This window comes from Melitaea cinxia, chromosome 8 (assembly GCF_905220565.1).
Source record: "Melitaea cinxia chromosome 8, ilMelCinx1.1, whole genome shotgun sequence".
NCBI lineage: Eukaryota > Metazoa > Arthropoda > Insecta > Lepidoptera > Nymphalidae > Melitaea > Melitaea cinxia.
The window spans coordinates 8,415,201-8,476,481 of record NC_059401.1 but is presented as its reverse complement, the minus strand read 5'-3'; the positions used below and the strand labels follow the sequence as shown (position 1 = coordinate 8,476,481).

At 31.9% G+C, this 61,281-nt stretch overlaps 1 long non-coding RNA gene across 1 annotated transcript; it reads right to left on the bottom strand.

The window, feature by feature from the left end:
• Nucleotides 1-53,250: 53,250 nt before the first annotated feature.
• Nucleotides 53,251-61,054, bottom strand: LOC123655982. Its single transcript, XR_006743485.1, has 3 exons — nt 61,042-61,054; nt 55,499-55,502; nt 53,251-53,455 (listed from the first exon to the last, which is right to left on the bottom strand). It is a non-coding gene; the product is annotated as an uncharacterized LOC123655982 (long non-coding RNA).
• Nucleotides 61,055-61,281: the final 227 nt, after the last annotated feature.

Here is a 61,281-nt window from a genome sequence, read left to right as displayed (position 1 = left end):
CGTTTGTACAGTATTACGATGCAATAGAATATTTAATGAAATTAGAGTTCTATGCATACACTACTTATCTAATGCTAACAAATATTATTGTTTTATTAGCTTACTCCGTAAAAAACGATATTAGGAGCGCGGTGTGAAAAACATGGGAAGAGGTCGTGTGAAATAATGATATAATCGTGACACGGATGGTTACGCTAAGAGTGACACTTTAATGCGCTTTTAGCTGATTTAGGTATACAGGAATTTACTGTACTGATTGAAATAGCAATAATATAAATAAAATGTTTGCGTCAAATAAATAATAATGGTACTTAGCGCTATTAATAATCGTCTTGTTGATCGTAAATAACTAAATTAATAACAATATTCTTATATACTATAATTATATATTTATCTGTTAGTTTTTATCTAATAGTTATTATATGGTGATGCAATAAGGATTTATAGAGCTGTAGATCACGCTTATATATGTACTTTATATCACTGGATTTTCCAATAAGCCTACGGTTCCTCCGATAATAAGTGATTACGGTAGCCGTTGAAAGCTTGCAGCATTTGGAAAATTCCTGACAATATATCCTATATTACACTCGGCAACCGCCATTCAAGCCGACTTTTAGCAGGCAACCCTATGTCATCTTATTCATTTGAAAATTGTAGAGCGTTTGAGATCTGTGTCTTTGTCAGATACAACGCGCGCAGACACACACGCGTATACACAAAGACACACATGATCTCTCTCTCTCTCTCTCTCTCATTCACACTCTCACTCGCTGACAGGCACACATCATTTCAAGATACCATATCATAAAATGAAAAAAATAAATAAATAAGACAGAACACCAAATATAAACATATAACTACTTGTGCTATAATCACTGGAGGAATACCCTGCCTACCTAAGATACAGGACTTTCCTACTTCAGGCGGCAGGGGTTTAAAAAAATCGCAATGAAACACCCTTAATTTTGGTGAAATATTTATATTCCTGTTTATACCTGCCAACCCAATCGTTATGACAGAAAAATAATAGAAAATCCAACGTTTGCATTTTCTACAGGCTTCATACTGTTAAATTTATTATTTAGGCTCGTAGGTGTATTTTTAAATTCATTTTTATTTAAAAATGCACCTTTTTCAATTTTTCAATTTTGAATTAAATATCCTCTGGTCAGAATTTTTCAGTCACTTCATCCATGATTGTTTTTTTAGTCTACCAAAATAAATATAAAATTAATTTTCATCCATTAAGCAGATAGGTGAAGTTCGTACCGGTTCGTATCTCCTACTATAAAATGTAGACAAGATGGTATGATGACGTATTGTATTTGTAGACATCAACACCAACATGTCCACGAATAAATCAATCTAGCAAGATGCGAAACTTTGTTATTTACTAGTCTTTTGAAAAAAATTGAAGAAAAAATATGTTTTTTATTGAATGAAAATATTCTATTTCATCAATTTTTTACTTAGAAATATTATCATGATTTCGTTTCAATCTGTCCTACAATTTGCGTGATGTTATTATTGATAGACTGGTAGGTGTCGTGCGCTGAATTTAAATCAAAATCGGATATATTTTTAAAACTAACAAATATTTCACAAATTTGTTATGTATTTTAAGACTTAATACCTATTTGAAATGTATAAATCACTTTTACAAAGGATGCTGGATGATATCGGATGATATATTTTATAGTTATAATATCAGAAGTACGGCGATCACACGATCCCGATTCAGACTGTAATATCCCACGTCTGGGCATAGGCCTCTTTCCCCATGTAGGAGTAAGATTTGAGTTTAATTCGCTACGCTGCTTTACTGCGTGTTGGCGGATATATTTCTTCCTATGAGTACCGATCGTTATCAGATGTATATGATAACAACTAGGACCGATAGCTTAACGTGCTCTCCGAGGCACGCTGGAGAGACCTAAAAGGACAACCAGACCGGAAAGAAATATTTGTATAACCGCAAATGTCCACTCCTCGCGGGAATCTAACCCGCGACCGCCGGTGTTTATGCACCGCCGACAGCAGTACGTAAATATTAGTAATATTTACTTTCCATAAATTTTTAAATTTAAAATAAAATTTAATTAATTTTTTTTAATAAATGCCGATGACGAGTATATATATAAATGAGAATTATTTTATAAATATGGTTCAATATGTATTTATAAACAAGTTGATAGACGCACCTGTATTGTATTAAATTATTTATACAGAGCATGTGGAGATAAAATCTATAACTTCTCAGAGGGATAACGTTCGTGTCCATCAGACGGACAATAAATTACGTTAATTGTCAACGTTTTATTGGACAGGTGAGGCCGATAGGGAAAACTAAATGAGAGAATGGGATCTACTTTATAGGACTGTTACTTGCACGCGAAAGGGAAGTTTGTTTTAAATAAATAAAGTAAATTTGTTTGTATATTTTATTTTATTTTATAACAAAGTATAGATATCAGTTTAATGTTAGTTAATAATTAATAATTTTACAATAATTTTTAATACAGAACTAAAGTTTTTTTAATAAATTATTCACGCTTTATCTAAAATTATTTTATGCGTACGATGCCAACGTAACCATAAACTCAAAAAGTTTGTTCAGTATAATAAAAAGTTAATACTTGGCGCAGACAGGGACGGGTTAGATTGCGCGTTACTTGCTACATTATAAACAAGCCTGCCTGTGACACCCCTCCTTTATGACCCCCACTCGTCTGGGTGGCATGCATAATTAAATCTGCGCGGTCAAATTAGCAATTTGGACCCCAACAATAGGACATAGTTCAGTTTTAAGCGTCTTTATTGTCCAAACAAATTTATTCAACCATTACTGTGTTCAATTAGCGCCGAGTACATACAATTCCGGGCTTTTTATTTTGTCTTTGTTGGTGCAGTCTCCTCTCACTGAAATACAGACATAAAAGGCTCTGCTCTCTCCGGCTTTTTATTAAAGAATGAAATAATTAGGTTTACATTCAAACCCGATTTTTGCCATGAAGAGAAAGAACGAAAAAAAAGTTTCTGGGGCAGCTTGATAATTATATATGAGGCCGTCATGAATATGGATTACCGAGTTATTATAAGCAATGAATAAAAATGTGCCAATGTATTATGAATTCGTGTATATGTGATTATTTTTAATTCAATGATAATAGCATTTAATTGGGTTAGATGGATTAATAGCAATAAAATGGCATTAATTAGTGAAATTCATTTATACGTTAGGTATATTAATATTACTTAAATATAATTGTATTATACGCATTTATATATTACGCGTGCATTAATCTAATTATAATAATTCTATTATACTTATGAAAATGGTGAAAAAGCTTTTACAGAATTAAAAAAAATAACTTAGGTATATTAATTAAACCATCATCATCAGTCATCAGTTTACCAGTTCTGGTAATATCGATGGCTCCTAAGTATACTGAGTCAACTCTACTTCTAATAACTTTATTTTTTTGTTACATAGGTAGATAGGAAATGAAGTAAATGTTATTAATATCTTAAAATAATTGTGTTTGCTCGCAAACGAAAAAAAAACCGACTTCAATTACATCGACAAGTAATACAATGTAGATCGACGAAAAAATAGTCAAGCAACTACGTGTTATCAAAGATTACTCAAAAAGTAGTTATCAGAACTCGATAAAATTTATATGTTACCACATGATAAACATCAGCTTTCACCCCCAGGTACACCCAGTAAAAAGTTATTACGGATTTTCGAGAGTTTCCCTCGATTTCTCTGGGATCCCATCATTAGATCCTGGTTTTCTTATCACGGTATCAAACTAAGGATATTCCCTTTCCAATAAAAAAAGAATTATCAAAATCGGTACATCCAGTAGAAAGTTATGCGGTATAATACAACGTAGGTCGACGAAAAAAGCGTCAAGTAAAAACGCATTATTAGATATAACTCGAAAAGTAGTTGTTAGATCTCAAATAAATTTAAATGGGACCAATTGGCACACACCACCTTTTGATTAAAACAAAATTTGTCGAAATCGGTCTACCCGGTCAAAAGTTCTGATGTAACATACATAAAAAAAAAAAAAAAAAAAAAATACAGTCGAATTGAGAACCTCCTCCTTTTTTGGAAGTCGGTTAAAAATGAAATAGTCAAAAGTTGTTAGTTGACTCAGTATACTTAGGAGCCATCGATTACGATATTTGAGGTTTTTAATTATCGTAATATGTAAGAGTTATTAAATTATGGAATGAAGTAATAAAGTTAACGTTTTGCATAATCTCCTAATATTTGTCACATTTCGGGGTTCCCATCGAGTTTAATAATGCAGCAGTTTGGTAAGTTTATGAAAATGCAGCGGAGTGGGTAAGCGTGCGGCGGACTGATAAAGGATTCCGAGGTTTTTCCATTCCTGCTTATTTTAAATAAGGAAATTTGTTATAATACTATATCACAATATCATCTATTTATATCTAAAACTAAGCATTCTTGTTTTTCTGGTGTAACTTATTAATATTTCGGAATTAACCACACCCAACTCTAGTTTTGATAACCCTCTTTTATCCGAAACAGTATCTCCGCAAGGAACCTAGAATTAATTTAAACTTTGCATTTAATCTTGTTGGCTGACGAAACTTTTGCAAAGTGAGATAAAATATCACCTAAACCGTCAGAGTTCTCGACATTATCAATATAAAGATGAAAGTAGAAACAATTAGAAAATTTAAACTAATAATAATAAAATAAGAGAAAAAAGTGAAAATATTATAAATTGTAAAAAATTGTCATAAAAATATTTTATAGGTTGAACTGGAAAGTTTTTTTAAAGATTAACCCTAATCAAATACAAGCCTTCAATTTTCATAGAAATGTAGGTATACATTGTGTTAGCGAGTGTACTTTGTTGTTAGTCTGAAATCACAATATGATAAAATCTTATCTTAGTACGTCTAAATGCTGCGATCTAATTATTGTTTTAAAAAAATCCTTTAGTTCATTGGACTATCCTGTTTAAGGGCCTTCTGAATCAGTACTACAGTTCTTAACTTCCAGATATATTAACCCAAAGTCATCCGACATGTACACGACGCAGGTGGGTCAATTATGTTTTAACTTTAGGTCTCTAAGAGTTGTTTTTGTTATCTCAGTTCTTCAGCGCATTATAGGTATAAAATACTGAATCTTAAGATATTTATTTATTTATTATTTATTTATTATACATAGGATTATTTTAATCTTAATATATATAAATCTCGTGTCACAATGTTTGTCCTCAATGGACTCCTAAACCACTTAACCGATTATAATAAAATTCGCACACCGTGTGCAGTTCGATCCAACTTGAAAGATAGGCTATATTTTATTTTGATATATTAATTATTATATTTAAGAAAAAAATAAAGAAGGCGGTACAAAGTTCGCCAGGTCAGCTAGTACATATATATATTTCAGTCTATGTCCAGCAGTAGACTGCAATAGGCTGAACTGATGATGATGATGACTTATATATATATATATACTAGCTGTACCCGCGGCTTCGCCCGCGTTGAAATTAGTGTGTAACAAAGTTTTGCCGGCAAATTTCCAGTGAAACTCCCATCAAAATCGGCTTAGCCGTTCCGTAAACCTTCCTCTTGCCAATGGTGGAGCCCTCTGCAATGGTGAAACCGCATGAAAATCCATTCAGTAAATTTTGAGCGAATCGATCACATACACTTTTGGGGACTTTGTTTATAATACACTAACTGCCCGCGATTACGTCCTCGTGGTTATGAAGATATGTATTACTATTAAGATGTTTAACGCAAATTTTTTTTTATTTCAGTCACTTGAAATGCTTATCAAACTGAGTAACTTTTTAAAAGGCACAATTTAGTACAATTTAATAGTTATTTTTATAAAACCTCTCTATACACCACATTTTTGGTTTTAATTTCAGGCTGTATATGTTTCATACAAACTATCAACCCCAATTAAACCCCCTTAGCGATGGAATATCGTAAAATCCGTTCTTAGCGGACGTCCGCTAACTATAATCTACATCCCTGCCAAACTTTATCTCTGTCCAACCTGGATGGTTAGACCATCCAGCGGCTTTTGAGTTCTCGGGATTAGTGATCCCTTCTCTTCTATATATATATATCGATCATCATCGAAATCTATATATATATATATATATATATATATAGATTTCGATGCATTATTTAAACAACTCCTCACCATCTATAGAGCATACATTTTAAATTTCAAGCCTCTTACTTCAAAAATATAGGATTTTCATACAAACTTCCAACCCCCGTTTTATCCCCTTGGGGGTCGAGTTTCGTAAAATCCATTCTTAGCAGATGTTTACGCCCTATAAGGAACCTACTTGCCAAATTTCAAGTTTGTAGCTGTTATAGTTTCGGAGATTTCGTAATAAGGGAGTCAACCTACCATTCCCCGTTTTAACCCCAAAAAGGAGTTGATTTCTAAAGATACATTATTTGAACACCTTTTTACTATCTAAAGAGCGCACATTTTAAATTTCAAGTCTCTTACTTCAAAAACATAGGACTTTCATACAAATTTCCAACCCCCGTTTTACCCCCTTAGGGGTCGAATTTCGTAAAACCCATTTTTAGCGAATGTTTACGCCCTAAAAGGAGCCTATCTGCCAAATTTCAAGTTTGTAGCTGTTATAGTTTCGGAGGTTTCGTGATGAGTGAGTCAACCTACCATCCCCCGTTTTAACCCCAAAAGGGAGTTGATTTCTAAAGACACATTATTTGGACACCTTCTCATCATCTATAAGGCATACATTTTAAATTTCAAGTCTCTTCAAAAGCATGGGACTTTCAGACAAACTTCCAACCCCCGTTTTGCCCCTTTAAGGGTCGAATTTTGTAAAATTCGTTCTTAGCGGATGTCTACGCTCTATAAGGAGCGTTCCTGCCAAATTTCAAGTTTGTAGCTATTATAGTTTCGGATATTTCACGATGAGTGAGTCAGCGTACCATCCCCCGTTTTAACCCCAAAAGGGAGTTGATTTCTAAAGATACATTATTTGGACACCTTCTCACCATCTATAGAGCATACATTTTAAATTTCAAGTCTATTACTTCAAAAATATAGGACTTTCATACAAAATTCCAACCCCCGTTTTACCCCCTTAGGGGTCGAGTTTCGTAAAATCCGTTCCTATCGGATATTTATGTCCTATAAAGAGCCTACCTACCAAATTTCAAGTTTGTAGCTATTATAGTTTCGGAGATTTCGCGATGAGTGAGTCAGCCTACCATCCCCCGTTTTAACCCCAAAAGGGAGTTAATTTCTAAAGATACATTATTTGGACATCTTTTCACCATCTTTAGAGCTTACATTTTAAATTTCAAGTCTCTTACTTCAAAAACATAGGACTTTCATACAAACTTCCAACCCCCGTTTTACCCCCTTAGGGGTCGAGTTTCGTAAAATCCGTTCTTAGCGGATGCCTACGTCTTATAAGGAACCTACCTGCCAAATTTCAAGTTTGTAGGTGTTATAGTTTCGGAGATTTCGTGATGAGTGAGTGACCTTTCGCTTTTATATATATTATAGATATATATATATATATATATATATATATATATATATATATATATATATAAATGAATATTTGTCTGTGTGTCGTTAATAGAATCGTAAACTATGCATTTGACCTTGTATGATCTTCAGCAACGTGTTGTGCATACGACCAAAAATAAAAAACAAAAAAAGCGTTTTTCTGCCTTTTATCTGACACTAGCTGTAGCTAGTGTCTGACAAAATAATAATAGACAGTCAATTTTATGATCATACTGAATCCGCAAGTGAAAGGTAAGAGTGGTCAGAAAATCAACATTTTGATATAAAAATTATCTACTGCTCTGGTCTATATAATATCATTCATTATTCATCATCATTTCAGCCTATCGCAGCTCACTGCTGGACATAGGCCTTCACAACTTCGCGTCAAAATTGGCGTGAACTCATGTGTCTACAGAGTATAATTTAACCAGATTTCATAAAAATGAATTTTAAGTTAAATTTCGTTTACAGTTCGCTAGTTATTTATATTTCCAGGAAAATGTGGCAAGCGTTGAAGAAGCTTTTAAATATTAAATAAAAATGAAAACAAAATGGATGGTTAACTATTTTCTTCGTTGATATGAGTCGCATGAGTGAATATTGTTCGCAAAATACGAGAATGGCGAACATTTGCATGTTTAGATACCATCCATCTTCGGTATTAAGTAGAATGAGCGTGAATAAAGTGAATGTAAAAGTTTTAGTAAATAAAAGTGCTTTCAGTCTTCAAAGGCCAAGGGATATTTTATGATAATATACATTTAGCCTCACCTAGGAGTTTTTGATTCTATTGTCAGAGAACGCAATCGAATAAAAGGTAAATGTATCTTTGGGGCCTTTAGTTATTTCCTTATATTGAGAGTTAGTTAAGTTTAATAGTCAAGGATTCTACATTACCTTTTTTTACCTAAGAAAATTTAACATTAGTATTATTTTTTGAACAATCTAAACGATATTATCGTAAAGGTTATGTCATGATAAATGGTCAATTAATTTCAGTAGGTACCTACTAGAATCTTGTTGCAAGACGAAAATTGCGAATGATTGAATCATAATGAAAGAGTGGATATTCGAGTTCAATATCAAATATTTATATACGCGGAATATATATTATATTTATATTTAACGTTATGAAATTGGTTACAAAGATTTCTCAAAATCCCAGTACCTACTATGCCTTACTATCTTGGATGTTATTTCGTCTTGGAGCTATGTAATAATTTTGTTTGCATATGATGTTGTAACCATGTTGTAACCATGTTAATATTGTGTTTGCTCGCAAACGAAAAAAAACCGTCTTCAGTTACATCGACAAGTAATACAAAGTAGATGAAAAAGTAGTTATCAGATCTCGATATATATAAAATTATAATGTAACTACATGAAAAGCATCAGTTTTTGATTAAAATAAAAACCATCAAAATCGCAAAATCATAAAAAAAACACACATGTATAACTAATCACTCACACACACACTCACTTCAGCCTATCGCAGTCCACTGCTGGACATAGGCCTCCCCAAGTTCGCGCCACACATCCCGGTCTTCCGCAATCCTCATCCAGCCTACACCGGCAATCTTACGTAGATCGTCGGTCCAACGGGCCGGAGGACGTCCCACACTGCGTTTGCCAAGACGCGGTCTCCACTCTAGGACCCGTCTACTCCAACGGCCATCGGTCCTGCGACACAGATGACCATCCCACTGCCACTTCAACTTGCTAATTCTGTGGGCTATGTCGGTATAACTAATACCTGCTTGTTATTTCAGCAGAAAGTAATTAAAAACATGTTGAAAATTTTGCGTACATAATAATATTAAATTACTTTTTTAACCAATTACAATTTAAATATTTGTTCTGTATCTTAACATTGTAATTACCGTTTCAATTTAAATTTAGAGAAAATAATAGAAATTAGTAGCATTTTGTTTTGAGTTACTAAAATGATTGAGTATTTATTGTACTTGATTAAATTTAAAACTGATCCATACATTAGATATTTAAATAACTTATTTTTTTTTATATGTGTTATGCGAAATTATTGAACAAAAGATAACGAATAATTAATTATTATATTTGGGATACTCAAAGTTAATTTAACTTTGTTAAGTGAAGCGAGTGACTTTAATATCATTGTCATGAACAATTTCGCGCATTGAATGAACATTCGGCGTTAATGCATAATAATGTAAGCTTATTCAGTTTGCTTTGAGGTAGATAATTATATTTTTACGACATTTTTGATTATATTGGTAATATATAATTATATTTTAATAAATTGAAAGTTTCGCTAAAACTTTATTCAGTCAGCGTCATATTAATTTCATGAAAATACAATTTTATAAATCAAAACATAGTTTGACTTACGATTTGTTTGTTGAAAATAAGAACTTGTTAAAATGTATCTAATTAAAAAAAAATCTGCCAAGTGTGTGTCGGACTCGCGCATGAAGGTTTCCGTACCGTTGACTAGGTAGACAAAAGTAGGTACATTGATTTTAATATCGGGCAAAAAATTTACTTATGAGCCCCCTAAATATTTTTTTATTGTAACTTAACTATTTATTGTTAAAGTAAAAATACAACTGAGTATTTTGTGAATATTTCAAGTGCCTGCCTGTTACTATTATTGATATCGAGCAAAAAAAGGGCAAAAAATTGCGTTTGTTGTATGGGAGCCCCCCTTAAATAGTTATTTTATTTTGTTTTTAGTTTTGTTGTTGTAGCGGAAACAGAAATACATAATTTGTAAAAATTTCAACTGTCTAGTTATTTGATTTTTTTGTATATATTTGAGTTGATTGAATGAAAGGTAAATTGCGGCTTACGATTTATGACGTATTAAAAAAACACTACTTACAAGATCACGTTCAAACCAATTTTCGGTGGAAGTTCGTATGATAATGTACATAATATAGTTTTTTTTTAGTTTTATTATTCTCTTATTTTAGAAGTTACAGGGGAGGACACATTTGACCACTTTGAAAGTGTCTTGCGCGCAAATTAACCAGTTTTAAAAAAATGATATTAGAAACCTCAATATCATTTTTGAAGACCTATCTATAGATACCTACCCTACACGTATGGGTTTGATGAAAAAAAATTTTTTTTTGAGTTTCAGTTGTATGGGGAACCCCAAAATTTATTATTTTGGTTTTTTCTATTTTTGTGTCAAAATCTTAATGCGTTTCAACAGTAATATAGTTTCGGAAAAAAGTTGTTGTGATATACGGACGGACAGACATGACAAATCCCTAAAAAGCACCGTAATTTTTGTAATTTTTAAATTGCTGTAAAGATTAATGTCATTTCTTTTATATTTAAGTGTATAATTAATACACTAAAGGATAGTTAGATCTTTACCTTACATTCATATTCTTTATTGAATCATTCAATATATATGTATAGTACTTAAATTTATTTACTTAAAATTTATTAAAAATTACTTATTACAACTTGAAGTTGTTTTTAAATAAAAAAGAAAGAGGTAGTAGTTCAATTAAGAATCACATATCATTATTTAAACATTCATTCGAAGCTCTTTTATGTAGGTTTTAAGAGTATTTTGTACTGAAACGGTTATCTTTTTTATTTTTGCGGCTATTCTAAAAAGTAATGTTAACTTTTCTTTATATTCGTGCCCTATTCGACCTTAGTCGGTTTTTTACCTGATGCTAGTAATCTATGCTACTCATGAAAACTTCCAGCATCGGTGATCCCATAAATGCGTTGCTATTTGACGTGATAAGATAAGTAAGAATGACACCTAAGGAAGGGGAAGGGAATATCGGCTTCCGGTTGTCTTAGGTACCGTATGAAATAAATATTTATTCGGCATTTCATACAGGAAAAAAGAAATATAAAAAAATCGAGAAGAACGAATCCGAAATCTATAATCTATAATATATATAAAAGCGAAAGGTCACTCACTCATCACGAAATCTCCGAAACTATAACAAATACAAACTTGAAATTTGGCAGGTAGGCTTCTTATAAGACGTAGGCATCCGCTAATAACGGATTTTACGAAACTCGACCCCTAAAGGGGTAAAACGGGGGTTGGAAGTTTGTATGAAAGTCCTATGTTTTAGAAGTAAGAGACTTGAAATTTAAAATGTATGCTCTATAAATGATGAAAAGGTGTTCAAATAATGTATATTTAAAAATCAAGTCCCTTTTGGGGTAAAAACGGGGGATGGTAGGTTGACTCACTCATCACGAAATCTCCGAAACTATAACACCTACAAGTTTGAAATTTGGCAAGTAGGCTTCTTATAGGGCAGGAATATTCGATAAGAATGGATTTTACGAAACTCGACCCCTAAGGGGGTAAAACGGGGGTCAAAAGTTTGTATGAAAGTCCTATGTTTTTGAAGAAAGAGACTTGAAATTTAAAATGTATGCTCCATAGATGATGAGAAGGTGTCCAAATAATGTATCTTTAGAAATCAAGTCCCTTTTAGGGTTAATACGGGGGATGGTTGGTTGACTCACTCATAACGAAATCTCCAAAACTATAACACCTACATGCTTAAAATTTGGCAGATAGGCCCCTTATAAAGCGTAGACATCCGCTAAGAACGGATTTACGAAATTCGACCCCTAAGGGGGTAAAACGGGGGTTAGAAGTTTGTATGAAAGTCCTATGTTTTTGAAGTAAGAGACTTGAAATTTAAAATGTATGCTCTATAGATGGTGGAAAGATGTCCAAATAATGCATCGTAATCTATATGTATATATCTTCTATATATATATTAAAGCGAAAGGTCACTCACTCTTCACGAAATCTTCGAAACTATAACACCTACAAACTTAACATTTAGCAGGTAGGCTTCTTCTAAGACGTAAGCATCCGCTAAGAACGGATTTTACGAAACTCGACCCCTAAAGGGGTAAAACGGGGGTTGGAAGTTCGTATGAAAGTCCTATGTTTTTGAAGTAAGTGACTTGAAATTTAAAATGTATGCTCTATAAATGATGAAAAGGTGTTCAAATAATGTATCTTTAGAAATCAAGTCCCTTTTGGGGTAAAAACGGGGGATGGTACGTTGACTCACTAATCACGAAATCTCCGAAACTATAACAGATACAAACTTGAAATTTTGCAGATATGTTTCTTATAGGGCGTCAACATCCGCTGAGAATGGATTTTACGAAATTTGACCCCTAAGGGGATAAAACGGGGGTTGGAAGTTTGTATGAAAGTCCTATGTTTTTGAAGTAAGAGACTTGAAATTTAAAATGTATGCTCTATATATAGTGAGAAGGTGTTCAAATAATGCATCTTTAGAAATCAACTACCTTTTAGGGTTATAACGGGGTATGGTAAGTTGACTCACTCATCACGAAATCTCCGAAGCTATAACAGCACAAACTTGAAATTTGGCACGTATGTTTCTTATAGGGCGTCAACACCCGTTGAGAACGGATTTTACGAAACTCGACCCTTAAGGGGATAAAACGGAGGTTGGAAGTTTGTATGAAAGTCCTATGTCATTAAGGTAAGAGATTTGAAATTTAAAATGTATGCTCTATAGATGGCGAGGAAGTGTCCAAATAATACATCGTAATCTATATATATAAAAGAGAAAGGTCACTGATTCACTCATCACGAGAACTCAAAAACCGCTGGATGGTCCATCCATCCAAGACGGACAAAGATGAAATTTGGCAGGGAGGTAGATTATAGTTAGTAGACGTCCGCTAAGAACGGATTTTGCGATATTCCACCGCTAAAGGGGTTTAATTGGGGTTGATAGTTTGTATGAAACATATACAGCAGCTATAAGTTCGCCTGAAAGGCTATTTATACTGCAGCCTGAAAATAAAACTAAAAATGTGGTGTATAGAGAGGTTTTATAAAAATAACTATTAAATTATACTAAATTGTGCGTTTGAAAAAGTTACTCAGAGTGATAAGCATTTCAAGTGACTGAAATAAAAAAATAATTTTCGTTAAGCAGCTTAATATTAATGCATATCTTTATAACCACGCGGACGTAGTCGCGGGCAACAGTTAGTGTATTATAAAACAAAGTCCCCAAAAGTGTATATGAGCGATTCCCTCAAAATCTAATGAACGGATTTTCATGCGGTTTCACCAATGGAGAGAGGGCTTCAAGAGGAAGGTTTACGGAACGGCTAAGCCGATTTTGATGAGAGTTTCACTGGAAGTTTGCCGGGAAAACTTTGTGACAAACTGATTTCAACGCGGGCGAAGCCGCGGGCACAGCTAGTACAGTATAAATGTTAAAGGCTTTTCACATCTAGCTAAGCTTAACACATTTAAATGTGTTTAGTAGGTTGTCTAATTGATTTTAGGGGTTTCATACAGATAGGAGGCACAAAAAATGCGATTTTCAAGATTTTTGATGTTGGTTATAATACTCCTCCGAACGGCTGGATCAATTTTTATGAAATTTTGCGTGCTTAAGTTATGGGGGGGGGGGGGGGTTTAATAACATATATGGCAAAACGTTTGCGGGGTCAGCTAGTTATTATATAAATATCCTCGTTATGACTTAGGCCAATCCTGTATACTATTAAATCGTACATCGTACTAAAATCGTTTGTATTGTTATATTTCATATTGTTTGCTTTTAATTAATTCACTTAGCGAGCATACCTGTTAGCTTCGGTATACAGTAGTTAATTTTAATCTGAATAGAAACTAGACGCTATCTGTAGATTGCAGTGTGCACCAGAGAGGTACAGTAACTCTACTCTTCCATGAAATTATATGCGGATACCCACCTACCTATAATTTTTTGTTTATTTCAAATTTTTTATATCATTATTTTTTTCATATTGTTGGCCTATTGAATTTGTAGTCTCAATAATTGTGTTTGCAGGCAAACGAAAATAAACCGACTTCAATTATATCGACAAGTAATACAACGTAGGTAGAGGAAAAAATAGTCAAGTAAATATGCATTATCAAAGATTACACCAAAAGTTCTAATCAGATCTCGATGAAATTTAAACATTAACTTTCGATTAAATAAAAAATCATCAAAATCGGTACACCCAGTAAAAAGTTATGCGGATTTTCGAGAGTTTCCCTCGATTTGAAATTGAAAATTAAACTCACTTAAAGTTTTAGAAAACTGTATGAGAAAAACATTGATCTGATTCAATATAATTTCATGAATGTCAATGAAATAACCTGAAACGACTACAAAACTACAAACTCGAATTATTAGGAGAATACAGGTGCAGTATTATCATTTTCTATTTGTTTATATACTAATATCGGCTTGTTTACCTCTCACTACACGACTCCACCCAGGATATTATAAACATAACAGAATATACCACTACACACATCCATAAAAAAAATGTTTCAAAAATTTATTATAAAAACAACATTTATTTACGCGTAGTACACCACAACAAAGTCTGTTTAAACCTATGAATGCAATTTCTTAAGTTTTTTTTTTATATCACTAGATTGGAAAACCAGAGTAACCCCTCAGTCACCTTACTCACCACAGTATTATTTAGCTGTGATCTTCTGTAAGGTCGACGAGGTACTACCCCAGTCGGGCTGCTCCATATTTTGAGCAGGGAATTCCTGCCGTGCCCTACCTTAGTTAAAACGCTTCTTTTTCATAAGCAATACATTATTTGTGTACATTTGTACATAATTATTTAAATTAGCAATCTTTCTTATACAAGGTCGCAATATAATAAAATATTTGTTTTAAATTATTTTCGTTCGAGGAACTTAAAAATAGATTTATACACTGTTATATAAGATTTCATAGAAAAAAAAATTGCACACAAGATCGTAAAACTTAGACATAATAAATGACTCGCATTTGCCATCCAAGTTTACAGCTGTGATTGTGTTTTGTTATTATGATGCCCGTAATATGTAGGTACGAAAAGCCCTCGCATAAACAGGTTGACATCGCCACGAAGTTTCACCTCCCATTTATTATTTACGATTAAAGAGATTCTACAAAATATTTTTTTTGCCCCTAGAATGTAATATCGTAAAAGTCAAAGATTCCTCGATGAAACTTTATATTATACAGACTTGTTATGAAAATGGGACGTCAATAACATGTTCTTTTAATATTAAAAGAAATATTTTATACTAGCTGATATCCTCGTTTTTTCTCTGCGGAGAATAATTAGTTGTAGTATTTGTTTATTGATTGTTTGTACAATTTAGATGTTCAAAAAGTAAGACATTTGATATATTATTTTTGTATGTTAGAACCGGGTTTACACCTCTTTAAGTTTTATTTTTGCGACATTAAATAGTCTTTTGTTTTTTACAAGGTGAACCCTTCTCTCTTTATATCTCTAAATCTAAATTCAACGACCTTACAACGTAGCAAATAAACAAACAGACAGACACACAGATTTTCTTTAGTATTAATATTATCGTATTTTGGATTATGTTCCACGTTTACAAGCTATTAATTTTATGGCTTTCTACGGATTAAGTTATTCGAGGTATTTTATTATTTTGTATTCAGTGGAGAAAAGATCATCTTTTCATACATTAATATACTTAGATTCTATTGTTATAAAATAAAAAATATAGGTATAAACGGAATATAAAAATGTATGAGGGAAAAACCTTTAGATTTAAGCCTAGTTCTATAGCTACAGACATTCCTATCAAGTTGATTGACGTACCGTTTATTTTTTTAAAGTTTTCGTTAACGGTTGCCATTTGCAGTAAAAGTTGTCGATTTCTGCAAACTCAAATAATTATAAAAGCGTATAAATTTAAAACTTATTATTATTTAACAACAGCAGATCACGAGTAGGTGCTTATACTTAGCTACACAGTGTCTAAAGTAAAGTCTAAGTGTAAAAAAGAAACTCTAAAATTTTAATATACAAAGTAGTATTAGACTGGTGTCCTTCCGTTTAGGGTCATATATACGTGGAATCATACACATACACATTCAAAATTGTACGTGAAAGAAACGAAGCAGTAGTAAGTACAGCGCATTACTACGTTACCTTATATCGTAATAATTAATCGACATATTTGAAAAGAAATATTGAGAAGATATGAGTATATTGGCTAAAAGTAACCGACTTAACTGTAAAATTCAGGTGATTCGATCAGTGACACGATACTAACGTACACGCGACAGTAATTTTACAAATAATAATTTCTATAACTAATTTTATTAGTTATAGAAATATATTAATATGTGAAACAACCGTCAGTATCGGACCACATCCTAGTTTTACTATGCAGTCACAGGACTGTCAATCTGTAGTAATAAAGAAAAATCGCCTGTGGTATTATTATAATGCATGCATGATTAACAAAGGGCACGGGCATTTTGAGCCCGTGGATCAAAATTAACAAAAAACAAGAAAAAAAAAGTGTTGTACCATGATAAGGAAACCAGGATCCGATGATGGAATCCCAGAGAAATCGAGGGAAACCCTCGTAAATCCGCATAGCTTTTTACTGGGTGTACTGATTTTAATGATTTTTAATTTAATCGAAAGCCGATGATTATCATGTGGTCACATTTAAATTTCATCGAGATCTGACTACAACTTCTGGAGTAATCTTTGATAATGCGTATTTACTTGACTATTTTTTCGTCTACCTACGTTGTATTACTTGTCGATGTATTTGAAGTCGGTTTTTTGTCGTTTGCCAGCAAACACAACTATTCCCATTGTAAATTATTCCAAATTAAATCAAAGACTTTATCTACGTTAGGTAGAGAGAAACATGGATTTTCAAAATTATGCAAAGATGTTGCATATTAAGTGAGTAGTTCAGAAGGAGTAGTTTAAGGAGACTTACCGACCACAAAACAAAATATTCCATACGGTTTTGTATACGTCAGGTATTGGAGTTTTGTCGAACTGAAGAATATTTACAGCTAGCTTTAGAATGACATTTTACAGCTCAAAACTGTATGTTTATACTTAATGTTAAGTTAAAGATTGTTGATTAACCTGGTGACTTCAAAAAATGTTGATAATATTTCGCTTTATCATATGAAATGAAGTATATATTATATAGCATACGTACGTAATTGTTTATTTTGATGAAATTTGTCTACTCAAATTATAGCCGCGACATCGTTCTCGATTCATTTTCACTTTCATACCCTCTCCAAAAAAAAAACGTATTTTTTTCAGGATATAAAATAAGGTGTGTCATAAATTTGTAGCTTAGATTTAAAGCATATCAAGTTGTATTCAAATCATGATTCGAGACATGATGTGACAAAGGTAATATAAATAAGAATACTCTTGAATATACTGAATACATGTAATGAAACCTTATAACCGATCACAGAGTATATAAAAAAAACCTTTAAAATACCTTCAAAGTCCAGAAGTGGATACTAACATAGTTTTATTTTTTGTATAAGTAGATAAACATTTTAAAAATAATAACATAATAAATAAATATCTACACAATACACACATGGTCATCAATGCTTGTTATATGTATCAACTGACTGTTATAGCTACATATATTTTTATTTCGATAAACATACAAATAATACATATATAAATTACAAACAAATATTTATATTACACCCAGACTCGGGGTGGGAATCGAACCCACAACCCTCGGAGCAGAGAGCACGATCACTACAAACTGCGCCAACGGGCAAGTCAATTTAAATCTATATACTCATATTTTGCTTCGGAGAATTGTGCCGCCGTCGTTATAATATAATTGTAAGTTTTTTGTAAGAATAGGTATTTTAAATATTAATATCGTTGACTTTGCGTTGGGGCAACGGTCAAAACACTGGTTTGTGGCTATTGCGCTGGCGGTTGCGGGTACGATCCCCGCACATGACAGAAATTTGTATTGGACATGCGGGCGTTTGCCGTGGTTTGGGTGTTCGTGCAGTCTTTGTGGGTCTCATCACCGTGCATCTGAGAGCACGTTGAATCGTCGGTCCCGCTTGTTATCATGTACACCTGATAACGATCGTTATTCATAGTAGGGAATATATCCACCAACCCGCATTAGAGCAGTGTGGTAGATTAAGTTCTGAGCTTTCTACACGGAGAAAGCGGCCTATGCCCAGCAGTGTGATATTACAGGATAAAATGTAATATCGTTGATATTATGAGTAAAATATAGTTTGTATACAGAACGAACTTTTATACAATATTTACATGATAATTACGTATACATTTAACCAGTAATATTTGATACAATATATAAGTATGTTTCGTTACAGAAATTATAAACGAAAGTATTATAATAAAATTGATAAATGAGTGTTTAATTTATGCTACTACCGCTATAAATACTCGAATTGATGGTTCGAAAAATTATCAAAAGAGTGACACAATAATATTAATATGATACGAGTTTGAATTAATATTAATTTATCGTATCACAACAATTCATTAACTTTATATACGTCTATGTATGTCTATTACAACTTTCCATTTATATATGCCATGTACGTACATATACTTTATTTTAATTTATTATTATTTTATTTTTTACATTATTTGTTTAAATATGTTGTATATGTTTAGGTTCAACTGTACACCTAAACTGTCTACATCTATACCATGTCCTTTACCCAAAGGTTGCCTGGAAGAGATCGCTCATTAGCGATAAGGCCGCCTTTTGTACTTATCTCCTGTTTTTATTTTTGTAATTTTGCTCACTCTTGGTGTACAATAAAGAGTTTTTATCATCATTATTATTATTATTATTATAATTTAACGGTATTTATTGATATATTAATATTTATTCACAAAAACAGATATAGTAATTAATTTAAAAGGAAAAGTTCACATAATTAGGTCCATTAGCCCGTTTTCCTTTAAAGCCTCTTATTTATTTTATGAAATATTTTAAGGAGCATCAGAGTTATATCACTAAGTACCTACAGAACTTACGTGTTAATGCTTGTAATTTAGTAAATGTTAATTTGTTTTATTTTTATGTTTTTTTTTTAACAAATATGTGTTAGATAATAAAACAATAAATAAAAATTCCTGACCAAAGGTTTCACTTTGTTAGAAATTTTAACACATTAGCAGGAGCCTTTGTAAACTGATAATGAATATTATACCATCCAAAGTAATAACTATTAATAAATCTCTAATATGAATTAGGTGCCCGACTGGGAAAATACGTTGACTTCACAGAAGATTACAGCTAAATAATATTGCTTTCAAGCAGTATTGTGTTCCTAGTGGTAAGTAAGGTGACCAAAGCTCTAAGGGTATCAGGGGTAGGTATTATTTGGGGGTCGGCAACGCGTTTGCGATGCTTTTGGTGTTGCAAGCGTCTATAAGTTACGGTAATCGCTTACCATCAGGTGAGCCGTACGCTTGTTTGCAGGCCTAGTTGCTTAAAAAAAATCAACGAATGGAATTTAAGGTAAACCAAATGAACCTATACCTAAATAAGAAACAATTTATTATTAAAACAGAACCTGTAAAATTGGGCTTAGTTTGCTAAAACAAAAAAAAAAAAATTGATCCGCGTAGTATACTCGTAGTTAACACGAATTTAAATTTCTTTTATGTTTGGTAAGTAGTAAGTTTTAGTTGTACAAAGACATTGTGTGTTTTTAGTCTCTCAGTTTCTAGTGGTAAGCACGCAAAAATACTAAACCATAAACAAGACGAAAAACATCAAAAAACAAGTATGAGAAAAAGCTAGAAGTAACCATTTTCGTGAACAATAAATTCTATACCTGGCTTCAGAAGAAAAAAATGTGGCTATATTACCAAGTTAAAAAATTAATATAATACTCATAATATTCATCTTTCAATTATATTTAAAATGATCTTGATTCATTTCACTGCCGTACGTTTTCAATGAGAAAAACTGATTTCATTTTTTAACCGATTTCAAAAAAAGGAGGAGGTTACTCAATTCGACCGTATACAAATAAATATATAATAACATATATATTTATATATTATGTAGGTTCGGGGATAACTTCGTTGTTTATAAACCGATTTTGATAATTCTTTTTTTGTTGGAAAGGGGATATCTTTGGTGTGGTACCATGATAAGGAAACCAGGATCTGATGAAGGGATTTCAGAGAAATCGAGGGAAACTCTCAAAAATCCGCATAAATTTTTTCTGGGTGTACCGATTTTGATGATTTTTAAGTTAATCGAAAGCTTGATGTTTATCATGTAGCCACATTTAAATTTCATCGAGATCTGATTACAACTTTTGGAGTAATCTTCGATAATGCGTATTTACTTGACTTTTTTTTCATCTACTTACGTTGTATTACTTGTCTATATAATTGAAGTCGGTTTTTTTCGTTGCCTGCAAACACAATTATGTTATTAATATAGGGGAGAAAAAAAGCCTATACATAAGGGCTTATCACAATGAATACACACTGTACATAAAGGCTTATCACAATGGATATAATTAAGAATATATTATGCTCCTGGGGGGATTGGGGATTGGGTCGGTAACGCGCTTGCGATGCTTCTGGTGTTGCAGGCGTCTATAAGCTACGGTAATCGCTTACCATCAGGTGAGCCGTACGCTTGTTTGTCGACCTAGTGACATAAAAAAATGTAAAAATCAGACGACGCGTTGGCGCAATGGCCAATGGCCATGCAAGATGTTTGCCGTGGTCTGGGTGTTTGTGTAGTCCTTGTGGTCCACCGTGCCTCGGAGAGCACGTTAAGCCGTAAGTTGCGGTTGTTATCATGTATACCTGATAGCGATCGTTACTCATAATAGGGATTATATCCGCCAACCGGCATCGGGTCAGCGTGGTGGATTAAGCTCTGATCCTTCTCCTACATGGGGAAAGAGGCTTAGCAGTGTGATATTACAGGCTGAAGCGCAAATGTCAAAATAGCAGTCTATCATTATATTAACTTATAGAAACTAAAACATTGGTTGATAATTTTGATTACGTCTCTATTTTTATAGAACCAAGATAGAGCATTACTTTTGTCAATTAAACTTGTGAAGCTCGGTGGTAAGATACATATTGTAAAATAATTGAAAAAAGATGGAGCATAGTTGATATAGCTATAATAATATGTAATACTATAAAAATATGTTCATACTTTTATATACAGTTGGAAGTTTACAGGTTATCATGATCCAATACTGTGTTACAGATATTCTTTGCTCATGTTGTGTTGTATGACACTATGTTATCTTTAAAGCTATATCAGTCGCGATCGAGCAAAAGTTTACAACTCAGTGTGGTATATTTTGAGATTACAACTTTGAAACAAACCTCACACATCCGTTTATTCAGATACTAAGTTATATTATATGATCAACAGTAAAATTTAGATTTAGATAAGTGAACGTAGGGTCAGATAATATTTAGTCACTTCATAATACTTATACACAAAGTCTATGTTGATCTAAAGATCATATGTACAATTGTATTAGATTAAAAATTGTGAGTAAAAGCTATTGTTTTTCTAGAATAATGTTATAATATATTACATTACAATCTATGTAAATTAATTGTAATATATGTTAATATAATTCTATTCAAATTCTCAACAAGATATTCTTATCCATTTAAAAACAAAATTTGTTTAAAAGCTTAAACGTTATTAAATACTGCAATAACAACTCAATTACATTTTGGAATTATAAGTATTTAGAAAGGCATTTGAATATTAAGTGATTGTTATGTTAAGGAGTGTTATTTTATTTATTTCACTTATATTACAATAGTGTAGAATTTTGATAACAATATTGGCTTAGGTCAATTTTATTAAAGTATTTGAGACACATCTCTTTTTGTTTTAGTAACACTTAGGTCTTCAAGAGTGTTCACTTAAAGAGAAGTGAAGAAAAAAATATATTCATATGTATGTATGTTATGTACTGTAAATATTTTTAAAACAAGTTTAAGAATCACGACGAAATCTATACAAATAAATAAAATTGGAGTCTCTGTTTGTAATATTAAAATAACCGCTTTTTACTAAATGCATATGGATGTATACACGATAAATATAGCAAAATAATATTTTTTACAATTTTTGTCTGTTTGTCTGTTTGTTTCGGCTAATCTCTGAAACGACTGGGTCAATTTTGATGGGTCTTTCACTGGCTCAGCGGATGCAATAAGGTGTAACTTAGGCTTCTTTTATTTTAGAATTTTATTTATTTTATAACTCTGCAAACTGAACAAAAACTTTTTTGTTAAATTCCACGCGGGAGAAGTCGCCTGCACAGCTAGTATTACATAAAAGGCACGCTTACCGAGTTCGAGTTACGAGTTCACGCTTATTTTCATAAAAGAACGAAAAAAACTTGAATTTTCCATTTATATCATGACCGTTCGCTGACCTAACATCAATATGTAATTATAATAGTTTCTAATTGTTGTTATATTAATTAATGTATAAAATTAATTTTTTAATGATACGACAAAAGGTAGTGAGGCCATTATTCAACCCTCTTGAAAGCTGGGCTGAGGCTGAAGCCCACTTCAGGATAACTTTTAAATTGCGTTTCAGCTTCGCCTAACTTATTTACTTCTTATAAGTAGAAACAAAATATAATTCCACTTTACAGGTCAAAAGATAATGGCCTTTGATAACAGTATGAAAAAGCTTTCCGCTGTTTTGTTTCCTTTATCTTTCAGTTTACATGGACTTTCCGCAAAAATTATAACTTGCGAGATTAAATAAGAAGTTTTAATAAATTGCCTTGGGTTAGCTAGGATTACGTTTGGGGCAATAATGTGTTTTTTTTTGTTTTGCCATTATATTTTGGGGGTGATGTTTATGGTGGCCATTTGCGGCCTCTGTTCAGGTGAAGCGATTTCAATAAATGTTAAAATTACTCTTATATTGAAATGAATGTGTTTTGCTTGAAAGAATGGGAGACTTTATATTGTTACGAATTTCCTGTTTTTGTACCGTTGATTAAAACTGTGGTTTTTGGATTATGTACTTTATGTTAATATAATAAAAATTACAATTTTCACGTCAACCAAAAAAGAATTCTAAATAATTATATTTGCTCGCAAACAAAAAAAAAACCGACTTCAATTACATCGACAAGTAATACAACGTAGGTAGACGAAAAAATGGTCAAGTAAACACGCGTTATCAAAGATTACTTAAAAACTTGTTATCAGATCTCGATGAAATTTAAATGTGACCACATGATAAAGTTCTCAAGTAACATATATATAATTAATTGTAACGCCTACCTTGAAATAGAAAAAAAAAATAAAAATAAAAATTGCATGTTTTTAGAATAAAAAAGGACGGGTTCGTTCATAAGCCCGTGGATGTATATCACTTGTAAAAAAAAATCATATATAAAAAAAATACAGTCGAATTGAGAACCTCCTCCTTTTTTGGAAGTCGGTTAAAAAGTAGTTTTTATTTATATATATGTGTATTATTAAATTTTGCATCCTGAATAAACTACGTTATATGTATAAGTGCAGGGTTGCTTAAAATTGTATATACTGGAGAATGAAAATAATTTTAAAGTAGGGGAACACCGGGCAAGACGGGGTGGTGGGCAAGATGGGGCATCAGGCCTTTTAGGTGATTTGAATTGATTAATTACATTCGTTCTGCCATCTCTCTACTGGCTGCCATGACAGCTCTTAGTCACATGAGTACTAACACTGTGGCTAGTCATTTGTCTTAGTTATCGTCGAAAAGTAGATTTCGTTTGTTCGTATTAAAATTTCTTATATATACGTTTCGTAGTGCATGAAACTTGTATTTGGTGAATTTTAAGCGGCACCTCGGTAAATCCTATCTACAGTAAACTGCAGTAACAGGTAATAACTTGTTTTGTTATGAAACATTATTCAATTTTCTTTTGTTTGAATATTAATTTTAAAACAGATCAACGGGCAAGATGGGGTATCAGATACCTTATCTTGCCCGACACGATTTTGATTATTCAATTTTCTTTAAATATTGTTTTAGGGTGGTTTATATAAAAAAAAGTCATATATGTTTATAAAAGAAACTCAGAAAGACGAAAATGGTCAGGGAAAGCAATAAAAAAGGCGATAGAAGTTGTTTTGAAGCGAGAAATAGGATATATGTTGGCTGCAAAATCTTTCTTACTCTACATTGGAATGAAAGGTAAAAAAGGCTCGTGAAAACAAAATGGAGAATGTAAAGGTACCTTTGGGTACCAGTTCCTCGCTAAAAGAAGAGGATGAGCTGGTAGATTATTTACTAGACATGGAAAGCAAGTTTTTTTAACTGTAGGTACTGTGGCAGCGCCTCTTAAAATAACAGCAACGAGCACTGCAGTTGTTGTGACAGATCCTGCTACTTCTTACTTCTACTTCTACTAACCTACTACTTCTTACACTTAGTGATAACTAGTACAACTGAAGTTAACACTGATTTAAATTTGAGTCCTTCCCCTAGATGTTCCTATTGGCCTAATTTAGTGCAAGATAATGCAGTAACTTCACCTTGGTCAGCCCAAAGCAACTAATGCCTCTTCCAGTGACCAAGAAAACATTAAGAGTGACCAAAAGATGCGGTAAAACTGCTATCATAACCTCTTCACCCTATAACAGAAGTTATTAGAGTTAAGTTACAAGAATTTATTTAAAAAAATGTGACAGAAGAGTTAAAAAAGAGAAACTGAAATCAAACAGAGAAAAAAGGAGCAAAAACAGAAAAAGGAAGAGAAACAAAAACTATTTCAAGACTAAAGCCACCAAAAAATTTAATCCAAAGAAACGTATTAGACAATCGTCTTCTGAAGAGAGTGCTGTTAAAAACGAAAACACTTCATGGCTATATTGTACAGGCTACATTTTGACTCCAAGAAAGGTTGGATTGCTTATTCTTCTTGTGGTAAATAGTCACATTATGGCTGTGCAGGGGTGGATGATAATGATGCCGAAGCAACATTCATTTGCGAGTTCTGCACTACTGAATAGTCAAGAGAATGCTATACCCCATCTTGCCCATTAGGCCCACCCCATCTTACCCGACCTATCGGGCATGATGGGGTGATATGTCATATTCTACATTTTGTTATATTATTAATAATGCTATGGTTCTATGTTCCTGATTTAAATTTAATATGTAAGATTGATAACTACAAGCCTGACTAAGAATAAATATGATTATGAAAACATGAACCCCTATGATTTCTGGAGCTTTAAACGTTAAGTACCCCATCTTGCCCGGTGTTCCCCTAACTCAAAATAACACAAACGACCGCAAGGTTCACGCTCGAATTTATGATGCACATTATGGTTGCAGACTGCTTCCGCTAGTGATACTTGCCATACGAAATAAGCAAACAGTGACATTAATCATTGCCTGGTGGACAATTTTAAGTCTACATCGTTTATTTTTTGTCACAAAATATCTCGTTGCCAACGACAATGTTCATTATTAAGTTGATTACTTATTCTCTAGTCTAAATTTGAAAGACCTTCAAGTTTAAGGCTTTAACTCTAGATTATAAAACAATATTAAATATTATTTCGATTCTTATATGTAGTTTTCTAATCATAATTTTAGAAAGTCATTTTGATACGCTTTTTTGGTTTGATACGATTTTTTGAATTTTGCATATTACATCATTATATCACAGCCTATTATAACGACTTATAATTAATAGTTTAATCATCATCATCATCATCATTTCAGCCTATCACAGTCCACTGCTGGATATAGGCCTCCACAAGTTCATGCCAAAAATGGTGTGAACTCATGTGTGTTGCCCACGCTGGGCAGGCGGGTTGGTGACCGTATAGTTGTTAGTAGTAATAGTTTAATAATACTTGTAAGAAAACAGCGAACATAGAACCTCTCATAAACAAACATACATAATGGACTAAACCTATAAACGGACACACCTATGGGATTAGTTATAACTAATATGGAATTCTATACTCGTATGTAATAAAAACTCGTAAATAATAATGTACCGCTTATGCTTTATGTTTATGTATTAATTACATTTATATTTCATAAGTATCTGTGTAGCGAAATTCTAATTAAAATTAGCTAATGTAGGAGTCTGAGGCTAAAAACAATTACCATGTTTATGTCGCATGTAGAATTGTTTAAATGTAGAGTAAGTCCGCAAAGTGCCTACAGTAAGAATTACCCAAGCAATGTTGATTATGCAAGGAGCCTCTGGGCAGGCTTCTCAAAGACCCATTATGCTTTGATTTAGTCTGTTATGTATGAATTGGTTTAAAATTAATACTCCACATAAATAGAATATTAATATGTATACATATATTGTGTATATTTATAGTTAATCTATTTAATTTTTTATCATTTTAGACTTCCATTATTACAGTGAAAGATAAAGCACTTGTAAATCACTACATAGTATAAAACAAAGTCGCTTTTTGCTGTCCGTATGCTTAGATCTTTAAAACTACGCAACGGATTTTGATGCTGTTTTCTTTAGTAAATAGAGTGATTCCAGATAAAGGTTCATATTATGTATAATAAATGCATAATATGGTAGAGAAACACTGATAGTTTTTACAACCGTGCGAAGCCGGGGCGGTTCGCTGGTATAATTATAAATATAAATTATTGTAGAAAATGGTTCTTATTAAATAATTTAAAAACCGATTTGTAATTTTTATTGAATGAACGGTCTTATATAAAATTAAGTGGAAATTCAACTTTGCCATTGGTACTTGAGATTTGTATTGTTCGATTTCCATTAACGAGTTTCGTATTTCTAAGGATTATTTCTGAATGTGTCCACGTGGCCTGGAAAAAAATTTCAGCATTATATAGTAATGAACACATATAAGACGAATTCAACGTTACATTACGAGTAAAAGATATTTTTTTATTATTCTTGTACAAGAGTTTAAGAGTTACATTTCCTGCTATGATATAGAATATAATAGTAAAAGTATTTTTTTGTGTGTTATTGTTTAAATTTTTATGTTATTTAGACTTATGTGAGTAGTGGTTGGAACTAACAAAATCTTTCTATTTATTTTTACCCGCTTTTGATTTTAACTGTAACAAGAGTCTTTTTTATGCTTATTTAAGTTATCAATTTAGGTGCTTTTGTTTACCAAAAAAGATAGAGTTTGTACAAAGTCATTAAAATTATTCTATTGAATTTTTGTCATATTTTATTTGATCTTTGAATGAATTTGTCTAATGCGTGTACAGTGTATACAATATTTATTAGATTGAGGGGCGGTGAGCCAAAGTCAAACCCAAACATATCAAAAAATACTTTTAAAGAAACATTGATTAACTTCGAGATAAGTTTGTGATATAAAAATACCCATTAGTGCGCAACTATTCTAATAAGTGTCAGGCATTTCAAGATTATCACTTGAATAGCTTCATTAGGAATTTCATTACAATTCAAGTGATATTATTAATAATATCATGCAAATTGCTACATGTAATGGTACTTTCAGTGTAATTAAAATAGTTAATCAGGTAGTAAGTATACACATTAGTCGCTATATTACTTACTCTAACCACATGAAGTCACGTGAAATAGTTGAGTCCTCTTGTAAGTAATTATAAGACTGTTACTAGACTTTTTACTTAAGAGTTCTTAACATAAATACCGTTCTTGAGATTTGAATAGTATAATATATCCTGCTTCAGCCTGTAATATCCCACTACTGGGCATAGGCCTTTTTCCCCATGTAGGAGAAGGATCAGAGCTTAATCCACCACGCTGCTCCAATGCGGGTTGGCGGATATATATAGTATAATATATAATGATTATTTAAAAGTGAAATTTCAAATAGGTAGATACACCTTTACTAGACAAATGTCTCCTAGGAGAAGGAAAAATTGTGTCCGCCACGCAGCTCAACTAACTATTGGCGGATATTCGGGCAGGAATAAATTATGCACTTGAAATTTTTTCAATACCAGCTCGTACAAGTCATTTTATTATTCACTAAATCGTAATAATAGGCTCCATTGTATGCACATAATATTCTTTCGAAATCGTTTTTTAAATTGAAAACTAACACTGTGCCCTATTTCCTTTGTATATTCATCCACTCAATAGAAAATTTCAGGTACAATTGGAATTAAATACTTTGCCAACTAATCAAGCAGTATTTTATCGGAGTTAGGCTTAAATTAGATAAATAGTCGTAGGTCAAGTTAAATTGCCCCATTTGTAGAAGAATAGCAGTCCTGATCCATAGCTCACCGTTAAAAGCTAGCATTAATCAGTATGTGATGGACAAATAGTGCGCAATGCTACTGATAATATTGTTATTTAAAAATAAGTTATCTTTATCTTAAAAATTTCAAGTATTTAAAAAAAAAGTTGCAGGCACAGCTAGAATTAAATGAAATCGATACAGTCTATTACACTTTAAGATGCTGATTTAAAAAAAATGTATGTGGTAGTGGATAATTTTCCGAATCTTTATAATTTATTAAAATGGGTCAATTTAATTAATCTGTAATTATTTGAATAAAATGCGATAAGTAATAAAATAATAGATATATGATTTAGCATCCTTATATTATAAATTAAATTTCATGTTCTATAAATCTATAATAACAAACTCCTGATACAAAAATAACATGTAAGCCTAATTTTCAGTGAGCGTAAGCACTGAAAAACAAAAAATAAAATACAATTTAATAAAAATAAATGAATTTTGTTAGACAGCATAAAAAAATCAAAATGCTGTGCTTATGCTCAAGTTGACTCACTCTCAACGGGAAAACCGCTATAATTAGGTTTTTTTTTTTATCCTCGATGACTACGAGTAGTAAATCTATTTCCACTGCACATTATTATTATCTTTACATTTTATACTAGCAATACTTCTTTTGTGATTTTCATCTCTTTTATTGACCTTTTATGATAAAATAAAATCATAATATATTATATATTAATATTATATATTTATAATATTAATAAATATTTTTAATATTAATAGATAATTCGTAAGTATAAGAAGAAGTTCAAAGGTTTCTGTACAAAGCGGGTTTATAATTATTTTGGGCATAATACATATTTTAATGTACGTATTTTGTTAATTATCAAACCTTTGTGGTTTGATGCATTTATATTATAATCTATTAATAATTATTTCAAAATATCCAACCCAAGAGGTAGTGTTGCCCAAATGCAAGAACAAGACGAGACTTAGCCAGTCTTGGTCTTGGTCTTGCGCCAATACACCTGGTCTTGGTCTTGGTCTTGGTCTTGCGCTCCCAGTCTTGGTCTTGGTCTTGGTCTTGCAGCAAGAGTCTTGCAAGTCTTGCAATTACCTATTAGTCTATTACTATTTATTAAAGTTTACTTTAAATCTTAGAAAAACGTATTAGAATTGGAACATTGTGAGCTTGAATTAACATAGCCATAGTAAAGATCAAGCAGATTAATAAATAACTGAAGATTTGATAAGAAATTCGAAAAATCAACTGACCTATATGTCGTTTTCCATGGAAGTAACTGTTTCTTAATAAACATTTATGATTTATAAGCTTACATTTGCTAAAACATGTAAAAAAACAAATTAATTACAATAACTTGACTGTATTTTAAAGAACAATACTTATCTGTCTAGAAAGAGATTGAACCCTCAACTTATAAGAAATTTAATAAAAGAGTTTTACGATTTATCATTTATTTGAATAAAAAATAAAATACAACACAAATCAACAGCTTTATCATTAGGTTATGATACTTTATATCAATTTTTTTGACCAAGAATTAATACAAAGTAACCATCTGGCTGACTCATCACTTAACCTATTTCTATGTTTTCTAATTACTAATGATGCTTTAGAAAATAACCTCTCAGCAGGTACTGAAGTTGCAGGTATTGAGAGAAAATCACGGGCCATTTTCGATAAAATCGGATACTCTGTCTCATGCGTCCTCCACCAATCTAAAATGTCTTCCGAGCTGGCAGTTCTTGGTTTTCTCAGGTACTCCTCCAACTCGTCTATCACTAAGCCTTAAAGACAAGATCCAGATGACGTCGAGGGACATTCATAGAGTTTATCAAAGTCTATTACGTCTTCATCTTCATCACATACTTTATTTTCTTTTTCTGGTAATTCCAGAGATTTGTTCAGTGAGTGTAGACTTTTATATTCTTCATAAAGTTCATTGAACTTGCGCAGACTTTCTGTTTTAAGTTGCTTCCCCCACATTGTCAGGTCAAAAGTCTGAGCCTTATGCCTTGGGTCTAAAATTAAAGAAGTACAATAAATCCAGTTGCTCTTCTTGTAATGTTTAAGCATTTTGTCTCGAGCTGCTTGGAAAGCTAGAATGAGCCTTTCATCCACTTCAGATCGATTAGGTTTCTCATCTAACTGTTTTACCGTGGATTCAATTTTATCTAGCAAGAGATTGAATGATACAATGACTAGCGGTAATGTAACATATTTGTCTCCACCAAGTTTTGTACTTAAAAGTTTAAAGTTTATTAGAAATTTATGTAATTTTTCGAGTACCTGCCATTCATTAGCTGTGATTTGAAAATCATTTAATTCGGTGACAGAACTGCACAATATGTCAATGCCCGCTCTCACTTTTAAACCAAATCCAATCATATCATGTGTGGAATTCCATCTCGTTGGACAGTCAAGAATGGCATTTAGATTTGATGGCACGCCAGCTGCTTCACAAGCAGACTGAAACTTCTTCTTCACTATCTCACTTCTTTTTATTTTACTGGAAATACTGCGTAACTTTGTTACAGATGTACGCGAGTCAGCAATATTTGGTGCAGATTCTTCATCTTCCTCATCCTCAGTTTCGTCTGCATAGTCTTCGTACTGCTGATCTTGCGCGTTAGTGTCAGACTCACAGTGTAATGCTAAGGTCTTTAATAAATCTTGTACACCAAGGTTTAAAATGTGAGCAAAGCACCGGAAATGTTGATTGTCTGAATCAAAGTGTGGCGGTAGCTGTTTGCCCAGTTCATACATAAATTTGGTATTTGCAGTTGCGTTGTCGACCGTGATACCTTGTATTTTATCAATTATGCCATATTCCAATAAACATTCATGGAAAATCGTTGCAATATCTTCCCCAGTATGTCGACCGCGTGATGGTATAAAATCAAGAACTACAGATTGATACTTCCATTCGTTGTCTATATAATGAAAAGTAACCCCGTAGTAACTCCTACCAGCAATTGACGTCCACCCATCAATGGTAAAAGACATTTTAGATGATAATTGTTGAAGTCGTTCCTTGAGATTCAATTGGAGCTCTTCAAATCGCTCTTTGACTTTCCTTCTAAGTGTAGACCTTTTAGGAAACACCATATTAGGGAAAATACATCGAAAATATACTTGTGTAGCTTCGTCATCGAAAAATGAGAAGGGAAGATATTTTTTCACCACCCAATCAACTGTAGCTGTCGTGATGTTGTCACTGCTGTTTTCCGACTGAAACAAAACAATAAATCTTGTGTTATTATTTAAAACATACTAGGTTTGAGCGTATAAGAGGAGGAGGTTTGTTGTTGTTAAATCGAGAAAATCGTTAAATTGATATTTGTTATATTAAGGTTGCACTGTACTGTAATTTACCAAAATAAAGTACTTAGTTGTTACTGGCCGATTAAATGAAAATATGGGTGTTTATAAAAAATATTTAAGACGATAATTACATACTTAATATGTCGCACCCCTAGATGAAAACACCACTAACTCAAAAATACTTACGTAAGTTAATGGCGTTTTTGAAAGTATCGCATGAATAGCTACGCAGAGTTAAAATTCTTTTAACTGTTAAAAAAATATTCTTACCTGTCCACTTCTTCCAGCGGTTACTAAAAAGCTTGTGATATCTCCACTTAATTTTGGTTTAACAGGAAGAAATATTTCTGATTCCTTTTTGTGGAAAGATATTAGATGTTTCCTTAAGCCTGAAGTGTTTCTGTTTTTCATTTTTATTTCAATCTTTTTATGTTGGCACAATTTACAGAAGGCAGTTTGGGATGCATGAATTATTTCGAAAAACTCCTCCAATTTGCTTTTGGGTCTTTTAGATCTGTGACTCAAACTCTCGTTACTCGGACTAGAATAATTTGAATCTTCGTCACTCATATTAAATTGTACACGTGATACGTTTTTAGAAAACAACGAGAATTAGTAAAAACAAATATTAAGTTAGACTCGAAGCACAGCTCAATTGGAAATGACTGGAATTAAAATAATTCCTTTATTTATAGTACGTTTCCTTGCTTTCTACCGCGCCGCCTCGCCACGTGCCGGCTCTATGAAAAGGATGCCGCCGCAAATCAAACAATGCCGCGTGCGGCGTACAAACACACACTAAATATTACCTACTTGTACAGACGCGACGCGTGAATAAAATATATGTAAAGAATTAGTGCCAATCACTATTCTTTACATATAAGTGAATGTTTTGGCGTACATCTATACTAATGTTATAAAGCTGAAGAGTTCGTTTGTATGTTTGATGACAGAAGTTTTAAAATAAATAAATAAGTCCTGAACGTCACTATACCTCCAAAGTTACTATTCCTCGTGGACGAAGTCGCGGGCACAGCTAGTAAATACTTACTCTCATCATCTCTCTCAGAGATATTCGGGCTGGTAAGTAATACAAAACTCTTATCGCAGGCTTTTTATTTTATTAGTAGGTAAGTACCTACGCTTTTTATATTATTTTATTAGTTTTGTAGAATTTTTTTACACGTTTCAAGTATATTTAAAAGTGGCTACAATATTTATTAAACGGGTGATATTTGAACACTTTTTGCTATTTTTTCTTGTAAAAACTTAAGAAATATAATGACTAAATGTACAATAATAGTACCTAAGTAATTAGTTTAAAACCATATAAGTAATCAATATTATAATATATACTTACTAGAATGAATTAATATGACATCTACTACCTATCCTTACCATTTTATCCTAATCATAATACTACTTGCGTGATCAGTATAATGTATTCATTTTCATTCTAAGCACTCTGAAACTTATTTATTCTTTGGAACACCTGTAGGTACTCTTAAAATTCGAAATTATTTTGCATGAGTATACCTACGCCCTATGGCGGCAATCAAATAGTGTCAAATGTTATGATTTCGGCGTGGCGGCAACGATTGTTTTAGATTTTAAAAGAAGCCGCCGGCGCGTGTATCATAACCATGTACTTCCGAAAAGCGGCAAATTTCTTTGAGAAGTAAGTACAAAACCTTTGATGCCGCATTATCAAAGTGCCGATGGTTAAAACATAACTATGCATGCACTCAGTTTGATTTTAATAGATATTTTTTTATTCGCTATGTTTATGGTATTAGTCGTAATGCGCATAGGTCCAGTTTTTCATATTCTTTGATACAGTTTTTTGCGTCTCATAGAATTCCTAAGCGTACCTACCTATACACCGAACTGTTACACCTAACTACTCAGTGAAATAGCGCTAAGTCCTAGCTGCAAGACGCAAGAGTCTTGCAGGCTATGTCTTGTTCTTGCTCAAGTCTTGCACGGTCAGTCTTGGTCTTGGTCTTGCTAAAAATACGCGGTCTTGTTCTTGGTCTTGGTCTTGCAAAAACGCAAGAACAAGACCAAGACTGCAAGACCAAGACTGAATTTGGGCAACACTACCAAGAGGTAATCGAAAGAGCAAACCGTCGTTGTCATAGGCGACTACTTGCACCAGTACACCAGAGCGGTTGTTGTCCGGTGTTTGGCTTTTATAGTATGAATGATTTGACATAACAATAATAAATTACTGTTGTTTAACAATCAGCTACAAGATACGAATATGAATACTAATTGATCGAAATTCAAATATATGAAGCGTCGCATAAAATACAATTACAAGAAAAAAACACAAGTGTGTTACTTGTACACAATGTTTATACGCAAATTAACATGTACCAATATTTTTAGTACTATGCTCCATTAATTTTTGTCTTAGTAATCATACTTGAAATATATTTCATAGTTACAAAAATAACAGACGTTTAAAGTACTAACACAAATTTATATAAAACTAGCTGTGCCGCGACTTGGTTCGCGTGGAAATTAACAAAAAAGTTATTGTTCAGTTCACAGAGTTATAAAATAAATAAATTTCTAAAATAAAAGTAGCCTAAGTTCCTCCCTACTACATCAGCTATCTGCCAGTAAAAGTCTCCTCAAAATCGATCCAGACGTTTCTGAGATTAGCCGAAATAAATAGACGGACAATAATTGTAAAAAAATATTTAGGTATATGTACCATGTATACATCCATATGCAATTAGTAAAAAGCGGTTATTTTAATATTACAAACAGACACTGACAGACAAACAGACACAATTTTATTTATTTGTAAAGATTAAATAGATATTATAACAATGCAACAAAATATATGAAATATAATCACATTGTTTTAGTTTAGTCGGTTATATGACAATAATTATTATTAGTTTAATATAAAATAATTACTTCATTAAGATGAATGTTTTATAAAAAATCAGCGTCTTCTACCACAAAAATCTTCATAATATGTATAATATATTTCGATAAATTCTTCATCATACAGATAATTATATATATATATATATATATATATATATATATATATATATATATATATATATATATATATATAGTAAAATAAAGACTTTTTTAGAAGTTATCTGCAGTTAAATTTTGGTGTTGCCTAAAAATTTTAATAACATATCTTATTTAAGGTGGTAAATTTATCTCACATTTTTTTTATTTTAAAGTTCCCAACAGTAGCCAAGTAATATTCAATCACAAGAAAATCAAACACGAGAAAAACTCTTAAACTTGTGCGTTTAAATAAATCAATTCTTGAGGTTAGGAAAACAGTAAATAGTATTTAAATATTTGTTTTTGAGTATACATATATACATTATATACATGTATTATTATATAAACACATATAATTATATATACAAAATTCTTTACAGATATGATATTATAATTAATTATGAGTATACACAATTATAACATTACATGTAATTTAGCTAAGTGGTAACATTATCGTTAAAGTGGTGAGGTATTTAATTATTCTGGTCTAATGCGTTCCTCGCCGAGCCCCTTGCCCTAACCCCAATATGAAAGGTCACCTGCTAAGTAGTCTAAAATTGGCTGTTATTATGCGGATTTTAAGTAAATACAGGTACAAATTAGGTTTTCTATAGTCGAAATGTAAATAAAGAAAACTGGTCATACACAAAATGGGTAACCATTATATAATGAAATTAATGATAAAAGTTAGAACGTAGTTGCGGATTTTTGTTTAATTTGTCCTTGTTTTGTCCCATTGTGTCGAATTTTGTTGTACCTTCTCACGAGTTGGACAAGGAAGTATCATCTATATATTATGATGATGATGAAGAATATAGGGCTTTTCTTAAGTTGGATAAAACATAAATCAATCAGTGCTCTCGAGGTGTTCAAACAGTATTTTTAGGTCTAAGAGCTTGAATTTTTTTTTTCAATTACTATTACATTATAAATTGAAAAATATTTTTAACGGCTGAAGTTGCTTCATAATACACTGACCGGCTAAAAGACCTACCAACGTAAGCATACTTGATTTTTGAAATGTCATATTCTACTAATTAAATGAATTAAAATCTTCACATGTATGTTAAAAAATGTTGAAGTACGTAATTCATACTTTGAATAATTATTTATTTTGAAGTTTTAGCATGGGGCCTGGAATAATTTAATCCCACCAAAAACATTTTCATGTAAAATGTTGCCAAGACGAGATCATATGGCTCGCACATTCAAAAAGTCATCAGATCTCATGTAGAGCCAAGCTTCTAACTCTACACGCCCTAACTCTACAAGCCCTAACTTCACAAACTCTACACCTTAGTCAAAATATGTGGCTTGGCCGTTTCGTTACTACCGGCTGCCGATGTTGTAGATGACGACTTTCCTGTCTCATTTATATAAATATATTTTCTCTTTTTATTTTTATTTGTATTATATGTATATCAATTATTCTTCTTCTTTTTATTTTGTCTTTAATAGAACTATTGTATGACAGAAAAGTAAAAAACAGTGAAAAAATTTTTCACCTTACGTGACGGTAGCGAAACGGCCAAGCCACATATTTTGACTAAGGTGTAGAGTTTGTGAAGTTAGGGCTTGTAGAGTTAGGGCGTGTAGAGTTAGAAGCTTGGCTCTACATGAGATCTGATGACTTTTTGAATGTGCGAGCCATATGATCTCGTCTTGGCAACATTTTACATGAAAATGTTTTTGGTGGGATTTCACTTCTTTTTGTAAGTTGCTTATGACAATATTATAGTTGCATTTTACCTCCGAGACATTTTATACCATAAATATTATCCAATCTTCACCATATTCAGTTTAAGCACGCTGTTTTTGATTTTATGTTGAACTGATATGCAAACGGTGATCTCCGCCAAAACAAAAAACCAAAATTACAAAATGTAAATTTTCGACATAAACTAATAACCGATTTTTATTTTTTATGTATTTTATTATTATTAATAACAAGGAGTCCCTATATCAATTTTCAGACCTCTAGCATCAAAATTTGCGGAAGTCTCATACAAACTTCCATCCCCTAGTTTAAGGGGTTGGGGGGTAAAAGTTCCAAGTTTTAGAATTTTTTTGTTGTATGTGTACTAATAGTAGCTTACATACCAAATTTCAGCTTTCTGGGACTTCAGGAAGTACTCTATGAATTTTGATGATCATCAGTGAGTGACGAAATCGGGGTTTTTTAGGTATCAATAAAATCTAAAGTATAAGAGCTATGCAATTGAAACTTTATATGTTTAATAAGTCTGCTATTGACATCATATCCCTAGAATTTTGTTTATCTGGTATAATCCAAACCCAAGTTATGAGGGTTCAAAAAAACGACGAAGCACTTCGAGAAAAGATAGGTAGTGCTTTTCGTTTTTTTTTTGTTTTTTTTTTTTTTTGGTTCGTCTTGGCGGGGGCACTACCGTGCCCCCAGATGATTAAGCTTATTAGTTTGAAGTTTTCAACAGTCATTATACGTACGAAAGTTACTTTACGTTTTACTTCATTATAAGTTTTAAAGTCAGAAAAACTTAAAATATTACAATTTTTTTACAACAAATTTGCTTCATGTTATTAACGATTACTTTTTTATTAATTGTTCTCTAAATATGAAAATGCATGACATTATCATTTTATATTATAAATATTGGACGTAGATTATGAATGATTATTTCTTACGACGATTCCAGAACAAAACCATTTGTAATATTTTTAATTCTTTTTTATAATTTATTTACTCCTAATTTGCAAAATTCTTCTATTACTATTGCGTTTTGCAAAAAGGCTTCCTAAAACCTAAGTCTATGTTTTGATTTTATTTTTGGCGAAGCCGATGGCGCGATGTACTGTGATTCTTTTTGCTCCTGGGGTTGTGAGTTTGATTACCGCCCCAAGTCGTATGTAATTAAGGTAGGTATGTATATATTTATATTTGTATTATTTGTATGCATTTATAAAAAGATGTACATTGTATTAAATATCAAGTAGCTGTTATCTATAATAGTATTAAGTTACCTATTTATTTTAGGAACAGACGACCGAGTTTTACACTAATTAAAAATTAAGACAATTAATTAAAACACAAAATAGGATTTTGAACGATACTCATGTACAATGCACGATAGAAATTGATCTATGTATAATAATCCTCTTTGGTTTAAAGAAGGACCATGGATAAACCGGCTTTTGCGCATTTGCATTCGAATTGGGCGTATTGAATGTGATAATCTGGATTGCCTTTCGATGTAATCTATTGAGAGAATAACAATATATTTATAACCCGAATTTATCATTTTGAAAGTAAAAAAAATATGAACGTATCGAGGCAAAGAAGATAAAATGTGAATTTAAGTATAGAATCTATACTAATATAAAAAACTGTAACAGGTCAAATTCAATACATAATAATAATCATATAAGGTTTAAATTTAAAATTTTTTGAAGCCTAATTATATATTTATTTATATATTTTAATTTTTGCCTGCCTGTTAATAACTTGGCTGCACATCATATCGAAACTATTATTCACGTAATATTAATAAAGAAGAAATTTTTTAAAATTTGAGTCTTTACTATAAGCTACTTCGGGGTTAGTAGGAATTTTTCATTAAATTAAAACCAATGCCCTATCATTTTGATAGGTAACTGGTATAAATCGTAACCATTATGTTTATATTTTTACTTCTGGTATAGAATACGTTTTAACGTAATCATACTCACATTTCACAGTAACGATTTCATTTTAAACGCTGATCATGTTAATTAACTTAGTGACCATTATATATTAAAACCAACGTAGTTTCTACGTGGACCAGTAATGTAATGAGTTCAACCACTCTTTGAGTCATTACGTTTGAATAATGTTTGTTTGAAAATTTAGATTGGACCGTCCTCGAACATATAACACCTTATGTAGAAGAGTTTGGTGGTAAATGCGGCAGAGCTAATAATTTCTTTCACGTACAAAAGTAGAGCTGCATAGTTACCCTACTTAAGTAGGTATACCGCTTAAAAGACGTATGAGCTCGGTGTTTTGAGATCAAGAACACTAGTGTTATAGAGGTAGGTTTCAGAGGTAGTTAAAATATTTTTTTAGTAAGATGTGTAAAATTTTTTGAATGTCTCGATGTTTCTCTGCTGGTGGCTCTATAATGAGTGCACAGTCACTACAACTTTTTAAATTGCAATTTAGCATAGAATTACATAGATTAGATAGCTATATCGGCACGCCTATAAAATTTTTGTAAGGAATTATTTAAAAAACATGCTTCAACTTTCAGCTTCAAATAACTTGTGTATAAACTATGTCATCATATATATATACTATGTCATCGTACTATGGTGAGGATAATTTACAATGTATCGTGCGGAACATAAAATTTTTAACACCTTTTTATAGATTTTTAAAATTTTTCGTATATATCTTATTTTAATGTTTAACATAAACGTGCGACCAGAGAAGACAACCTTATGATATTTACAGATTGATTTATTTCATTACACAGGTACTTTCATTTATGCATACATTATTATAATTTTTTATTTAAATAATTTACAAATAGTTAAGTAATTTGTTAATTTATAAACCATGTTGTTTCATCTGAAGTACGCATAATCGAATTACGATATAATCAAATTAATTATAGAGAATATTGAAACTGGGCTATTTCATATTCGAGTACCTATAAATCGCTATTGTATGATAATGCTTCTCCGAAATTTCAGTGGGACTTTGTTTTAATCATTTGAAAATCACCGCATCAATCGATCATGTTAACGATAGCTTCGTATTTTGTATGAATCAATTCAATAGATTGATTATGTGTAAAATTTACTAGAATTTCTAATAAATTACTTAGCTTAAACAGCTTTTATATCAATTGATATTTTGTTAAATTACGGTTCATAATGGGAAAAATATATAATTATAAGGTTCGTGGGCCTTAAACGATATCCAGGTATAGAATTAAAAAACAAAATAAATATTTAATCTGTTTGTATTGTCTACTCACGCAATACGAAAAAGTGTATATCTTCGTTTTTAATGAGAATGTGTTTATTTTGAAGTTACTATTTTAATAAATACATTGATAGCTTAGATTTAGAAAAATCTTTCTTAAATGTTAAAAAAATTGTAGATTGATGTCAAGTACGTACGTGAGTTTCTTTTTCAAAAAAGCATTATTTTATTCTGTTGATTATTTATCAATCATTTTTACGCAATTGTACCAAATTACTATAAATTCACTTGAATCATTTTCATAGTCGGTTGAATTATACATTTTTTTAAATAGCATTATCAATTATGTTATTAACTAAACTTATAAACTTCCCTCCCTTCCCTTCTGCCTTCATTTAAGATTGTTTTTGTTCGTTCTTTTGGTCAAGGTAATAAGATCAATGTAATGGTAATTAGAATCGATTTTACGTCAAATTATGTCAAATTTCTTTTGCTTCTTTTATTTTTATGAGTTATCTGAAGACTCCTTATGACAAATGACAATGACATTTTAGCTCGGCGATGCTTTGACACCTTGAGCTGTGCCAATTATAACGGTACATCCGTTACGGAATACCTAATGCGAATGTGTAGGCAAACGCGTAGGGTTTTCAGTTACGTTTTAATAGAGCTTGAGATTTTGTATATAGCCTAAAGTTGGCAACCACATCTCATATAGATATGTAAAAATAACATATTTGAAAACTATTGTATATATTGTGTTTATATATATATTGTCTACTAACACTTTTCTTAGTAGCTTCAATTTTAAAAAACAGACTACAACAATTGTCAAGGTACCTTGATAACGGGTATTAGAGTAGTACAAAATAATATTTTGCTCATGTTTGTTTTTAGAAATACTTATTGACCACATTTCTCTCTTGCTCTTCCGTACTGCAGTTTGTTTGATCAAAAAGTCTAATCAATCGATGATTATTTTTATTAAGTAGTAGAGTTAATAGTGTTTGGATCCAAATAAGTCAAATAGGTACATTTTATATGTCAAAGTAAATAGTATGAGACTTAAAGTTAAGATGTATGTAATAATTATGCAATAATAATTATAATCTATATATTAATAGGTGAAGCAAAAATTTTATACCCCTTTTTACGAGATTTACGCGAACGTAGGAGTATGAAATTTCTGAATCAAGAAACAGCTAGTTAAGTTAGGCTATGACCGAAGTCTAAATTATATTCTATACTCACTACTAGTATGGTAAAAGAAACGTACAGTTTTAAATACACTAGCATTAGCTAATTCATCATTTGCTAAAACATGTGCTTCGTACGTTTGTTCTATTAGCTTCTATGTATGGCAATTGTGGATGAGAATACAAATTTTCTCAATGTTATTTTGAAGTTGAAGGCAGTTTATTGCTTTCCAAGACGATACTATTTTTATTATTATTATTATATTTAAAGGTTAGCAAGGGAGTGATATTTTTGTTTGATGTCACCAAAGGCTTTGGCATTATACTGATTTTGAAAAACAATAAGCGCATAAGATATTATACTGGCAGGGCTTTCCGCAAATTCATACCCTACATAAGTACTGAACAGCGAGACAAGATTTGGTTAGAGTAAAAAAAGGGTAAAAAAAGGGGCCCCGATAATTTTATTGTCAAGGGGCCCCGACAAACTTAATCCGGCTTTGAATATATTTATATAAAAGTAAGGTTAAGTTTGATTTTTATTTACGGATTAATTTTTGTGGTTTAACGGAACTGTCGAAATTCAGAGTGAACATGAACGCTGGGTCGAAACTTTTACCGCTGCCTGAAAGGTTGCAATTAAATTGTTTAAAAAATCCAGCTCCGTGGAAAATTTTCATAATTCATATTTTTCGCTAATAATATAGGACAATGTACATAAATATAATAAGTGAGAAAAATAATTAATTTAAGGATGTTTAAGCACAACGACGCTAAATAATTAGTTGTTTCTGAGAACTTGTTGATTTATCTGTTCAAATTAATTAACACCCTATTAATATTCAAAGTTTCGGCTAATATACTTCTCTGTGCGCGTTTCACTGATTAATATCCTTTGAAACGTCTCATTGAAATTTGATTTAGTGACGATTTGAGATCAGTCAAATTGTAAAATATGTCTTATTTAATATCCACGTTATATGACGTGAATCTACACTTACTTACACATTTTTTTTTTGTTTATTATTTTTATTTCTTATTGCGTATATTGATCTTGACATGTTGTTGAAAAGCTGTGTGGTTACGGCAAGAAAGAATATAGCCACCCCCTCTCTTCCCGTGGGTGTCGTAAGAGGCGACTAAGGGATAACACAGTTCCACTACCATCTTGGATCTTAAAAAGTCGACTGATGGCGGGATAACCATCCAACTGCTGACTTGGAATACAAAGGTCAAAGACGGTCAGCAGCGTCTTCAGTGCGACAAAGCCAGCCCTGCGGCCGCCAACCCGCCTGCCCAGCTGGTGACTATGGGCAACATATATGAGTTCACGCCATTTTTGGCATGAACTTGTGGAGGCCTATAAGCAGCAGTGGAATGCGATAGGCTGAAGTGATGGTGACGATGATGATCTTGACATGTACCATAAGTTGACTGATTCTGTAGCATTTATTGGTTTCGTAGATATAATGTGTCATTGAATAAAGACGTAATAGTGCTGGCGGGTTGTGTAGGGTATATGAGCCGAAATTATGCTAGAACTTGTTTGTGTTTGTATGTCTAAATAGATAGGTTGTATCTTATTGCTATAGAAAGTAGCCTATGCCCAGCAGTGGGATGAACCCCTCATAAATCTTTATAACTGAAACGGTAAGGAAGGTACAAATTGATTGTTTGAAAGCAAGTTATGCAATAAATTTCAAAGTAAAAGTGTTTAGCGTAATAATAATTATATGCGATACACTCAACATATAAAAATTTCGTTCAAATAACGCATCTTACCACGGAGGCGATTCACAATATGGCTTGGCATGCGAACACTGGTGCAACTGAGCCAAATAGGTCATTAATTATTTTAATATTTTGCATATAGCTCGCTAAAATTGAGATATACTTAAAATTTAAAAATGTGTCCGTTATAGTCAATTTTATGACAAACTGCTTTAAATTATATTTTAAATTTAAAAAGTTTTGTATAAAGTATATTGCCATGTGTTTCAATTTTGACATAATGCAAAATAAAATTTTCTTTGTCGAAATTCCCAAAACTCTGAACTGCTTGGATTCGAATCTTCAAACTTTCGTTTGGGGGGTGATTCTATCAATCGTGTCACATTTTTTACATTAAATAGTGACAATCGAATAATATCTTAAATTTACTTCAACGCCTCTTTGAAATAAAACATTTAAATTAATATAAAATACGTAATTTTCATTTAAAATTAAAAAATAAAATTCAATAAAAAGCATTCATCGCAATTTTAGCCCCACAAAGTATAAATATGAAAAAAAAAAAAAAAATCCGAAACAGATCATTTCAATAATCACCAAAGCAAATATCTACCAATTTTTTTTAACTTTTATCCTACCACTCCAAATTTCAACATCAAAGATCTAGTAGACCTTACAATTTCATGATTAGCCAGTAAATGAGTTAGTGACCTCTTGCTTTTATGCATACAAGGGTAATAATAATAATAATAAATACTCTTTATTGTTTACCATAAAGAAATATTACAATAAAGTGATACATACAAAGAAAGTACAAAGATATACAAAGGTGGTCTTATCAAGAGCGATTTCTTTCAGACAACCTTTGGGTATAGGACAGTGCGTAGGAAAAGACAAGCGGTAGGGAAGTGTACGGAGTTGATATATATATATATATATATATATATATATATATATATATAATTAGGGTAGGTCTGAGAATTTGCCGACATATATTATTCATACCCCTAAGTTATAAGGGAGTGGAGATTAAGGGGGGTAATAACATACAACCTTTGCGCGGTCAGCTAGTATATATATATAAAATGGGTATAAATAATTTTGAAAAAAAAATAGCAAATAAAAACAAGTTATAAGTTTACGAGTTATATATAAAGATATCACGTATGAAGTTTATTAATCTAAAGGCATTTGCTGTTGCTTTCAATGTGATGAAAGTTGTGCGCGAAGTCCCATGAGGCATGTAAGTCCATTAGGCAAATGGATGAAATAGAAACGAGAGCTCGTTTTTAATTTCGTCATTTAAATAATGTTTATAATGTGTCCCTCGTTACTCTGTTCTAATTAATTATGGCTTTCGTAAAATTCAAAATGTCTCTATAATTATATTTTTATTATTAAGGCAGGTTTTTTAAATTTTTTTGCAAGTTTTACTCTAGAATTAATTATCTTGGTAAAATGTCAAAACTGTCTCGTTAGTTAGATATCAACAAAAATTTAGCCCTTCTCGTAATTATAAAATATATTATTTGAATTTCGACAGCAATTGATCTCTCATAATATTATTAATTTAATTAAAACTTAAAATGAGAGTTTCAGAAGTAATCTTCGAGCTTGTTAATGAACAAGACGTTTTAATTAATAGGTCAGACTTTATGAAATATTTGTAACAAAATAACATTTTTAAAATTATTGTACATTTTCGTATTACTTTCATGATATATTTAGAATAATTTTCTTTTTTTAGTGACTCATCAATGTTATGTATTTAAATAATCTTTTTCGAAGTTATTAGCAGAATTAGCAATAGTCAAAATTCTTTTTTCGAATCAGAATGATATTTTATATTGATTTTATTATTGATATCCAATATCATTATTTATCCTATTACATAATTATCTATATAATAAATAGTACCTGGGTGACCGAGCCCAGCTCGGTATTTTTAGTAAATCGTGAAGGATTAGTAGTAGAAGAGAGAGTTAAAATGATTCGCTGCCGGTTTGGATGAAGTCTTTTTTAACCGACTTCAAAAAAGGAGGAGGTTACTCAATTCGGCTGAAGGAAACTCAATATATATATATCGCACCTTCGGTGCAACAAAGTCACAATTCAGGACACTTTTTTTGTTATGTCTATGTATGTTTTTGTTATGTTTTTTGAAAGTCAAAACTGTACATTGAATATTTTTTTAAAAGAATACTTGGGGTGTGATCTACTATCGATACCGAAGCCAAAAATATAGTTTTTAGAATTTTTGTCTGTTTGTCTGTTTGTCTGTATGTATGTCCGGGATAAACTCAAAAAGTACTGCATGGATTGACTTCAAATTTGGCACGAATATTATTAAGAAGTCGGGTCAACATATAGGCTACAAATTATTACGCTATCACCTACGGGGAGCGAGCAGTGAACCTTCATTTCTTCAACGCATTCTGTAACAACATGTAATCTAACGACGCATATTTGAATGTTATTATTATGTTAATAACCATGTCATAAGCTAGCTTCATACTATAAATAAAGACATTCTGTAGTATATTTAGTATCAGCATTGCACCGAGCGGGTCGCTAGTACATATATATTTTAATGTATGTTCGGGGATAACTTCGTTGTTTATGAAAAGATTTTGATAATTCTTTTTTTGGTGGAAAGGAGATATCCCTGTTGTGGTAGCATGATAAGGAAACCAGGATCTGATGATGGGATCCTAGAGAAATCGAGGGAAACTCTCGAAAATCCGCATAACTTTACATTAACTACTACTTAACATACTACTGGGTGTACTGATTTTGATGATTTTTAACTTAATCGAAAGCCGATGTTTATCATATGTATATTTCATCGAGATCTGATTACAACTTTTGGAGTAATCTTTGATAATGCGTATTTCTTGACTATTTTTTCGTGTACCTACATTGTATTACTTGTCGATGTAATTGAAGTCGATTTTTTTTCGTTTGCCTGCAAACACAATTATTAATAATGAATTAACGCAAAATAAAAAAAAAATAACGATAAATTAAAAATTGATACAAAATACACAATTACAACGCTTCAGCCTGTAATATCCCACTACTGGGCATTGGCCTCTTTCCCCATGTAGGAGAAGGATCATAACTTAATCCACCACGCTGCTCCAATGTGGGTTGGCGGATATATTCCCTACTATGAGTAACGATCGCTATCAGGTGTACATGATAACAACCGGGGCCGACGGCTTAACGTGCTCTCCGAGGCACGGTGGGGAGACCCACAAGGACTGCACAAACACCCAGACCACGGCAAACACCTGTATGGCCAATACAAATGTTTGTCACGTGCGGGGATCGAATCCGCAACCGCTAACGCAACAGGTACAATCCATGGCGTAACCGTTGCCCCAACGCGTGTTACACACAATTACAAGATTGAGAGTAATTGCGTCTCAAAAAGTGACAGGCGCTCCAACAAATCATTTTTTTTTTCTGAAAATCACATTTAAATACGAATTACATATTTATAAAATATGAATAATATTTTTTTTTACCGACAATAATAAAAAATATAAATAACTATAAAAAATCAAAAATAAAAAATAATTAAAAAATAATAATAATAAAATATGAATAATATTTTTCGATTTTACCGACATAATAATAAAAAATAAGAACAGCCTATTTAAATAAAAAATAACGAGTGCAATTAGAAAAAGAAAAAGAAAAAATAATTGATCAGGGACATGGGGATTTGAACCATGATCTTCTCGATTGATCCCGACCGACCGATTTCCCACCGAGCTATTGCAACTAAATTCACAAATGCGAAATTTACCTTCGCATTCTAACGATATTTTTTTCACTCCCTAAAAACAGGGATAAAACGACATTTTCTGAAAATGAATCCTAGCTAGATAGATTTATCTCCCCCGAAACCCCCTATATACTAAATTTTATGAAAATCGTTGGAGCCGTTTCCGAGATCCAGATTCTATATATATATATATATATATACAAGAATTGCTCGTTTAATAGTATAAGATTAAATTAAGTTACTAGACGCTTCTTGTAGTTTACTCGAGTTAAATTTTATAGTGTTTTTTTGAGAAATTTTCAAAATATTTTCACTATTTCTCTGAATAAAAAAATCTAATAAAAAAAATATACTACAAAAATTAATCTCCAATCAACCGTGATATTTAAAAATAAATAATATGTCTATATGACAGGTATTAAATGTCTTGTCTTTTAATTGGCTTTGGCCGCTCCTTTGTTCCTGTCACCTTTCCAAATTAATGACAAATAGTGCCCGCCCTGTGTCTAAATATCGCCGCATGGTGTTTTCGATGGCTAATTGACTTCAACCCTTTATTAACATTGTCGAAATAAGCCACTAAATGTGAATGAAACATTGTAATGCATGGAACGATAGCTGATATCTGCTTCGATGATTTGTCACGTCCATGTTATTATATGGTAATATCATCGAATTTGAGTACTCAAATGATCTAGGTTTATTTTGTGTAAAAATCTATATTCGTTACGTATTATAATGAGAATTGTTGACGAGATTGCTTAATTAAATTTCTTAAAGTACAATGCTTTATAATAAAAGTATTTTGGAAATTGACAGACATTTTTGATGCTACAAAAGGTACAAAATAATGCAACGGAAATTAAATAGCAGTTGTAATTACGTGGGAATATTTCACATTATTTTGACTAAGATATATTAAACATGATAACTTATTTTCACCTTTTTTGTTCCATTTGAAACAAATAAATTTAGGTCAATAGAACTTCACGACTCGTAAATTGTTGCCGATGTTCACCGTCTCTACAAAACGAATACGCGTCAGTCACTACATTTTATGATAGGTTTTATGATTTTACTGTGCCGGATTTATAATGATTACTTTACAATATACCTATTTGTTTTTGTTGCTTATAGTTATTGCCTTGTTAATTAGTTCAGATATTGCTAAAACCAAATAACTAAGATACTTATAATAATGCATTAAAGTTAAATATTTACTATTACTGCTATTTTGAAAATAATAGTGTGAAAGGTAATAATAACAAATTACAAAGCATTACATTATCTCATAAATCGTAAAAAGTAATCATGTGAGAAAAATAATAAAGTTAATTATTTATTAATCTATTTTTTTTTTGTTTTATGTTTTATTCCATCCTTACATTCTAGAAGAATTCTGTTGGACCTAACATTACTTTACAATATATTTCATAACAAATTTGATTGCTATGAAATTATTAACCAAATATATATTCGTATGCCTAGTAAGTCGAAGCGTGTACGAGAGTTTATACGCATCAACTTTTCTATCCCAAGCCGAGTGGAACAAAGTCGAGTGACCGTGCACCCTTAAATAGGATAATGGCATCATACAACAAAAACATGTACGCTAATTTAATCACATTCATATCTTTGGCATCACTTCCTCTAATGAAAAAAAAAAATGTTATGTAAGGTTTTATCTGAACGATAATAATTAATTGTCATTATGTATGCTACTTTATATGACGTGATCAAATAACTTTTATATTCTTTTTGTAACGCTTAACCCACGTTAATATTATCTTTCATATCTCTTAAGCTATGCATCCAAATAACATACTATTTTAGGTAAGTTTAAGCTTCGTACACTGGTCTTGATGGAGAATTAACAATAACAAGAATTCTTATACCATGCTAAATAATATTGCGTCCTAATCACTTTCTAAATTTTGACACAAATGTCTTATTTGCCTAACTAATAGAGATATAAGGTGTTTAACTTTTATTTTAGATTGATTAAATACATAATTTTTTATTATAGATTGATTAAATACAGCATTTTTGTAGAGCATAATGTTAAGTATTATTTACCAATACGTCGACGTAAGCGGGTAAAACGGCAAAGTGATGTCTTTTCTTCTAACTTGTTTTACAAGTGTAGCTATTTCTTACTGAAAACTTTTTATTACAGAAAATCATTTTCATCTGTGATACTAGGAAATAATTTAGATTTTTACTAGTGAAAAAATTTTCAAAATCAGTTCAGTATTTTCTGAGAACAGCTCCTACTAACCTACAAACAAACTTTACTAATATTAAAATTACAGGTACTCGTAATATGTGGGTAAATAAAACGTGTCATGTGTAGAATATTATATTCATTGTGTTAACGATAAATATTATTGTCTTATTAGATTGACAAATAATTCATATAAAGTACTGCATATAACCTTTGGTATCTGTATATATGATTTTATAATTTCAATTCAAATATCAGACTAGGTTAGATGCTTGTTACACTTACTTTATATATGCTTTGCATTTGTTGCTTACAAATTGGTCGTGTATACGAGTAGTTAGTATGTAGGCCTCAAACCAATTTAGTTGTGCAATCAACTGTGGTTAATATGGTACTACGCGGCTAGTGTCATCTAGTTAGGCATAACGCCCTGTTGATTGTATACCCGCCTAATATCGCACTGTTCATTTCGTATTCTGTTTCCAATTAAGCGCTTTAAAGCGGGGGATGTAATGAATGAATAAATTTTAAGTTGTGTCAATTTTAGGGTGATGTATGTTTATTAACCGTCTAATTTGTAAATTTTGTAGGAAGTTTTCAATTACCCTTGTTTCCATAAACGGTGCGTGTATATATTGAGAAGTATTTGGCTCGGTCTCTTGAGCACACCAGAGTTGAATATCATTATCATCATCACCATCATTTCAGCCTAATACAGTCCACTACTGTGCACATAGGCCTCCACAAGTAGGTGCCCAAAATGGCGTGAAATCATGTGTTTTGCCCATAGTCACCACGCTGGGCAGGCGGGTTGGTGACCGCAGGGCTAGCTTTGTCGCACCGAAGACACTGCTGCCCGTCTTCGGCGTGTGTATTTCAAAGCCAACAGTTGGATGGTTATTCCGCCATAGACTGATCTGTGTTATCTTACGACACCAACGGCAAGAGAGGGGGTGGCTTTATTCTTACTGCCGATGCCGTAACCACACAGCAAATTGCAGAGCTGAATATGTGAGGGCGATTTTAAGAATAAATGGAACGATCATTGTGTTTCTATTTTGTAACCTATTTTTTTACTTCAACATATAATCTAATTATTTACTTAATACATATAAGAAATATAATTCGCAGTATTACTTTTAACAACATTTCGCTAATAAGTAAAATACCTTTTAAAATAAAAGGTTTTAAAATACATGTAATTAAAATAATTTTTTAATATTTTCAATAATTCAAAAGATGTTTTGTCTATTATTTGCAACTTGAAGTATCGGAAAAGGTTCTTACAAAATTACTTCAGCCTGATTATATTCAACGTACACCCAACAACTTACAAATTACAGAAGTGCGTAGGACGCGGCGGTGGGCAATAGAGTTATAAGAGGGGATTTCCCTACGGAACGCTCTATAATAGCCCAAATCAATAAGATTGATTTAATTATTTATAATATTCAGTTTTCACAGGAAGAGTTGAATGAATGCGATAGATTTATCAAGGATTTTTGAAAACTACAATTTGAAATTGATAAAATCTTTATAGTAGGTACCTATATATAGTTTTGGAAAATGTAAAAAAAATAATAATTTATGTCATGTAAAATAATGAATATAAAATAATAATCAAAACGGAATATGAAAAATACATACATAAATGTAAGAAATGAATATCATAAGGTTAGATATAAACTATAATATAAACGTTTCTAATAACGAAATTGTGGTTGTAAGTATAGTGAATAGAAATACAAGTTTTTAAATATATCAACTTATTACATACAACATTATATCGTAGATTAAAATCAGATGTGGACGAATCATGACAGACTTCACAATAGCGCTTACACTCTAGATAAAAAAAAATGGATGTTCAAAGCGGCCTGGTTCGTAACAGAGTTTTATCAAAATTTGTTGATGTTGACATTCTATTAAACAGAGTAAAATATGGGCTTTATTTAAAACTAGTTGTACCCCCGGATTCGGCGTCGGCGTCGGTGTTCGCGCGGCAGATTCTATTTGAGTGCTCATAATTTTTTTTTAACGTCATCATTCTTATCCCGTGGGAATTATGAGATGAAAAGTATATATTGCCATGTGACCTCGTTATCTTATTTTACCCGTTCCAAAGACAGATGTACAGACGTACAGAAAAACACTTAAAACGTTTTTTTTATCATGTAAATAAAAAAAAAATACTATAACGACTCCGCGCGCGGTAAACGCCTTATTTTCTCACGTAAAATCCGATTTCGTAGAATTCCAGGATAAAAAATAGCCTTTATGTTGCACCACAACCTTCTCTATCTTTGAGTGAAAGTCAGATAAAAATCGGTTCAGCCGTTCCGAAGATTAACCCGTACAAACAGAAAGAAGAACAAAAAATTTTTTAAATTGTTTGTGATTTAGTATCATGGAAATCGTCATATGCACTTGAAAAACGACAACTGCTCTGGTATAATTCGATTACTGCCCGGAGTGGTCCCGGTTGTTATAATGTACATCTGATAGCGATCATTACTCTGAGTAAGTATCAGCCAACCCGCAGTGGAGCAGCGTGATGGATTAAGCTCTGATTCTTCTCTTACATGAAGAAAGAGGCCTCTGAATTCTGAATTAGCGGGATATTAAAAAATTCTAAGGTTACCGGTAGCCATTCTAAGCGTACTTGAAAAAACAGTTATTTTGAAATCACAGATAGACACTAATTTTATTTATTTGGTAGTATAGGTTAGTCAACTTTACGTTACCTACGTATAATTTAACATACATATTTAGTTATCCGTGAATTAATCCGATAACTAAACTGAAAACCGTTTTGAATTTTTATTCAATAAATATTTTGCATTTAAATTTCCTCTTTTATGATAAAAGGTCGATTGAGAATCAAGTTACCTATCCATCAAACTAGGTTATTGTGCAAGTTTCCACTTTGTGTTGTTGCCAAACACTCGAGACTCGTAACAACTTCCTTTTTGATTTTTATTAAACTTGAACGGATCGATATTAGAAAGTCAAACAGATTTCCCTTCGCTACTTTGTGATTATTCATAAAGCGGTTATCAACGGTCGTTTTGCCATTTTTCCTAAGCAGTTGGTTTTTCTCTTTTACAAGGAACCAATTAGGTAATCGATCTATTTGGATTGACTTTGAATATTAAAATTACATTTTATGAAAAAACTTTAAGCACATTTCTTTTAATGAAGGACGAATGTCGGGTTTTATTTTAAGAAAAAATAATATTATAAGTTTTTCAGACCATTTAAAAAAGTCGGAAGGAAATAAGAGCAACACTAAAAACGTGTATATATAATTATTATCAATGAAAATTATTCACATCATCTAATTCGAATATACACATGAGAAGATATTATAGCCTATTATTTAATCTATCTGCTGTGTGGTAATGGAAGTAAAGAATATAGCAACCCACTCTCTTCCCGTGGGTGTCGTAAGAGGCGATTAAGGTATAACACAGTCTCACTACCATCTTGGAACTTAAAAAGCAGACCGATGGCGGGATAACCATCCAACTGCTGGCTTCCAAATACACGGCTTCCAATATGCTTCAGTTAAAAGACAACATTTAAGTGCTTAAATGCAAGAAACATTGATTGAAAGATAACTTTCTCATAATTTTTTCATATACTAAGCACTATTTGACATCGAATGTCTTTTGGGGATACAGTGAGCAATTTATATTAACCTAGCTGGCCCGAGCAACTTTGAACCGCCGTATTCATTTTGTCAATGTATATATTTTTATTTTCTTTGATACATCTGGTCTAGATAAGAACGAATACATATATAAAAAATTAAATTTGGTGCAGTCGTTCGGACGGTTTGCGCGTACATATAAATTATATATAAATTTTTGAATTCATTTAAATTGTTTAGTAAAAGTATTTCACCAAATAATAATAATAAATACTCTTTATTATACACCACAAAGAATCATAACAAAAAAAGTGATACATACAAAGATGTACAAGAGCGGTCTTATCGCTAAGAGCGATTTCTTCCAGACAACCTTTGGGCATAGGACATATCGTAGAAAAAAAGAAGCGGTAGGGAATTGTACAAACAGTTGGTAAAAAATTGGTATATAGTTAACAAACAATATGCTATTAAAATAAGTAAATATACATACATATACATATTTACATAATATACATACACATACTCATATACAGATAAATATATACTACATAAACAAAATACTACATAATATTTTGTTTATGTAGTATTATGGCGATGCTAATGATATTTATGAGGTATTTAGTGATAAAAAATGCTCCTATAGATATTTTTTAAAACAAGATAGAGATTGAGCTTTTGTTATAGAGAGAGAAAGAGAGTTCCAAAGTTTTACAGCTTTAAAAGAAAAGGAGTTTGAACAAAAGGAAGTAGTATGGGAAGGAGTTTTGAGTGTTAAGGTTGAAGATGACCGAGGGAACGCTCATGAGTGTCGCAGAGAAACTCAAAGCGATTTTTTAGATAAAGGGGAGTATCTGGATGGAAAAGTACACAATAATAAAAAAGCTAAACACATAATGTAACTTTTTCCAACATTATATTTATCCCTTAATCTTTTAAAAGCATAATTCAATGAGCTTAAGATATTTTACCCAAAAAATATTACGACTAATTGGTTGTAATGTTTTTGTAAAGTAATTGGTTAAAAGTTACTTTGTATACGTCTGTTTCAGCGCTAAATAGGTGTTATAATTAAAAGAGTACAATACAAATCCCCAACGTCCGCGATCATAATGCAATAATACAATAAATTAGAGTTTTATCTGCCAAGTCGGAAAAAATCGTCATCTTTTATTTAAAAGACTTTGCTAGAAACGCAAATTGTTCTTTGTAATACCCATCGCTTTAGGTATCCCCCAGCGACTGCCGTAATTATGAAATACTCTCATAACGAGCCGGCGCACCTGTTTCTAATATTAATTTAAACTTACTTTGAAAAATTACATAATTTGCTGTATTCAAATCCATAATAATCAAAAACGATGTATAACATTGTTTGTTATAAATTGATAGAGAAGGGAATTGTAATTTTATTATCATCATTGTGGTGATAGATGTATAACATCATTGCTTATCATTTAACTTTTTTTAAGTTTTTATGATAATGTCCTCTCCAAATATAAAACATTTGCATAAATTTCTCAAACTATTTCTGAAACATCAGTTGCCAGCTGCTATTTTTTATATGAAACTTTTATATACGGAATTTTTTATTTATTGAGAAGAATAAAATAATTATTAATTTAATTTTTTTTTCTAAATAAAAAAAATGCAAATAAATTAAACAATATTACTTTCTTGTTTATGTGACCGTATGTAATAAACATTAAACAATATTACTTCTTTGTTTTGTGAATGAATGTGTTTGTATCTAAATAACGGTATTTAATAGGATAGTTTAAAAATGTTCGCTTAACAGTAGTGTATCTAAGCTTACAAAATGTTTCCGGCTGACAGACTAATTCATCATTGCAAAATAGAAGTTGTTTACTGAAACACCACACGAAATATGCCAAGTTAGGATTTTTTAAAACGCGTACGCCCAATAATGAATATAGAAAAGTTATTTATTAATAAAGATCTAACGACCTTAAATATTGTTCTTTCATTTCAGAATGGTTATGTTAACCTAAAGTGCTAATTGCAAAGTATATCTTTTAAAATTTATGTTTTTCAAACATATGTATTTCTGTGCAAGAAAAATAAGGAGTAACGATTAACGTTAATTTAAAAGTATTCAAAAATTTAAAAGTTGGTATTTTTCAATTTAGCCTACAATATTGTAAGGCCTATAGTTTGATAAGTAAGTATTTTTAATCTTCGTAAATACATAACTTTTACGGACTATTTTATTGTTACGTAAATAGACAGCTTCGAAGCAAAATTTTAAATTCATAAATCATGTTATGTTCACATCGAGGCGTTGAAGAACTTTTGTGGGGAAATATAGTTATTTGAGTTAAAACTCGCAGCGAGATACAGAATACAGACATTTTGTCTGCTTCAAGAACTTGTAGATAATCTATTGCTATGTATTTATGTATTTACTAACAAGTGCAATTTTAGTGGTGAATTGAAATTAAAATTTTCATTGTGTATTTTTAAATTTTTATATTGATGTTCGACTTTCTAAAAATACAGTCTTACTAAATTATTTTAAGACATTATATGAAAATCTAAGAAAATACTTCATTTGTTGTGTGGGAGACAGATTGTGTTTGTTTTCTTTAATAGTTTTTCTATAATTATTATATGAAGATTGTTTTTATAAATCTGGATATCGTTCTGAGCCGGTAATATTTTAGTAATAATATAACATATCGAATGTTATATGATTATCGAAGTAAATAGTGACGATTCGTTGATGACAATGGTACTTTGTTTAATTTAGTTACATATATTACGTAAACTTTTTTTCGTTTTGTTTTTACCATACAGAACTTCAGTTCCTTACGTAAGATCTAGCGAACTCTATGATAATTTATCGTTGTTTTTGTTTAAGATTTAGAGATGCTTACCTAGCTCAACGATATCTTATTTTTTAACTGTTGTATTGTTTCATCAACCTATACTAGTGAAGTATGAGTTCAACGGAATTGTACTTTAATTGTTAACAAATGGGACTGTCAGTCAGTCTAATATAATTATATCGTTTGAAATATATTAAAATTAAATAAATGAAAAACCATTCTAAGCTTTTGTGTGATTTTTTTAATAAGCAAACATTACTCATGATAAATCACAAAGAAAATTAATAGAAAAAGACCGTATGTATGAATTATTAGAAACATGGAATGTTATTATTTTTAATTATTTTATTAATTTAATTATGAGATCTGTAGGAATACAAAAGTATATTGTTTGATTTTTGTTGTAGATAAGTCAGAAGGACGTATAGACAAATGAAGATCAAATGGTATGATTTGATCTTGATTCTGACTTATCTTTGGAAATGTTACGAAAAAAATGAAAATATACATTTCATAAAAATCTATACTTGTAGTAAAGTAAAAATTTCTGACTGAAACAATACTAGATCGCGTTGTGTTACGAGAGTACTAAAGCTAAAGTCTCAAATCTAACAAATGTATATAGTGGAATAGTGAATAGCTCAACATACTAACGCTCATTTTCTGAGCCGCAATGTCAAGATTCGTAGCTACTGAATCAGATGACTCAATGAATTTCGGTATACTGTGTGTTAGCTCAGGTATATTCAGTGCGTCCGATGAATGTTGTTTGTAATTCTATTATTATATATTGTTGTCACTCTAATTCGTAATTGTATGGTTTGTGTGACATATTAAATAATTACAAAACAGCATATTTGTAGTTGTAACTCCTATACTTGTAAATCGTTTGACCTCTAGACAAAAATATTAAAAAATAAACGCCGCTTGACGTTAAATATATTTTTTTTCCTATCACAATATGTACGAGTACATTTTATAAAATGTAAATATGATCGTTATCGTATGTCTCTCTACTTTTTTGTTCGCTTTTCTAGTCCATTCTCCAGTACCTACAAATATCATTCACTAGTAAAACTTGTAGGTGTTATTTTAAGTAGCGAAAATAACCTTTTCTCCCTAAGCAGATAGTAATATGCGAGAAAAACTAAGTTTTGACCTGTTCCAAAGTCACGGTTATCATTTAGTAAAGGAATAACATTTTAAAAGGTTGAAAATGTTTAATACAGTACACGCTGTTATATGGGATTGTTAAAGTGTCACTGTCAAGGGGCTTTAAAAAATCCAAACAATTCTATTCGCCAGTAGATTCGTTTAAAATTGTTTTTGTGTGACGTTTGTATTTTTCATATAAAATATTGTTGATATTTATCAATAATTTTATATTAGTTTTTCCCTTTTCAAACAACTATTAACTACTAGCTGCGCTCGCGACTTCGTCTGCGTCGAATTTAACAAAAAAGTTATTTCGTTTATTTTTTTTCAGGTTTTTTGCATTGGATTCATTGAAAAAATTTCCTTATATACAATATTGGGTAAGCTTTCCTCTTCCGCGGGATCGGAACTACCCTGCAGATCGGAGGGTCAGGATGAGCTACCAAATCAAATATCTGGGGCTCATCCTTGACGGAGGGTGGACCTTCGGCCCACACTTCGCTATGGTGGGACCGAAGATCGTGAAGGTGGCGAGTGCACTGGGCAGACTCTTCCCGAACCCCAGAGGACCCAGCGCCACCTGCAGGCAGCTATATTCCGGAGTCTGCCGAAGTATGGCGACGTATGGTGCCCCGGTTGTGGCGGATCGTCTCACTGCGAAGAATATGGCCGCGCTGCTGTCTGCGCAAAAGATCATCGCGGTGAGAGTGATCCGGGGGTACCGTACGGTATCGTGGGCTGCAGCTATTGCTTTAGCCGGCGACCCCCCGTAGAAGCTCGTGGCGGAGGTCCTTGTCGAGACCTACTCATACGTCTCGGGTAGGAGGTGCAGGTGAGCCGGACAGTCCCCATGGAGGAGAAGTCTGGCCTTTTCGCCGAGGCCAGCCTGTCGCTGGAGGAATCCTGTTGCCTGCAAATCCGGGACCCTTCAATTGAAGCGGCTGAAGGCTCCCGCAGGGGTTTTGGACGGTATTGCACCACCAAGTGCTGAAGCCGGCATACGGTCTAGGACTGCCTGCCCGGGCGTCCTAGATATCACCCGTAAATGGGTTCTCCTGCGATACTAAAAAAAAGGGTAAGGCAACCTAGTCATAGCAAGCAACAAGTCACAAGGGCAAACGTTAAACAAAGCTAGTAAGTATAGATTATAATAAAGGTTTCTTTCCCCATGTAGGAGAAGGATCAGAGCTTAATTCACCTGGCTGCTGCAATGCGGGTTGGCGGATATATTATATACTATGAGTAACGATCGCTATCGGGTAAACATGATAACAATCGGGACCGATGGCTTAACGTACTCTCCGAGGTACGGTGGGGAGACCCACAAGAACTGCACAAACACCCAGAGCACGGCAAACATCTGTATGGCCAATACAAATGTTTGTCATATGCGGGGATCGAACCCGCAACCGCCAGCGTAATAGCCACAAACCAGTGCTGTGACCGTCGCGCCAACGCGGCGACAGTTTAAACATAAATTTATTCAATTCATTTGTTTATTTATTTATTTTACGGATTATCGTGTTAATTTATAAGTTCTTACGCAAAGTGAGCAAGTAGAGCTGTCGTCTGAAATTACTCTGATTGGCATAGTGTGAGATATATTTCGCAACAATCTAAGTTTTTAAAACTTTAGATCAAGTGTACATTTTATTGAATACGATGCAGAAAAAAAATTTGATAAAAAATTAATCGATACTGATAAGAAACTTTTTTTTTTCAAATATCGATGGCAGACCTAAACTCAAATAATATCTGTGTTCCGAGTAATATTGCGACAAAAGCCAGACTAATTACTCTTGCAATGAATCTGTCAAACGATACAGTTATTTGACATAAACGTGGAATTATTTCATAGTTTCATGGCGCTGTTATGAGTAATAAGTGACTAGATTACACTGGAATGATATTATTCAATGTTTTTATTAAAAAAAATCATATTTGGTTCCTAAATTTTTTTAAAAGTTTTTTTCTGTTTTACGATTATAGTTGTATTTAATATTATTACAATGCTATTTTCATTTTTCGAGGATTCAAAATTACAAGTGTGATACTGATAGAAAAAAAAAAAATATGATTATTTTTTATCTGTGCTTTAATATTTTGTTTTTGAACGACTTATTATACTACGATTCTGATCAAACAATTCTGATAAAGTTAAATTATAATAATTTAGAAAATAATTTATAGATGAAAATAAGTGGAAGTGAAATAATTATAACAATCATTTCTAATAGTGTTACAACAAAACAGTTGAAAAAGATTTAAATCTGTGCATAGAAAAAAGACATTTTGAAAGTTTTTGATTGTGCTGAGTAAATATCTAAGGCACATAGAAAATTAGGCATATTTTGGCATCTTAGCACGCTTGATCAATGTAAATGAAGTTAGACATGATTTTGAGTTCATAATACAGACCAGGACACTATATCGCGCAATACTGCTGGGTTTTGCTAGATATGTACTTAGAAATCATTTATTAATGTCTAATTCAGTTACTTCTTGTTTTGTTTCAAAAAATATATTTTAAAGATCATCACGTAAAAATTTCAAGGTTGATGCTTTTGAAATTACAAGTAGACTGATGTTTTATATAGTAGTGACTTGGTTTTACATTTTATTTTCAAAAATTTAAAGAATTTTATGTTTGGTAAATTTTTGTCGTTTTTTCCCATACTAGCTATTCTTTTTTTTGTGCAGCCAACACCGTTGAAAGCTATATTTAAAAATAGCAATACTTACGCTTATGTAGACTTATTCTATGACATTATTATGGAAAGTCGTCAAATTTCTAGTCGGTAAACAGTTAAAAATATCGCTAAGTGATTATTATCACTCATATGTTAAAGAAAATTGTGTCTTAATTAGTCGAAAGCTTTTTGAGATTAATGTAAATATCTGTTTATTGAAATATGCTAATTTTGATACCACCTATTGAATTCAAACCAGACAACCTATTTAAGAAATGTCTTCAATAAATCGCACCCAATCTAATGTAAAGACTTAAGACTTAGACCTTTTATATTTTTTCGGCAAACAAGTGTATGACTCACCTGATGGCAAGCGATTACCGTAGCTAATGAACGCTGCAACACCAGAAGAATCGCAAGCGTGTTGTTGACCTACCCCACCCCAGGAGCTCTGGTAACCTTACTCATAACAGGAACATAACACTGTCTTAAAGCAGTATTATTTAGCTGTGCCTTTTGATTAGGTCTAGGTACTTCCCCAGTAGGGCTATTCCAAACAATGACATTGACAGAAAAAGTTAAAAAAAGCTTATTTGGAGATCAACTTCGATATTATCGATATCTGCTTATATGGACAAACAATACTACAAGCATATAAAACGCATAAAATGTTTATTACAACTCTTCTCCTTTGTGGTCAAAAAATGGTCTAAGCAAGTATAAGTAAATGATAAATTTTAAATTATACAAGAGCTTGCACCTCTTACTCAAAGCGATGTAATACAATTTTATAGATCCCTCATCTTTCTGCAGTGCGAATAGAGTTGGCAGAAAGCCCGGAAGTGAATTTACACCAAACTGCTCATATCTTTTTCAGGGGTTAGTGCAACGAATATTCGCAAGCCGCGCCAATAAAAATATAAATCGAGGAAAAATATTGCGTGATAGTTAGTTTAATAATTGCATTTTCTTTGGTACTTCATATAGTCTTTCACCGCATAATCTTCGAGTTAAATAATGCTGCAACGAAAGCTGTAACTTTTTTAATCAGGTTTTTTTACTTTTTTATTTTCGACTATAAAAAAAATTAAATAAATCTTAAACAAAAATACATTACTCCCTCACTGATTTTCAAAGATCTTTTAATGATTAATTTTATTATAAATTCTATGATTAACATTTTCTCAGTTGTGAAGTTAGTCCTGCTGTAATTACTGCTTATAAAATTCAATTACTTTTAAGTTATTAATTTGAAATATTTTTTTAAACTAATTTTTTGATGCTAGTCGATATCAAATGAAGTTCCATACACTATGTTTCAGTACAAATCAAAGTTTAGAACGTTTATGATCTGGATATAATACAACAAAGTTGAGAAAATTAATTATTCTTACAATAATTAAATATATCATTAATATAATGTTGAGATATTATAAGAATGCCTTTGAGTAGATAATCCGATTAGTCTAATTCCGAAATAATGTGAAGTTAAGAAGATTTCGAGTACTTGCTTTTTAGAATATTACCAACCGATTCTTAAGATTCTAATGGTAACGTAAGGATTACTTTAATCTAGGTATAATTAAGGTTTTCCAATTATAGGTTGTATCGAGAAATAATATATAATATGCACACATAAATTGGTAAATTATTAAAATTAAAAAATATATGTTAAATGTATGTACTTTGTGGTAATTTAGATAAGAATCGACAACTAGTGGTTCTAATTGCTCTTTAAAATATTACATTTTTTTTTAAATACTAAAAATTGCGACTTTAATTTACAACATCATTCATCATCATTACAACCTATACAGTCCACTGCTGGACATAGGCCTCCACAAGCTTACGCCAAAAATAGCGTGGACTCGTGTGTTTTGCCCATAGTCACCACGCTGAGCAGGCGGGTTGGTGACCGCAGGGCTGGCTTTGTCGTACCGAAGACGCTACTACCCGTCTTCGGCCTGTGTATTTCAAAGCCAGCAG